This window comes from Schistocerca nitens, chromosome 3, assembly GCF_023898315.1.
Source record: "Schistocerca nitens isolate TAMUIC-IGC-003100 chromosome 3, iqSchNite1.1, whole genome shotgun sequence".
Taxonomy (NCBI): domain Eukaryota; kingdom Metazoa; phylum Arthropoda; class Insecta; order Orthoptera; family Acrididae; genus Schistocerca; species Schistocerca nitens.
The window spans coordinates 877,497,473-877,569,561 of record NC_064616.1 but is presented as its reverse complement, the minus strand read 5'-3'; positions in this window follow the sequence as shown (position 1 = coordinate 877,569,561).

The window sequence follows — 72,089 nt, the reverse complement described above, 5'->3', positions numbered from 1 at the left end:
AAATTCATGAATACCTCCAAAAGTTTGGTGTTTGGTACACGGTCTGGCAGCTGACCTTGAATGTTAATAAATATATGTACTGAGCACAAACAGGTGAACAGACCCATCACTGTAAAATTATGCTGATGGTGATAAGTCACTGGAGAAGGAATACAATGCCGATTCTGCAATAGATTTCCACTTTGACCTTTTACCTTTGACCATGACCTAACCTTGAAATTGAGTTGTACTCCTGCATTCTAATTTCTATTTCTATAACTGCAGAAACTGCAGAAACTTAATTTTAGTTTCAGCAACCATTATTCTGTGTTTATTTATGAGACTGTTCTCAGTAACTGCTGGTTTGTCATGTTAATGTGACTATTGTAAACTGTTCTGCGGTCGATAGCGGCATGGATAGCCTGACCGATGTCGCCTTCACAAGGCATCAAATAAATTTCAGGAATCCAGACATCGAGACTGTCCTCAATTGGGTGCTGTGTCTCGTTTATCTTCTTAGGTGATCCGAAAATAGGTCTATTGCCTATTCTTATGAGGAACCTGCTTATTTTGCTAAATGTAGCACCTTATAAGCGAAAAAGTATTATAATTAGATCGTCAAGTGAGGGTAAAATATTTTCACTATTTCATTTCCTTTATATTTCGAACCTCATAGTCATTGTTTGGCACAACTTTTCCTAATGTTAATCTCGGAATACAGGTGATCCTTGTCACAAACAGTTGTTCCTCTATACAGGATGAGTCAGGAGGTAAGGTAAATACTTTGAGGTGTGATAGTATTGATCATCCTGAACAGAAAACTTCAAATGAGCCTATGCCTTCTTCTTAATCTGATACGACATACAGATTTTTTAAAATCACGAGTGTCAGACGCATGTCCTTCTTCACCAGCACTCACATCCAAGTACAGCCGACGTGACATTAGCCTACGTAGCGTTGTCTTTACTAATCATAGATTATTTTTCTGAAACCACACGTTCTCTCGCACATATACATTGACTTAGTGGACCCACTGCTTCCGGCAGTAGGGTTCCGGTATGTGTTCAACAAAAAAAAGTGTGTGAATTCCTAAGGTACCAAACCGCTGAGGTCATCGGTCCATAGACTTGCACACTACTTAAACTAACGTATGCTAAGAACAACACACACACACACCCATTCCCGAGGGAGGATTCGAACCTCCAGCGGGAGGGGCCGCGCAGTCCGTGACATTGCGCCTCAAACCGCGCTGCTACTTCGCGCGGTGGTATGGCTTCACGACAGTTCGCCCTGAACAATGGTTGGAGTGATGCTACTCCAACTACTGACACTTCGACGTAAATGATAGCCAAGACATTCCTTACTACATGGAACTTCTCGTTCGTAGTTCACATGTGTGTGTTCGAGTAAAGCACCATACGAATGAGCTCCGATCAGGAAAACAGCACCTGCCTACAAGAGCCGCAACATGTGTTGCAGTCGATGGTGGACTTTTTGAAATTTTCTTTATGAGGAAATGTGTACAATTAAACAGAACATTAGGTCACAATGTTTCATTTATTGCCATCCTCATTTTTCTTGTTCCGCATTGCTTTCATTAGCTTCCTAGGAAAGTGTTAAGATCAGGATGTATGTTATTTCAACGTTTCACTAATAGTGAAATCACTAATAGTATCACTCCTTAAAGCATATGCCCTTCCTCCTCATTCGTCATGTATGTTAATGTATTGAAAACAGCTCTTTTTTTGGACTGGGTGATGAAAACTTTGTACGCTGACATATAAATCAGTGTGCGTTCGCTTCCGGCATACAGAGTGGCCGAGCTATCCCTCCGATTTTCATTCAACCAAAACTGGAGGACAATTTTGTAAATTGCTGTTACAAAATCCATTTCGCGACCAGGCATCCGCTCGGTGAGCAGTGCTCACAGAAAACGAAAAATAGCCTATTCACTTCTGTAGCCACAATTTTCCTCAAATCTAGGGCAATTAAAGCTTACGCATGTAATTAAAATCGTTTTTTAGAGTGGGAAATGAACAAAGTGTTTAGTTGCACCCTCGATATTTTTCCGCCAGGTCAGTTTTCGTTCCATTAGACTCGGCCAAATGTTCCCTGCAGCCATTCACCAACGCAAATCCAGTTGCGTACCGGTAGTCTGGTGTAATGATGATTGTCTGTACATTTTGCGCCTGTCGCACCCTCAGCTGTTTCATGTGCACATTCATTTCGACACTCGTAGAAAGTCACACAAAGTCTTATGAAGATAATTACAAATTATTATAATGCATTCATTTGTGGTCATACTAAAAGAGTTATTCAGTCTGGAGACGTATGAAGAATTTTGTATGAGAGGAAAGCACTGTCGACGTGAGAAGTATCAACATTCATTGTGATTTCGACATATTGGTTCCTTACTTCGAGACTGGAGCTGGCGAGTTACTTAAACGAAATGTTCTGTAAGTTGTAATATTCGTAGCAGCGCATGATCACATATGAATGGTAAAGGCAGGAGAAATAAAGTCAAATAAAACGGATAATAAACGGAGTGCATAACAGAAATGAGAATAATATGACAATAGGGAAAATAAAAATCGTATTGTTCTGTAACAATCCATGTTTAAGCGGTAAAACACGACGCGAGAGACGACGATCCAAAATAACTGTATCGAATGTTGTAGTGCTGTCGGAGACTGGGATCACTCCACAGAACTCCCGTTCTTTCTAGGGAAACTAACATTGATGAAATAGTTGTGTTATGAATTGTGGAAAACAATTAAATCAAGTATGGTACATTAAAAGGGAAAGTAGCAGAACTATGCCTTTCTGCGATGGATGAGTAAACAGTATCCTCCATTAAAACTTCATAAAATGTGAAACTGGTTAAACCTGTAACAGACAAACGTAGCTGGCTGCTCATGTATGTAATGGGATTAACAACTCCTTCTGCACTTCTCAGCTGATTCACTACGCCTCCGCAATGTGGCACTTACACTTTCTGAACTCGTAATTTGAAAGAAGTGTTATGCCATTGTTTGGGCTTCATTTTTGGGATGGAAAGTAGGATATTATTCAGTCCCGTAGTGAGTGGACATATTCGTCATCTCATATAAATTTTCCTTATGGATTCTGACAGTCTTCCAGAGGAAGTAAAATGATTTTTACGGCACATGTCCTCATGCCTTGTATGCATTCGTAATTTTAGACCTCAATCGTGGCCATGCCAAAAAGTGATATCAACAAATTGAGTATACGAGTATAACAGTTATAGAATCATATGCAGCTAGAGATTAATAGCACGGAAAAGCGTTCAAATGCGTGTGAAATCTTATGGGGCTTTACTGCTAAGGTCATCAGTCCCTAAGCTTACACACTGCTTAACCTAAAATATCCTAAGGACAAACACACACACCCATGCCCGAGGGAGGTTCAAATGGTTCAAATGGCTCTGAGCACTATGGGACTCAACTGCTGAGGTCATTAGTCCCCTAGAACTTAGAACTAGTTAAACCTAACTAACCTAAGGACATCACAAACATCCATGCCCGAGGCAGGATTCGAACCTGCGACCGTAGCGGTCTTGCGGTTCCAGACTGCAGCGCCTTTAACCGCACGGCCACTTCGGCCGGCCCCGAGGGAGGACTCGAACCCCCGCCGGGACCAGCCGCACAGTCCATGACAGCAGCGCCCTAGACCGCTCGGCTAATCCCGCAAGGCATACCACGGAAAAGATATTATATATTCTTGGAAGGGCTGGAGGGTGCGACAACATCGAGGATCAGTGGGTAATGATAATGAATGCAGTGGAGACATCAGCAAATTGAAATACCCGATACTGATGCAAAGCTCGTACGATCTCCTTGACTTGACAGTAAATGTAAGATAGAAATAGAGGAAACCAGCATGTCATATACAAGAACGTTACAATTAAATTGTACAAGAGCAATGGTGGAAGCTAATACAGGAAAAAGGAGGGCTGAAAAGAGCGTCTATCAACGAAAAAAGGAAGCGCAGATGAAAGCAAACATCAAAGAACTGGAGCTTCCGACTCTAAAGGAGCTTACGATACCATGGAGCAAGTGTACCGTGCCTTGACTGATCTAGAAACTCCTGTAAAACTCGTGGAGGTATGTATCGTCTATGCAACTAAATGAAGGCAGTTTGGTTGTTGCCAAACGTGTTTCGCTTCATTTATTTGGGAAGCATTATCAGTGGCCTGAAACACGTGTTTCTTTTTATACATACAATAAATGTATTGTGTGATAATATAATATGCTGGTATATTACATTTTGTCGTGTTTTTTTCTTGCAATTTAGGTTAGAAGCAACTTTTAGGTCTTCATTCGAAGGACGTGGACCTATCTCTGATCTTTCGTCGTCTTGTGTCGCGGTCGAAATCTTCAACTTCATAAGTAACATTAGACAACTGTCTTACAACCTTATAAGGTCCAAAGTAGTGCCTGAGGAGCTTCTCAGAGGGACCAAGCTTCCGAACAGGAGTGAAGATCCAGACAAGGTCACCAGCCTGGTAGACAACAGGGCGGTGGCTTGCGTCATACCTTCGGCGATCGTTTTCTTGAGCCTGCAGCGTGCGGAGTCGAGCTAACTGCCGAGCTTCCTCATCTCTAACACCTAGCCGATGTAGTCGTCGTCCACGTCATCAGGATGTAACGGAAGCACAGTGTCCATCGTCGTCGTTGCCTCACGCCCATGCACCAGGTAAAATGGCGTAAATCCTGTGGTGCCTTGCTTGGCGGTGTTGTAGGCAAACGTCAAGAAAGGTAGCACCTCATCCCAGTTGTTCTGCTCAACATTGACGAACGTTGATAGTATGTCGGCCAAGGTCTTACTAAGACATTCAGTAAGCCCGTTAGTTTGCGGATGGTAGGCAGTCGTCATGTGATGAGTAATGTTGCAGCGACGGTTAATCTCTGTCACAAGATTCGATTGAAAAACTTTCCCTCGAAAATTAATTAACGACCTTGGGGCACCGTGTTTTAATACAATGTCTTCCACGATGAATTTGGGTACCTCGAATGCTTCAGCTGTTTCCACGGTTTTTGTAATGGCATCGCGTGTCAGATAACCAGTGCAAACAATAATCTCTCTATTACCACTAGCAGACGTTGGAAATCATCCGAGGAGGTCAATCCCAACACGCTGGAAAGGCGTTTCCGCTCGTGGAATTAGCATGAGTCGGCCAGGTGGTTTCTGAGGAACTGCCTTTCTCCTCTAGCACTCCCGACAGTGCGACACATAGTGACGGACACTCCTAAATAACCCTGGCCAGAAAAATCATTTGTGGATCCTATCGTATGTCTTAATAAACCCTAAATGTCCGGCCTCAGTCGTGCCATTGAATATCTGTAGCGCATGTGTTTAGGAATCACTGGTAGCCACCTCTTTCCAAACGGATCAAAGTTTTTCTTGCAGAGTAATCCATTAACTAACTTAAATTGTCCTTTCACATCCTCTGAACGATTCAAGGGAAGCATAATTTCAGATATCTTGGCGTCCTTCTTCTGCTCGGCAGAGAGATCCTGGGGTGCAGCGAGACGCTCACGGCCGGCCGCGGTGGCCGAGCGGTTCTAGTCGCTTCAGTCCGGAACCGCGCGACTGCTACGGTCGCATGTTAGAATCCTGCCTCGGGCATGGATGTGTGTGATGTCCTTAGGTTAGTTAGGTTTAAGTAGTTCTAAGTTATAGGGGACTTATGACCTCAGATGTTAAGTCCCATAGTGCTCAGAGCCATTTGAACCATTTTTGAGACGCTCACTATCTTCATCAAAGTCTTGATGGTCTTGCACAGGATTTCTTGAGAGACAGTCGGCATCTTGGTGTTTTCTTCCACTTTTGTACAATATGGTAATGTCACATTCTTGAAGACGTAGCGCCCACATGGCGAGTCGTCCTGTTGGATCCTTAACATCTGCCAACCAACAAAGTGAATGATGGTCTGTAAAACTGTGAATAGTATTCCATAGAGATACTCTCGAAATATGCACATGGTCCAGATCACAGCAAGACATTCTCTTTCTGTAGTTGAGTAGCTTCTCTCGGCTTTTGTAAGTGTCCTAGAAGCATAAGCTATAACCTTGTCTTTTCCATCCAAATTCTGCACCAGAACAGCACCGAGCCCATATCCACTGGCATCTGTGTGTAGTTCTGTAGGTGCTCTCTCATCATACAGACCCAGTGCAGGATCAGTCGTCAGAGCTTTTCTCAGCACATCGAAAGAGTCTTGTTGAGTAACACCCGAGATAAATTTAGCATCGGGTTTTAACAACTCTTGGAGGGGCCGGGCTTTGATACAAAAGTCTTTGATGAACGCGACGGTAAAAAAATGGTTCAAATGGTTCTGAGCACTATGGGACTCAACATCTGAGGTCATTAGTCCCCTAGACTTAGAACTACTTAAACCTAAGGTCATTACACACATCCATGCCCGAGGCAGGACTCGAACCTCCGACCGTGGCAGCAGCGCGGTTCCGGACTGGAGCGCCTAGAACCGCTCGGCTACCGCGGCCGGCAAACGCGACGGTAAAAAGAACACAATCCAAAAAAGGTTCTCACATCTCTAATACTTTTAGAAATAGGAAATTCCGTTATAGCTCTCCCTTTTCTTGGTCTGGCCGCACACCTTCGTTTGACACAAGGTGCCCAAGTATTTTGATTCCTTTTGCTCCAAAGAGACACTTTCTCGGATTAAGTTTCAGTCCGGCTTGTTGGAGACACTTAAGAATGGCCCTCCGTCTTTTTATGTGTTCATCAAATGTCTCTGAGAATACTATAATGTCATCTAAATAACAAAGACACATCGGCCACTTCAGGTGCCTTAGAAGAATATCCATCATTCGTTCGAAAGTTGCTGGTGCATTACACAAACCAAACAGCATTAACTTAAACTCATACAGGCCCTCAGGGATGATGAATGCAGTTTTCTCGCGATCAACCTCATCTACTTCGATTTGCCAATATCCCGAGTACATATCCATGGTTGGGAAAAACTTAAACCCGTTCAGACAATCTAGTGCAGGGCTTCACAACATACGTGCTCGCGGAGCAAGCTGTGAGCAGCAAGGTGCGAGCCCGGAGCAGCGCGAGCACGCTACCCCCACTACCGGACCAGAGCGGCGAGTGGGGAGTCACGTGGGGCACACAACAGCTGCCGCCAGTCAATGTAAATCCGCGGCCACCTGCAGGGATATCACTCACGAATTATTACTGCGACAAATGAAACAAATAAAGGAGAATGTACAGGTGCCACATAATTTTATTAGCTTAGTGTATGCCTCTACATTCGTATTAATTTGTGAACTGTTATACAATAAAAGGTGTCACTGAAATGTGGGATTCTCGGTTACCTTGTACTTTTTGCCCTTTACAATTGCGTCTATCTTCGGAGTAATTGTTCTTGTGCATTGTAGGCGCACCGTGCAGTTTAAATTTCGATCAGACAATGAGTTTCTCAGGCGCGTCTTGTTACATTTCATTGCAGAGAACAGTTGTTCACAAACATACGTGGAACCGAACATTGATATTATTGTAGCCGCCAGTTTGTGCAAATGAGGAAATTTATCCTGAGGGAAGTGTCTGTAGAATTCCAAAATGTTTTTCTTGTTCTGAAATTTGTCTCTATATTCTCTGTCACACTGCAGGTCAATAATTTGTAGTTGCAGCTCAGGACGAATCTCTTCAATATTCACCGAATATGGAGAGGAGAACAGATCAAAATCACTGTCTAGTGCTGTCAGATCTTGAAAGCGTTGATCAAATTCTTCCTTAAGGGCAACTAAACTATCTGAATAACGTTCACACTCTTTGTGAACATCTTGGATGGATGATAACTTAGGAAAATGAGCTAGATTTCCTGTTTCCAGCTGACTCACCCAAAGTGTCAATTTCATTTTAAAAGCTCGTATGCGATCTATGAAATGAGTAATTAGCAGATCTTTACCTTGTAGTGAAATGTTCAAAGCATTCAGATGGCTAGTGAAATCTGCTGAGAACGCGAGATCACATTTCCATGAAGGCTCTTTCAATTCAGGAACACTCATGTTATTTATTTCCATGAACATATTTATCTCATCTAATAGGCAAGACAATCTATTTAATAATTCGCCAGGACTAAGCCAGCGGACCTCGCTGTAATAAGGCATAGCTTTTAAATTGCCTGTGTTGTAGCCCATGCTTTCTTATATAATTGGTTGTACGAACAACAACACTCATCACATTTTTTAGAGTGATACTCTTTGCACATAAGTTTTCCTGATGGATCACACAGTGAACGCCCCTTATTTCATTCGGCACGGTCAGTTTTTGCATTTTCTCCTACAATAGCGCAACGAAACCTGATTTTTTCCCTGTCATCGCTGGTGCACCGTCTGTAGACACTGAAACTAAAGAATTCCACGACAATCCTATATTTTCAACACTTTCTTCAGCACTACTTAAAATATCACCTCCAGTTGTAGTGTTCTTCATGGCTACTACATCGAGGAGCTCCTCACTCACATGAAGATCTCTATTAACACCTCTAATAAATATGGCAAGCTGCGCTGTTCCAGTGATATCAACACTTTCGTCCAGAGCTAGAGAATACGCCATAAAATCTTTACAGATATTTGTGAGCTGGCTCTGGACGTCGTCTGCCATGTCCTGTATGCGACTCATAATGGTCATGTTAGATAATGGCACAATCCGAAACTGTTCAACTTGAGATGGACACAAATGTTCCGCTGCAACTACCAAACATTCTTTTATTAAATCGCCATCGGTGAAGGGGCGCAGGGATTTTGCTAAAAGCAAAGCAATTTTGTAACTCACTCTGAGAGCTGCCTCAGATGATTTTTCTTCGTCATCCGATCTTATTCGGATAGCTTCCTTTTAAGTTTAATAACTTCCGGTGCACGATCTGGTCCATCATATTTTCCTCTTCCGTAGTCTTTCGCGTGGTACGACATATAATGTCGCTGCAAATTAAATTTCCTAAAAGAGTTCAGCGTTTTGTGACATACTAAACATTTTGCAACACCTTCTTTTTCTGTAAACAGATACAATTCCTCCCAATGGGGGTTGAACTGCGAAAGCATGGTTGGGGTTACACAACGGCGACTTGACATGATTCTTAACCAGCGAAGTGACTGTTAGAGCTGATCGTAGTACTTTAAACGTTACATAGTCGGTGCGAATTCAATAGGCACGCTGCGGCCGTATTCAAACGTGCGCGCGCATTTCCCCTCCCTCCCCTCCCTCCCTAGTCCGCGACCTTGCAGCTGCTCGCGAGCACTTGCCTGAGCAGACGCGAGTACTCGCGCTCAAAACCGGCCAGTTGTTAAGCCCTGATCTAGTGTATCGTCAGTTCGTGGAAGAGGGTAAACGTCCCTTTTAGTTATCTTATTAATCCTCATGTAATCAAAACAAAAGCGCCAACTACCACCCTTCTTCCTGACGAGGACCATTGGTGACGACCATGGGCTCTGCGAAGGCTGAATGACGTCATTCTTTATCATTTTCTCTACCTCGTCGCGAATTATTCGACGTTCCGTTGCTGACACGCTTTATACTCTCTGGCTTATTAGTTGATGGGCTCCATTGCTAATCCGGAGCTTCACCGTAGATTTGTCTAATTTGCTCTTCACCTGTGGACTGAATCATTCAGAGAACTCTTGAAGAATGGCCAGTAGCTTCTTCTGTTGTTCCTTAGTGAGATCTGGTGATAGTCGAGCTAGAAGATCTTGTCTCGTCATGGTATTGCTAATTTCGCCCACAGACTCGGCATGGGAGGTTTCTATGACGCTCAGCTGTTCAGCAATTAACGGTCACCATTTTCTATGCACATGGGCCTTGGAAGGATCTGCGGTTCTCAGCGACAGTTAACTATCCACAATTGACCAAATTCGTTCTTAAACGAGACGACAGAGGCTGGGGTGACCAAGTTATTCTTCAGTAGTATGCTTCTCTTACATTCCACTACAAGATCCATGGGTTGATGCATGGTCGGACACATGACAGCTACCTTTCTAGCGCTGGCTGCAGGAATGATCACTTCATCCAGCACACATAGTCTACACACACGTGGATGCGCATCTTCCTGTCCACAGTATCTCATCTCATCTAGCATAATCTTCGAGCGACCACAATCTATAATTGCTTGAGATGTTTTCAAAAAGTCCCATCAGAGAATGACGTCATGACTATACTCTTGTAAGACGATGAATTCTACGCGCTGTGTATGGCCACTTATATCCACACGAATGACACATCTTCCTATAGGTTTTACATATTTCCCATTAGCCACCTTTAACAGAGATGTTTTGTTGCCGACGAATATGGTTTTCTGCTACTGGAGACGGTACTTCTCCGAAATGACTGAATATGATGCTCCAGAGTCAACAAGAGCTTGGGGTGGTCGGCTATCCGTGAGGATATCGACGTAGTTTCCTGTCATTTTCGTAGTGACCAGCGGTGGAGGATTTTTCTCTTCGACGGCCTCACCTCCAAGAAAGGTCGCACCCTTTAGTTTTCCAGGTGACGGCGGCTAGGTGATCGGCTGGAGCTTCTAAACGGCGATGGAGACCTTGATCGGCGTGTAGGGGAGCGTCCTCTCCAGGGGCTAGCTTGCGGCGATGGTGATCTACGTCGTCCTGCACCCACATCTTCGTCGTTCCGGAGTTGGCATCGGCTAAGATCGGTCTGCTGTCTTCTGGCGCGGATTTCATCTGATATACGCCGCCTTTCTCGACAATAGCGCACCACATGTCCCGGTCGTCCGCAGTGGAAACATACTGGTTGGATCTCCTGGGTCCTCCAGACATCAGTCTTCTTTGGTGCCCAAACAGGCTCCTTATGCGGCATTTTAGGAATGTAACTTCGCCTGGATCTCGACTTTTTGACCGCTTTAAAGTGAAATGAAGGACGAGAGATTGGGTTCAATGTCTGTTCCACTTCCTACCTTATGACCTCTTGAAGCGTCTCGGTTTTCTGCTCGCCGTGCAATCCAAGTGCCTTCTGAACTTCCTCTCACTATCTGACGAAGAACACTTGTGAAATCAGTTGCTTCCTCCATCACAGACATCGATACGACATTTGGAAGCCGTTCAAACTTCTTGCGTGTAATTCTTTTTTTGATGCATTGTCTCGGTATACTGGCACCATTTTGTGAAGTCGTCTGCTTTCGAAACCTCCTTCAGGAGTAGGGCTTGATACATGTCTCAGCAACACCCTTCATTAAATGTGCAACCTTATCTTCCTCCTTCATTCGAGGATCCACTATTTTACACAGCTCCAAGACGTCTGGAATGTAGGATGCTGTCGTCTCTCCTGGACACTGTGCGCTGCACTTTTATTTATCTTCAGCCTTGCACTTCTGTCGTTGTGTGTCGCCGAAATACTTGCGCAGTTCCGCCTGGAATACTTCCCAGCTTGTGAACTTCTCCTCCTTGTCCTCATACCTTTGCTTGGGAGTGTCCTCCATGTGGAAAAATACGTTATCCAAACACACGGTGTCATCCCATTTGTTAAATTTGGCTATACTCTCATATACCTTCAACCACTTGTTTGGATCTTGGCCATCGTCACCAGAGAACCCGGAAGGATGTCTCATATTGTGGCACACAGTTGCAATTGAATATGGCTCGAACTCGGGTGTCTCGCCACGTAAACGGCGGCTCTGTCGTGGCCTGATTGGAGCCACTGTGTCGTCGACAATGTGCGGTTCCAATACCCAGCGCCTCCACCAGAATAGAGGGAAGGTGTAATCAAATGAATGACGAGCACTAACTGCACTTAACGAAGGTTTATTGAGCACTTGAACATTCAAGAACGCTGAGCGAACTGCCTCCGGCCAGAACACATACGGTATATATACAGCTACAGAACATTCCAGTACAATGCTTCTTGCCATTTGTGGATACTTCTATAATGTACTCGAACCGAATACAGAAATTAAAATTTTTCAGTTCAGGTGAGTTTTGAACTCACGACCCTCCATGCAACAATCTACACTCCTGGAAATGGAAAAAAAGAACACATTGACACCGGTGTGTCAGACCCACCATACTTGCTCCGGACACTGCGAGAGGGCTGTACAAGCAATGATCACACGCACGGCACAGCGGACACACCAGCAACCGCGGTGTTGGCCGTCGAATGGCGCTAGCTGCGCAGCATTTGTGCACCGCCGCCGTCAGTGTCAGCCAGTTTGCCGTGGCATACGGAGCTCCATCGCAGTCTTTAACACTGGTAGCATGCCGCGACAGCGTGGACGTGAACCGTATGTGCAGTTGACGGACTTTGAGCGAGGGTGTATAGTGGGCATGCGGGAGGTCGGGTGGACTTACCGCCGAATTGCTCAACACGTGGGACGTGAGGTCTCCACAGTACATCGATGTTGTCGCCAGTGGTCGGCGGAAGGTGCACGTGCCCGTCGACCTGGGACCGGACCGCAGCGACGCACGGATGCACGCCAAGACCGTAGGATCCTACGCAGTGCCGTAGGGGACCGCACCGCCACTTCCCAGCAAATTAAGGACACTGTTGCTCCTGGGGTATCGGCGAGGACCATTCGAAACCGTCTCCATGAAGCTGGGCTACGGTCCCGCACACCGTTAGGCCGTCTTCCGCTCACGCCCCAACATCGTGCAGCCCGCCTACAGTGGTGTCGCGACAGGCGTGAATGGAGGGACGAATGGAGACGTGTCGTCTTCAGCGATGAGAGTCGCTTCTGCCTTGGTGCCAATGATGGTCGTATGCGTGTTTGGCGCCGTGCAGGTGAGCGCCACAATCAGGACTGCATACGACCGAGGCACACAGGGCCAACACCCGGCATCATGGTGTGGGGAGCGATTTCCTACACTGGCCGTACACCACTGGTGATCGTCGAGGGGACACTGAATAGTGCACGGTACATCCAAACCGTCATCGAACCCATCGTTCTACCATTCCTAGACCGGCAAGGGAACTTGCTGTTCCAACAGGACAATGCACGTCCGCATGTATCCCGTGCCACCCAACGTGCTCTAGAAGGTGTAAGTCAACTACCCTGGCCAGCAAGATCTCCGGATCTGTCCCCCATTGAGCATGTTTGGGACTGGATGAAGCGTCGTCTCACGCGGTCTGCACGTCCAGCACGAACGCTGGTCCAAATGAGGCGCCAGGTGGAAATGGCATGGCAAGCCGTTCCACAGGACTACATCCAGCATCTCTACGATCGTCTCCATGGGAGAATAGCAGCCTGCATTGCTGCGAAAGGTGGATATACACTGTACTAGTGGCGACATTGTGCATGCTCTGTTGCCTGTGTCTATGTGCCTGTGGTTCTGTCAGTGTGATCATGTGATGTATCTGACCCCAGGAATGTGTCAATAAAGTTTCCCCTTCCTGGGACAATGAATTCACGGTGTTCTTATTTCAATTTCCAGGAGTGTAGTTTCATAACCACTTTTTTTTTTGCTCTATATTGTTCGTTGAATTACTTCGTGGTGGACTTCCGATGACACTAGTTATGGTTGTTCGTTGATCCGTTTAATCAGTTTTTTTTTATTACAGAGGCTAACTAAACCTCTGACAGACCACGTTGAGCTACGGTGCCGGCAAAACACCCCACAGGCTGTCCGGCACACCAGATCTCGACATTAATCCGTCGGTTGGATTCGTGCCCGGCAAGGGCACGCAATCCCGCTCGGGCAGCAGTGCGTTAGATCGCACGGCTAGCCGGAAGGGCTACCACTAAACCACGGCGACTGCGCTACTCGGCTGCTTCTGCGACAGTGTTCTCATGGTGAACGGAGTCCATGATCTTTAGGCTGGGTGGTCGTACAGATACATGCACAGTGAAGCTGTAAAATTGCCTTACTGAACAAAGACTCTGTATAATCTTCTGTCCCTCCAGTACCTGTCAAGCCCTGAGGCGGTTCGGGTGCAGAATCTAGTTCAGTTTCTCATCAAAAATTATGGCTAAGCTCTTCACTGATTCCTTGAAACTAAGAATGGTGTACCGCATCTCAGTTCAAGTTCATTATTGACATGACGTAAACGATTAAAAAAATGGTTCAAATGACTCTGAGCACTAGGGACTTAACATCTGAGGTCATCAGTCCACTAGAACTTAGAACTACTTAAACCTAACTAACCTAAGGACATCACACACATCCATGCCCGAGGCAGGATTCGAACCTGCGACCGTAGCGGTCGTGCGGTTCCAGAATGAAGCGCCTAGAACGGCTCGGCCATAACGGCCGGCCAAACGATTATAATTGAAGCACATGTATTTATCAGAGGAAAATTTAAAGCATATGGTTCTTGCCTATAATTCTAGCCTTCATGTTAGCTGAAGCCACCTAGCAAGCGTCTCGCGGACAGAAACAAGCAAAACATAAAAAAATCAGAACAAACACAAAGCTTTTGATGGAGCACCTGACTGCGTTCTGATAAAGGTTGTTGCAAAGAAAGCAATGCTTAATACGCACCCTTGAGGAACACCATTTGATTGGATTTGTCATTCAGAGCGAATATACAATGTTAAATCGAAAACAATGTATTGAAAGGAAGGATCACAGACTATAATGGGAAGACCACCCTTGATGCCCTATCCATACTGTTACTGGGCGAAATTCTATGGTCGTGTGGTGCATTTTGAATGTGGAAAAATGTTCCAGTTAACTGTTCCTACAAGAAAGTGCGTCTTGCTTCGCCCCCTCCAATAGACTTACACTGTCGGTTAAACATGGCACCTACGGGAACCACGTTGGCGACGGCTGGGAAACCCTCTACGTATTACAGACCATACTACGCGGCTGTTGATAATGGGTTCTAATGTCTTCGCTGTACAAACGACAAGTACTACACCAGGATAACTACTTCTGTTACTGCTATCGCCGGCCGCGGTGGTCTAGCGGTTCTAGGCGCTCAGTCAGGAACCGCGCGACTGCTACGGTCGCAGGTTCGAATCCTGCCTCGGGCATGGATGTGTGTGATGTCCTTAGGTTAGTTAGGTTTAAGTAGTTCTAAGTTCTAGGGGACTTATGACCACAGATGTTGAGTCCCATAGTGCTCAGAGCCATTTGAACCATTTTGTTACTGCTATCCTTCAACTGATTCAGTAGAGGTTTATTACTGTTTCCCAGCAGCACTAACGATATTGCCCCTCTGACAAGATTTCGTTAAGCTGGATGAGCAGGTAGTCATTCGGCACAAGTGATACATCATGGTACGGTGTCCACCCCGATAGCTGAGTGATCAACGTGACGGATTGCCGTCCTACGGGCCCGGGTTCGATACCCGGGTGGGTAGGGGAGTTTCTCCGCTCAGGGACTGGGTGTTGTGTTGTATTCATCATCATTTCATCCCCATACGGGGCGCAGGTCGCCCAATGTGGCGTCGAATTTAATAAGACCTGCACCAAGGCGGCCGGACCTGCCCCACAAGGGGCCTCCCGGCCAATGACTCCAAACGCTCATTTCCATGGTATAGTGTACTTTGTCTGGTCCAGGTGATATGAATGGTGTCACAAATAACACATATTGCAATTCTTCCATACAAAAGGGGCAGCTGTAGTCTTCGGTGTTATTGGAACGGAAATTCGACTGTGCGCTCTCTGCTGATTGCCGTCTGTACTGGAATCCGAAATCCTGATTAGCATTGGATGTTATTTTATGGATGTACGGGCCGGCTGCTGTGGCCGAGCGGTTATAGGCGCTTCAGTCGGGAACCTCGCTGCTGCTACGGTCGCAGGTTCGAATCCTGCCTCGGGCATGGGTGTGTGTGATGTCCTTAGGTCAGTTAGGTTTAAGTAGTTCTAAGTCTAGGGGACTGTTGTCTTCAGATGTTAAGTCCCATAGTGCTTAGAGCCAATTGAACCATTTTATGGATGTACCGGCTGGTTATAATTAAACTGCAGCTGCTCACATAGATCCAGTGTGGGCTGTAATTATCGTATGACAGCGAAACTTGATAGATATGCTAATACGGAACTCTGGCGCTGTGAATGCAAGAAAGACGTATGGAAATACTTCCTCATGAAATGGATTAGGAAAGGGACGTAGGCAGTAACGGTCAAACTAGTGAGTGAAGCATAATGTTGATTTTATTATTAACCATTTCGTACGAAAACAGTGGTTTTCAGTCAGTTGTGCTCTTCCAAAGCAGGAATCACGTACCCTACAAGATGGTCTCGATAATGTGCAGACGTCACAGTGTACTTGATAGGTCCTCTGGGTGTATTCTCTTGAAAGAAGAACGGACCGCGAATAAAAGTGCTTGGGAATCCACACCACACAGTCACACACGGCAAGTGTAATGACTCTTCGTGCACAAAACGCGGTTTTATCAGCACCCCCAGAATTTGGCTGTTCTGTGTATTCACTGCACCCTGCAGTGTAAAATGTGCCTCGTCACACATTGCCCGGCGACATGTCCTCAAATTCGATCCTTGCCAGAAACCGGAGAGCAAATTCAGGACGTTTCTCCGGTTCATGAGGTTTCAGTTGCTTCTCCACCCGTTTCTTGTACGGGTACCAGTGTAACACAGCCTGCAAAACTTGCCATACTGTTGACCATGGAATGAACAATTCTCGCGACACGCTACAAGCACTGTCACTGCCCAGGGCACTTGCTGCGTGATCAGTTACAGCAACTACAAGCTCGCCAGTAACTTCCACTTGGATAGGACACCTTCCTCTTCCAGGGGTCACACAAAGCTCACCGGTGTTCTAGAATTTCATTATCACCTTCTCTGAAGCTTTTAATGACATTGAAGCTCTCCTCAGACCTTTCAGTCGGCGATCCTCCCTCAATGCAGCAGTGTAATTGCTGCCGTCCAAATAAAACAGTTTCACAAATAGCGCACGGTCTCTCTTCTCGATAGCCATACTATTCATTCATTTTATGGATTTTCAAATGGCAGCGTGGGCTTTATAACGTCATACAGTGTACACCGCCAGATTTGCACCTGGTGGCCAAAATGGGAACTATTTTTCCAGGCCAAATCGGTTCAATATTAACGCATCAAGTTTTGCTGCCATACGATTATTACAGTCCACACTGGGCCTCCGTGAGTAGCTGCACTTAAATAATAACCACCCGGTATTACGCCATGTACTGCCAATGCCGTATATGAACTATTAATCGAAAAGAATTTTCTTTCACCTTGTCTCTTTCTTTATGCGGTACGTCCTGGATAGTGAGTGGAGAAGTAGGACGACTTGTCACTTCGACAGCATATATAACATCGGATCAAAAGTATCCAGATACCTCTGTGTAATGAGGAACTGACCACAAGATGTCACGAGAGGAGGACCCTCTAATTTAAACGGAGGAAGGGTTTGTCATGTTGTTAGTAGAGAAACAGTAACAGCACGCTGGGTTATTAAGAAGAGCTCATTGACTTACTGGACGTCACTTAAGTAACAAATCCATTCGGAGATTTCAAATCTTCTAAATCAGCTCAAGTCGACTGTTGAGGACGTTATCGTGCAGTGGTAACGTGAAGGAACAGCCAAATCAAGACCAGACAGACCTCATGTACTAACGACCCCTTTTCTAGGTATCAAGTAGATGTATCAAGTTATTCCTGGCCAGATGTCCATGTGTGCTAAAGTGGCCGTTCTGGGATGCGGTAGCATTGTCTCTGGATAAAATCTGCCGTGTCGATTAACAAGGAGCGTCGGTGTGCCAGCCAGCCTGGGTGTTGTATTTAGGCGTTTTCCCACATCGCACTAGATGAATACTGGGGTGGTACTCAAGTCCCGCCTCAGTCACACGATTCGCAACATTTATAAAACTCTAATCACAATCATATGAATAAGTTGGGGAACACATAGTCGTAATCCATCCCGAGTAGTGTGGGGAGGAGGAGGGGGGGGGGGCTGGCAACAGAAACGATATCTGTCCAACCCTAAAATTATCCATATCAAGTCCGCTACTCCGTTACTGACTATGCCAACCACGCACAGATGCGGGAATAGGCACACGAAAAAGAAGAAAAAGGAGATGTATCTAGTAATTTATACCAAACGCTAAGACGTACAGTCCCTTGGCGGTGCAAAAAGTTTAAGCTTCTAAGTCAGTGTATAACACTCGTGTCTGCTACTACTGTACCATAACCTTAAAGTTGTAGGCAGGTCGTGAAATAAAACTATCTTGTTAAAGCAATTATGGTATAAAGCAACAGAGCAGTGTTACCCTCTGAGAGGAATTTTGTTATGTTGACCGTGTTGTGCCTAACGTAGGTGGCTTATCGGAAGTGAACGTCAGAATTACGTACATGTTTGAACAGTAAATAACAAAATTTTGCCTATCTGCACTGTTTAACGGATAAAGAAAACGGTCGCCAGCCTAACTAGGCAAGAGAATGATTAACATTCTCGTTCAAGAAAATAGTTATTAGTAACTTTAACGGACAAACACAACCTAGACTTGGCCACACGCGAGTGCAATGAACTCTGACACCTTCATATGTTAACGTTAAGGTTGGAACAAACAGCTAGAGCAGCACAAACTATTTGCATAAATATAACAAATAACGAAACACACTATTACTTTCAGTGCTTATTCATACTGAATGGCTTTTTATAACATTATTATTACTATTCACTGCAGAATCATTAATTGGACATAGGTTAAGTCTCTCTCAGTTAAATACTTTACTTTTTAAAATGAAAGTTAATTGGATTTAACTAACAGGTTACTTCTCACTGTGTTTTGAATAAAGAAATTTCTGGTTCATACATAGTGGTCTACCCGTTACTTGTTACCTAGCATTAACACAATAGACAAACTATGGATCCTGTTATACTATTAATATGCACTTCTAATACACAAGAGAGACAACCACTTAGCAAACATGAGTATATAACGTTTCACAACTGCAGTTTTCAACTTTTACTACAGTGAGAGACAAAATTAACATATATGTAAGATACTGACTCACCTTCTGCGATTTACAACAGGCAGTAATGTGATCATTTACTAAGCAAAACTTTATAAGCCTCAGTCTGAAGAACTTTTAATTTGAAGTTGGCAACAACACATTAATAAACAGTTTTACTAGGAAAATTATTTTCAGCAAGCATCATTAACTTTAACTCACTCTCTTGTCACATTAATTTCAACTTCCTTTTTACTATGTTCAAGAGGCATTAATTAGCAAAATACTGGGCTTTAATGTTCTTTCAGTAAGGACACTCGGTAATCACTTTAGTTCAAACGGAGAGGAACCTGAGAGGTGTTATGATAAGGAGAAAAATCAAGGTAGGTACATAAATTCAGTTATAAATTACCTTATTTTTGCGCACACTAAAACATCCAGTAAGCTGATCCTTCACTGTACATCATTATAGTGTTCCGTTACAGTGATTGCGCAATGTGGTGGCAACTGTATGTTGGTAGGTGGATTCGCAGGCAGAATTGCTGGACTCTGGCCCTTCTTGGTGGCGATGATGCATACCAATTCCAGAATCGTTCCAGCTATTTATTCGTGCATCCGAGGCATTGGAAAAGTATCAGAAAAAAGCCTCTCTCGGAACCAGCACAATATGCAACATTTACATGGCAGTTCACAGTTTGGTAGCTCGTCCCCGACTGACTCTCAATTCCACCTTTTCTACCTAGGCCAACCACAATTTGCGTGCGCTACACAGTTCCGTTCCCGAGGGAACCACAATACGTTTTACAAACAAAATGACTAAGAATACTAAGTGAAGGTCATCGGTTTACATAACAACAAACAAACACATTAAATAAAACAGAACATTTTCACATATTGACGTTTCTACAAAAAATTATTCACATAGAAATTACAATTATATATAGTAAGTTTTGTTCCCTCCAAATGGGACAAAGAATTTAAATGACAGATACACTACACTGCATAGAATTAAATCAAGACATCAAAGTTCTTACAAAGAAAGGAGTATACAATTTTATGTTATCGATTCAAACAAACACATTTACAGATACTCAATGTTATAACATTAAACCAAAGCAAAACGCAAAATAAATCCGTACAGCATCAGAGCCATGGTGTTACAAGTGCAGTGAAAAGCACGGCCATTTATGTCATATATTCCGATACTCTCTAAGTCACACATAAAAACCTATAGATAAAATATCTATACATAGAATGAAGTTTGTATGGAACCCCGAGGGCGTACATGTCAGTTTTTTTTTCAGTATTTCGACTAATGTTGCGATACTGGCTTTTTAGAAAAGATAAAGTACTGTTTACATCAAACTATGTGACTGGTGCTGGTCTCTAATTTATTAGCAACCTATACTGCAACTCCAAGCTTATTAACATGGACATTATTTTATATACATTTAAACATATGTTTGTTTGTGAGAATTTCTACAGTCTGTTTGTTGTTTGTCCTGAAAGCGCTGGCGCTTTGAGCGCAGCTTTTCTCAGAGACCAAACAAAAGAAGTCGGGATATCAACAGGTTGCAAGGTCTCTTATTATTCTGCCTCAGTACAAAAATTTTCTTTAGTCACTTTCATTTCTTGAATTTTCTTTTCTTCTGACAGCACTGGGTAAACCCTGCGCTGAGCAGGTGATCCAGCTGAGCAAGTAACGCTGAAGCCTGCCCTCGAATGCAGTGGTCTTGATTTATGGTCATCTTTCACGTATTTTACGTATTTTGTCTTTCATTATATCGTAGTGTTGTGTGGCTATATCTTTGGTATTCATAGACCTTCATCGTATAGGGTAAATGAGGTCATATCTTCAGTGAATAATTTTAGGTTTCATGTGATCTGCAAGGATATGCGAATTGCACAGTCGAATGAAAGTGTCTGTCTGCTGTAGCACATCATTCACTCTCCTCAGCATATTTATAACTTCTTTTGCAGATTAATTTTACAGTTCAGAGGAGTTCATTTCGGCTATGTCTACATAACAACGCGTTACTGAAGCTGAAAGTGTTTTTCTTCCTAATTGTACTACAACCTGACCAAAATTCTATCTTGCAGAAGTGTGGTCTGTTGGTGAGAGCAGTAGTTTCAACCAAGAGCGATCCACGGGGAAGTAGTTTGGTAGATTACGTCATTTCAGCATACCTTTCCAACGATTTGGAAAGCTATAAGGAGGACACTTACTCCAAAGATCATTTTTCGTTTTCTGTCATAACAAAGACATTCTGGCATTCTTATGCCCTGTTATAGAGACCAAGATTTGTATTTTCTAATGAATTTCCAGAGTCCAGAGAACTATATGACAAGCTTAAACAACTGAAGTGGAGTAGGCACGCCAGAAATTGGCCAAATTAAATGTTTGGCTTAACAGCCATGCATCGCAGCGGCGCCTAGCACACCTTGATTATTACTTTTTTAGTATGGAGATTTGTGTCATCCTCTAGATCCGGGTAGATAAATCCCATGATCCCTGAAGCACACAGAGCTCAATCGTCACGTTCCACAGTGGTCACTTAACCTTTTCTAAGGTATGGTAATAGAAATTTACCAACGCTGACCAGCCAATACCTTGGTAAAGCTGGCTGAGTTGCCTGTGACTGTTACCAACCTCGTGCTCATGAAAAAGCTGTGAACCCCGTAGGTCAGTACGCAGCTGTAATTCGATGTTCTCAAGGACTACATGGTTCACAGCTTGCAGTTTAGAACGACACTTTCGTCTGTGATTTGTCTGTGTGTGTAAGTAGAGTTTCTATTGGCTATACGATCGTTTATAAAGGTACGTTGGGACTGTAGGGACAACAGGGATATTACTCTAACTTACGGTTAATTACTCATGGATGTGCAAACAGACTTCAATTATGGCACTACTGGATTGAAAAAGGCTTTCTTCCTGTTAATAACATAAAATAAATAACTTAAATAGCGTATTTATGAATAGAAATTACTAATGTGGACCACGATCTAGCATATATTCAATACTACCGATGTTTATCAGTCAGTTTCCTAATTCACTAGCATCAACTCTAGAACGCCTCTCGTGTTTTGCTTAAGCTATTCTGTTTGGTTAGGTTAGGTTAGGTTAGGTTAGGTTAGGTTAGGTTAGGTTAGGTTAGGTTAATTTATGATTACCGTGTTAATATCATATTGCCACAAACGTTTGTACTTGGCCAATCGTTGCACACTGCTCAGTTACCGAACGGTGCAATAGAGATCTCTTATATCTGACCATCAACGTCACTTCCTGTCTCACATTTACATGCAATTCAACCAATCTGTATCAAACATAGAATATACAAAGGCTTTTACATATACGTAAAACCATATATTATATGGTGATAAAGACTCGGTGGTCCTGCGAAATAAAGACTGCTGATACATCCCACGGCTGAGTCTCAACTGGTGATGAAACTATCTAAAAAACTCATCTAGTTTACAAAATAAGAAGAAAGAATCTATCTGCTGCGTAATTATAACTGCACGGAAAATATTTTAAAACTGTTTAACATGTTAACCTACAAACTAAGGAAATTAAAAAAATTTATCCGTAACGTAGAGTAAATTAAAAAGTTTATTAGAACCGTTTGAGATGATAGTGCTTTGCGTAAATTCTCCTAAGCAATGAACTACGAAATATTATTTCGTATTTTCGATTTGTAAACAAAGTCATAAAATCATTAACTATGATGGCACACACTAGTTTTCGAAATATTCCCAAGATTATTATCAGAAAAATTAGTGAGGCTTTGCATTTCCATATTCATGTACATCACTGGGATATGCCTTCCTGAGATAATAATTACCCTGCGATAAAACTGTAAGCATATTGATATACAAAGAACAGCTTAAGGCAGTGCCAGAGAAAACGGATTAAAGGAAGTATGTCGTCCAACATATGCCTTCTGATACTTTTGTCGTAGTGTGTAATCAACGTTACTTCAGAAATTTGTATTATTTGAATTCGGATGACAGAGTATTTCCCACGAAACTTAAACTTATAACGACAGATTCTTTATAAATCCTGTTGATAGTTTTTTATATTTTTTATGCTTAAGATTTGCACTGTGGAAAAGAATGCTTGCAACTAATAATTTTCGTTGAATAATATCTAATTCTTTTGAAATACTCTCCCGTAAATGTCTAACTCATAATCGTTTCAAAACATGTTACAACGCTATTTGCAACTAATACGTGGCAAACTACCAGCATCCCGTGACTCGCATTACAATAATCGACTGCTTGCTCTCCGGAACATTCATCAGTACCAGTGACTAAATTGCGGCACTTTGTAAGCTTCACCCATCATTTACTCATTTTCCAGCTGGAGAGGGCTGTTGCCCTATATTTTCAGCCTTTCAGCCTTTCAGCGTGCACAGCGGATTAAAAAGAAATTGCGCTTAATTAACTTTCGGTTCTCCGGAACAGTTTTTATAATTACTTTGCCGCTACAGCCAAAGCTAATTTGTTTAGAAAGGCTATATTCACTGAAACACTGACGCGTAAAAAATTAGTGTTGTACAATGTTTAACGAGTGTTTCTGCGCTAAAAGTACCTTCAAGCTCCCTACAAAAATGTTCATAGCACCAATTCAGTACCATAACACACGATAAGTGGACAGTGATATTTTACATTATTTATTCGAACCAGACTACAACAAACGTGATATATGTGAGAACTAACGTCATCGCTAAATTTGCTGTGGTATTTCTTAATACAATAGCAGCATGAAATTATTGATCACTGACTTGCTTCTAAATTTACATTATTTTTTCTCTGAAATCTCACAGTTGAACACAAGAGGTTTCTTTAGGTAGATGCCGATGTACTGAGTAATAGTAGTTACGTAAGATAGCGAAAGCAATTCATACCTTGCCTAAAAACTTCATATTTATTGATTTGGCAATTTCGTCCTGTTACTTTTAGGGAACTTAAGACTTTCAGTAGTTAAATAAAATGAATTATTCCTTGAATAAATAAATTAACGGCGATTTGTCACCGAAATATATTTCTACAAAACTACATGTTACTTACAGTACCTACAGTAATGTCCAGTTTTTTAATTTGTAAGGAATACAGCCCAAACGCTGCACGATGTGTTACTTATCAACATGTTTCACTTATAATACCAACGTGGACGTTGTTGTAATTTGTGACTGTGGTGTAAACGGATAATAACCGCAGCGTCACCAACACCTATTCGTGAGGTATTCTCTTCAGATAGATATTTGGTGGCCTTTAAGCTACATTACATAAGAAACTCCCTTCGCCTATGCCTATAAAATCTCTTATCTCTTACACGCTGAAAATCATACTGACAGGGACAAAAGGGATATTTATTTAGCAAAGGTACTTAGGTAAACAACAAGATATGATACAGGTACGAATAAGGTGAAAAAGCCTCTCTTGGAAAACAGAAACTATTTAAAAAATGCCTTTGTTCCATGCAAACTATAATAGAAACACGTGTAACTAAAAAAAATACTCAATAACGTCTTCGAAGGATGTGAGGAGATATAATGAAAATTTGGTAAGATAAACAACAGAAATGAGAGTATGAAGGAAACAAAGTAGGTGGTGCTGTAACCGGTAACAGAAATACATTTGTCGAAGATTTCTTAAAATCTATGAGTAGTTCGAGGGATAAAATAGAAACACGGATGGCTAATATGGGAACGACGTTCCTCGCCATGTCCTCCTTGTATAATACGTTCTTGGAATTCTTTTTACCTCTAACTACAGAAACAAATCGTGCTTTCAGAGATCATCTTCAGATGCACCTGCCGAACTCAACCGCGCTTATAGTTGGAACCTCGAGTTTTTATTGCAGTTTGACGCTTGTACAATACCGGGAACATATTATCCAGAAAGTGTTAAAGTGACAGTAATGATATTCCGGTACTAACATATGATTTAGTTATATAGTTATGTGCATGTTCCAGGGATCATGAAAAAGTGCAAACTCTTGCAATGAGTCAGTTTTACATTAATACTTAAAAAAATAGAATGCAGACTACGGGCCCATCTTAGATGTTCGGACTGTTGTAAGACAGAGACATGTTTGTGCTATCGTATGGAGTCCTATTTGTGTGAAAGTTGGTCTATCATTGTGAACCCATTTGCCTGTTTTCTGTGAAAAAATAGAGAAGACAAAATCTTATGGGAATTAATTATTTAAGAACATGAACTACATTGATAATCCAAATTAAACGTTGTACATAATTTCTTAGGACTGACAAAACCTATGTAAACAATGATACCCCAAGGAAGACAACAAAGCCAGCATAAAACCAGCTAAGCACCAGATTTTGTGATTCATCTATGTAGGCATGAGAACTTTCAATTTCACACAAAATAACCAATATATGCCAATTTGATACGTCATTGGGAAAAAAATTCCAGTTGTAAGGGTGTGTCACAAGTTTCACTATTGTCTTCAGTCTAAAAAATGATTGATTTTGTCAGGAAAGATAGGTTAATGAGCGACTTGAGTAAATACAATATTTTTAATGAAAGCACAGTTTGTTTGACGTACAATATATGACCATTGCAGTGATACTTGAAGCTCTTGACAAAGGTGACTGTGTCACTGACACATTTTAGACTTGGCCAAGGCTTTCGACACTGTTGACCATAATATACTACTAAGCAACGCAGAAGCACTAGGAGTAAGAAGACTAGCTAACGACTGGTTCCAGTTTTACCTAGGAAACATGATACAAAAAGTAGAGATAGTTCACATGTCTGCTGACGATGAATATTTAGTAAAACAATTGTCAGACAAGAATAAACATAGTTGCCCCTCAAGGCCGTGTATTGGGTTCAGTTACGCCCGTAATTTATATCAATGATTTTCCGGACAGGATAAGAAATGGACAAAAAGTTCTCTTTGCTGATGACAGCAACATCGTAGTCATAGACAAAACACCAGAACTTCTATCAGAGAAAGTAAATTAAAAGCTTAATATTGTTTCCGATTGGGTAGTATGTAATAAATTAAAACTGTACGTCAACCCAACAAGCATTATGCACTTCAGCATAAAAAGGGAAACCAACTTTGCCTTTTTAAGCATAGATGTTAAATTTATAGAGATTTTAACAAACAATAAGTTTTTAGTGGTGAATATTGATTATCGGTTAATATATAATGTTCACACAAGGAGACTGGCATAAGGAACGTAATCATCATAATATGCTATTATGGTTATATCATCAATTTGTAACAGCCAGTGCCTCGTTATAACGTCTACTTCTACATGCACTCACTTCACAGCTATGGGATTATTTCTTGAACATCGAAAGCCCAATTTTTCAACTACAGGCTGGAAATTGTAATCGCGTTCATTGTAAAGACTTATTTACAAACTGGGTTTCCTTACAGCATCATGTGAGTACTTTCACCAATGTGGCATCCAAATCAGAGAAAATATTACTAAGTAATTCACTAATCGTCCTATACACAGTTCCGAGGCTTTCAGACGAGGCTGGCTCAGATAGAGTGACATTTTCCTATCATGTACCACCATATCTTCTAGAAATGTGAATATTTTTTTGTGTTTTTCTTTGAATTTCTAATGAACTTTTAATCTATTATTACGTCCATTGTAATTGCTGAAAACAATAACTACTGTTTGTAACACGAAATACGTTTTGTAATATACATGAAAAGCTGTAAAATGAACGACCTGTTATAAAATGTAAGGCAACAGGTCTCTAAATGAACAATAAATCAAATTTAAGTATACGAAATCATAGAAAAAGCCTCAGTTTCGACTTATATGTACCAATGGAAAAATGAAAACTCGAAACAGCATTTTATATCTGTGAATAAAATTGTATAATAAATCGCCAAGAAATTAAAAAGGGTTACTAAAATACAACTGTTTAAAAATGCAGCTAAAACCTTTTTATAAATAATTAATATTGTCAATTAACCATTTACCTACCATTGGGCCTCAGAGGCCCGTCCGTGATGTTTAATATCTTCCCTATGAGTAACTGTGCGTTTTATTTTAAGGAAATTTTATGAATTTTCCTAATTTTTCAAGTTAGTCATAATTTTGGAAAAAATTTAAAGATTTCCCTATGGCTTTGTGTTAAAGTTTCGATTCACTTTTCGTCCCTTTCCTCTTGCCTTGCTGGCTCCCACGGTTGGAAGCAATTTTTAAACAACCAGATGTCTTCTCTACGCAGCGTCTATTACGTAATTTTCCATTGATGACTTGAGGTGTTACTCCTTCAGCGTTCTACAGTCGTTCTTGTGATAAGTACATGTTTGTTTTGGTACATTGTTGCATGATAGTTGTCTTTTCTACAAACTGAAAATGTTACAGGGAGGAAGACTATCAGATGAGGAGATAGGAGAATTATTAGAGCAGTCTTCCGATCCTGAAAAGCCAACTAGTGAAGGCGAATATTCCAGTGATGATGGTGGTAATGAGGTAGATGTTGCTAAAAGCTCAGAACCACACAAAGATGATGATAATGAAGAATCCCATTACGAAGATGGAGAATAGTTCAGTGCAAATTCAAATGAAATATGGGCTACAGCTCATCAATTTGCTATTTATGGTAGGAGGAGCAAGAAGGATGTATTGAAAGAAACCAGGGATCTTCACGTTACTCAATTAGAAACTGTAATTATGAATAATCTTGTTTTATGTTATTTTCTCGTGAACCTTCCACTGATATAGAATGTATATGGACCAACAAGGGAGGACTGGTTTGATATAGTCACCCATGAAATAAAAACCGTTTCTTGGTGTTCTCATCCTGACTGGAGTTTACAAGTCAAGATATGAAGATGTCAGAATCTTTGAAGTGCTGAATGGCCGACAACTGTTCAGTGAAATAACGTCTAGCAACCGTTTCCATGCTATTCTGAGGGTGTTGCGCTTTGACAATGCAGCAGCTCGACTTGAACATAGGTCAAGTAACAAACTGGAACCAATCAGAGAAGGTTTTGAGACGTGAGAAGTCACCTTAGGGATGTCTACATTGAAGGATGATTCATGACCGTGGATGGACAGTTGTTCACTTTACGAGGTCGCTGTCCACTTCGACAGTACATCGTATCAGAACCTGGTAGTCAGGGAATAAAGTTCTGGGCAATCTGTGACAGTGCAACAAGCTACTGCTGGAAAATGAAAGTGTGTTTGGGGAAGGAGGAAGACATCAGAGCCGTGCGGCTTGGAGAGAATCTTGTGATTGAACTTGAAAAGTCTGGACGTAATATCACCTGTGATGATTTTTGTAAATCTCTTGATTTATCTCGTTATTTGTTGTCAAAACAGGTGACACTAGTCGGTATTATCCGACATAACAAAGGTGAAGTGCCTGCCGACTTTATTACAGCGAAAGGACGTGAAATACACACTACATTATTTGGTTTTCAACCAGATATAGCCTCTTATGTTTCTCAGAAAATCAATGTTCTTACCGTCCTTATCTCTCTACGTGACCAACCAACGGTGTCATCATCACAAGTAAAAAATCCTGAAGTTATAATGACATATAATGCCACAAAGGGCGGAGTTGACATCATGGACCAGAAGACCCGTTGGTACCGTGTGAAGAGAAGAATAAAGCGCTGATCCTTGGTGGTTTTCTTCAACACCATCTATGTAATTGTAATGAATATATACCTAATTTGCATGCTGCTGACGACCAAGAAAAAAATGAGACGTCGGACATTCATCATCAATTTAGAAAAGGAAGTAGCAGGGGTATAGAAGTCAATTAATTCATTAGTAGTACCGGATCCAGGCAGAGCAGTGGAACCACCAGCTAAGAAAAGGAGAAGATGTGCACATTTTGAAGAGAAGAAAGAACAAGTTAAATTACATGTTGTAGGTGCACCAAACCTGTATGTCCCGAATATTTTGCTATTGTTTGTAGACCCTTCGCAAATTTCCAATAAAAATAAAAGCCACAAGTAAAAGTATAAAAATTGAGTTTTTCAAGTGTAAACTTTAAATAAATAAAATTATTTTAAAACTATTTATGCCTCAAAAGTCATTTACATCATAAGTAGTCAAAATAGTGCCAATTTATATCAATTTAAACTACACAGGCTGAGAAGCTCGACTGGCAGGTAAGGCTATACAGATTTTCTGGTAAGTAGAGGGTTGAATATTTCTTCGAATACTCAGAGTAGTGGTTAACAATGAAAACTGAGAACTACACACCCTGTTACATTACAATACATGTAATGCTTTTACAAGAAAATCATGTTCTACGATCTGTAGGGCATGCCAGCAATGTTTTTTCCTTCTCCTGAGCCAAAATCTCACTCGTCATGAGAGGGGAGGGGGGGATGTTTAGTCAGTTTCTCAGTTGGATTGAGGCGAGGCCACGAAGATGTGCATGTGACATAGTTGTACGTTTATGGAACTGGAGTAGCAGTATGTTCGGTTCGTGCTTCAGGAGTCACCAGTCGGTGTTCTTATTGTGTGCAGTGATTTAGTGCTTGTCTTCTGTTATTAGTTGTCTGCTGTAGATTACGTGGAAATCAAAGAACATTACTTAACAAGGACCAACCGAACGAGTCAGTGTAGTCGTTGAGACACTGACCTGATATACGTGAGGGTGGAGTTTGTTCTGTCCAGGTACCCCGATTTAAGTTTCCCCAAGGGTTTCGTAAATCATTTCAGGCAAATGCTGGGATGATTTGATCATCAAGGTCACAGCCGACCATCTGCCTTATCCTCATAAAGCATACTTACGTATTATGTATGTGTATATGTTCTAAGCAATTTATCTTCATTATATTATCATGACCAATTTTGTATGACTGTCAGGTAATCCCTGGATGAATAAATGAATCAAATCAGTAACACTTTCCCAGTACCAACAGTGGCTACCTGCTGACCATTTACACGATTGCCTAAAGATTTGTCACCTACAAAGATATATCTTTAATTACGTCCAGCCTCTCTCTCTCTCTCTCTCTCTCTCTCTCTCTCTCTCTCTCTCTATCTATCTCTATCTCTCTCTATCTATCTCTCTGTCTGTCTGTCTGTCTTTTTCTCTCCTCCCAAGTTAATGTTGTCATCAGTTAAATTTTTCGCTTCAGTGGGTAGGCGATCAAAGAGTTCTGTGGCTGCATAAGCTATTTCTCCTTCTATTATTTTGTGTATGAATATTAGGAATGTTTCTGAAGTGTAGTTGACTGTCCACAACAAACTTCACAAAGGAGAAAATATAGAATGAGGTTGTTGTTAGTTTTCCAACTGTTCAATATGCTGTCTACATGAGGTGTACAAAGGAATTCGAGGTATGAAGAACGACAAGTGATGGAGAGGTGATGATATTACGATAGGAATTATTAAGGTTGGAGAAAATTTATTCAAAAGCAACTTGGAAAATTATTTACAGTATGTTTGCTGAAGAAGTCATTTCTCCAAACCTGTTACAGTGGTGTAATCGTTGTAATTCACGAGAAAAGAGACACACAAAAATATATATTTGACAAGTTGGATTGAGAACTACATTTGGCACAATGTACCATTATCAAATCGTGGATGAGTCTATAGAATGTAACAATGAGTATCAATTATTTGTTTATCTAAGATTAGTATAACCTGAATAAGCAGATGACTCTGTTTCAACTCAAAAACTGTTCTAACATCTATTGAGAAACAAAACATTGATTTAACCCAGCTCAGCGTAGAGAAGCATCCATTAAATTTCGTGTGGACAGTGAAAAATTCAGAACTGAAAGAGGATAAGGAAATAGGGCTCCGTATCACCATCCGTAGCATCCCTAGAAGATGCTATTGCATTCATAGTCGGGATTAAAAGATATCAGTGTAATAGTAAATTATCTGAATCATTTCCATTTTGCTGATAACTTCCCACTGTTTGCTTCTCATGAAAAGCTTCATCAATGAATGGAAGTACGTACAACAGCAAATTTGAAAATAGACGTACACACAAGTTATAATAAGACTACAATAATGTACAATCAACGCATCGAAAATAAAATAATGTAAATTAATAATGAAATCAGAGAAACGGTTGGCAAGGTTTTGTGCTTGCGATAGTTGAAAGACAGCTGAATGGGAAGAAATAATAAGTAAAACAGTTGAAATTCTGTTAGTGTTTTTGGAGATTAAGCTTCCGGTATGTCTGAAATGGAAAGTTTACTCTGAGTGCGTATTTCCACTTTTGATTTAACGGCGGTGAAGCATGAACTTTTAATACGAGAAACATTCACAAAGGTTGTTTACTGAGACAGAAATTGGGAGATGCGTATTTGGAATTACTAGAAGCAACCTGAGAACACGTAACTCAATCAATAGCACTAAACGGAAAAATAACACAGAAACGTGCAAGCAGACGGCGTTTCGGTATTTGAGCGAAAAAGCAGGCATGAAATACCGTAAGTAGAAATTATCATCTTGTATCGAACTGTTTTTCGACGTAGAACGGTAGATGGGTCAGTAAACCTCTTTGCTAGATTCCAGGAGATGAGAAACTGCCAAGGCAATAGGAGGTGGTCAGACGACACAGCAGCGATATGGGTGCCTACACCTAAGAATCGTATCGCATAGATAAGAACGGAGGAGCTTTATATTCAGCACTGTACATCAAACAGCTGTTGGTTTTGACACAATAAACCAATTGGAAATCAGTAGTATCAAAATGGTTTTATTACATATGCCTAGATCAGGGCTTCACAACATACGTGCTCGCGGAGCAAGCTGTGAGCAGCAAGGCGCGAGCACGGAGCAGCGCGAGTACGCTACCCCCACTACCGGACCAGAGCGGAGAGTGGGGAAAGTCACGTGGGGCACACAACAGCTGCCGCCAGTCAATGTAAATCCGCGGCCACCTGCAGGGATATCACTCGCGAATTATTATTGCGGCAAATGAAACAAATAAAGGAGAATGTACACGTGCCACATAATTTTATTAGCTTAGTGTATACCTCTGCATTCGTATTAATTTGTGAACTGTTACACAATAAAAGGTGTCACTGAAGTGTGGGATTCTCGGTTATCTTGTACTTTTTGCCCTTTACAATTGCGTCTGCGTTCGGAGTAATTGTTATTGTGCATTGTAGGCGCAGCGTGCAGTTTAAATTTCGATCAGACAATGCGTTTCTCAGGCGCGTCTTGTTACATTTCATTGCAGAGAACAGTTGTTCACAAACATACGTGAAACCGAACATTGATATTATTGTAGCCGCCAGTTTGTGCAAACGAGGAAATCTATCCTAAGGGAAGTGTCTGTAGAATTCCAAATTTTTTTCTTGTTCTGAAATTTGTCTCTGTATTCTCTGTCACACTTCAGGTCAGTAATTTCTAGTTCCAGCTCAGGACGAATCTCTTCAATATTCGCTGAATATGGAGAGGAGAACAGATCAAAATCACTGTCTAGTGCTGTCAGATCTTGAAAGCGTTGATCAAATTCTTCCTTAAGGGCAACTAAACTATTTGAATAACGTTCACAGTCTTTGTGAACATCTTGCATGGATGATAATTTAGGAAAATGAGCTAGATTTCCTGTTTCCAGCTGACTCACCCAAAGTGTCAATTTCATTTTAAAAGCTCGTATTCGATCTATGAAATGAGTAATTAGCAGATCTTTACCTTGTACTAATATGTTTAAAGCATTCAGATGGCTAGTTAAATCTGCTAAGAACGCGAGATCACATTCAAACGTGCGCGCGCATTTCCCCTCCCTCCCCTCCCTCCCTACTCCGCGACCATGCACCTGCTCGCGAGCACGCGCCTGAGCAGACGCGAGTACTCGCGCTCAAAACCGACCAGTTGTTAAGCCCTGGCCTAGATAAATGTGAAAAATTTTGTTGCGATCCGATTTGGAAAAGCAGTGTGTAATGTTGCTACATGAATTTGCTATGCTGAAATCGGTGCTAATATACAATGAAACCGGGTTGAAAGCCGTGAGCTGTCTGGGGAAGTTAATCTTGCATTACTAAGCAACTGTTTCACGACTGGGTAACTAGTCTAGGTTTACCACATTACCAATCAGACTAACATTGATTATAATCTTTTACAGTCATACAACAACCGGTAATATATATATATATATATATATATATATATATATATATATATATATAAAAGGAGAATTTAAATAAAACGAAAGAAATCAGTTTATATTTGGAAATTTATTTTTAAGATTGATCATCGAAATTTCAGCATATTATACGTGAGTTATAACTGAGCTGGTGCCTTATTTACGGTTGTGAAAATGTGAGATTGGAATCTTACGGAACACATAAAATATGGAGCCAAGATTGGGAGACTGGATACAACACTGCATTCATAAAACAACACACAAAGAACATTGAAACACATGCAAGAGAAAGTTAACCACAACCAACAGATTCAAATTTTCACCCAAAGAAATTACGTTCGTAGCACAATCCTGTCCGTCTTGTAATTACCACACACTGGTATACTAAATTCATATTAACTCTTTGTCAAATCTTCGCGAAAAGAATAGCTGTGTGCTACTTTGATAATTACACCACATGCTTCACGTGGTCAACTTGGTTTACACAAAGCGTATAACTCCACAATAATTTTGATAAGTAAAATAAATTAGATCGAAAAGCAAATTACAAAAGAAAAACCTCGAACTGGTTACTAACGTCTTACTGTTAACCTGACGGGTCAAACAGTTGTATAAGCACGTGGTACTGGTCTTGCAAAGTACATCCCACGTGGGTTGAACATAAAGAAAAGTTGCTAAATTCAAAATATTGTCAAGACGAGACGTTATAATCACACAAGCATTTGCATTTAAGATTGATCTTAGTTAGAGTTACAGATCAACACGTGGTTCCACTTTACTCACAAAGTAGTAACAAAGCAACTACCGGAAAATAATATGAACTTCACACGAGAATTACACTACGCTGCAATTTAAGATAACCTTAGATATTTTTTTTTTTTGAGCTAACCCGAAATAAAGGTGATTAAATTCTCAGTTAGGCTGAACTTAACAAATCCATTGTCCTACGGACTTAGCAGACACGTGCTTAGCCGGAGATCTTACCATTTCAGACGCTCGCCACCGCCAGACTGCAACTGCCTACTGCCCAGCGTGCTTCCTGAGGGTCGCTCACAAAGACAAACGGAAGGGGCCAGAGGGGCAGCTTCCTATACCAACATGACAAGGGACGGACCGGACCATACTAAGAATAGAAACCTCTTTGCTTTTAGGAACCGTAGCTACCTGTTCCGACGTTGGTCCCACTGTTCTCTAGCAGACAGCCTTGTCTGCTACCCTCAAGCATGCAACTACAAACACATTTGATCATTCATCCTCTCACACAGAAGGGAAGGGGGATGACAGTATCTTATCATATACTGTATATCACAGAAAGCGGATGTAGGTTCCGTATGAGACTGTGTGACATGAATTACATATTAACTGTGTTTTCAAGTGTAGTAGTGTGACAGATCGTTCTTGTTTACGTGTAAAAGTAACACGTTCCACTACTCAGTCTCCTCCCAGATAGTCAGAAACGCCACAGTAAATTTAGAAGAGGAATTTATTCCATAAAAGACAACAAATTTGAGAAATTAAACATGAAAGGAATCCAACAGAGACCTTTCAAGTGGGAAGAAATGCATTAGGCATTAGTATTCTCTTATTCAACACTAAACTGCTGTACAAGGGAGAGGAGTGTCTGTCATTTGGGATGTCACCTCATTTTTGCGTTTCGTAAGCAGTAAAACGATCCTGATCTCAAGTTCATCAGAAAATACTATTCACGTTCATATTCAGTGCCTACGGTAAAAGAACAATACCTAACTTTACGGAGGAAACAAACTAAAGTCGAAGGGAAGTAGAATATTTACAGTAGCACATTGCCTTCTTAGCACACGAGCAGGGAGTTGGTAAATGTGTGGGAAGAGTTATCCGCCGATTGTGCATCAACCCTATATACCGAGGTAGCATCCAAATAGGTGACGTGCTTATCTCCACAAAGGACGCTTTATACAAGCTTTATAAGCCTGGAATATACGAAATCGGCTTGCAAGAACGGTGTGGCTTACACTAGTAAGACAGGACAACATAGCAAGCTGGTGATAAAACAGGATCATAAAAAACGATACCATTTCCGGAAGCTTGCACAGCCCCTTGTCTTCAAGAGAAAGGCACAGGAGGAGACCGAGATTGTCAGGCAGTCTGCCAGGAAGGGTGCTGTCACAGCTGGAGGCTCCCATCTTCTTGGCTGGCAGCAATAGCGGGCCTGGACGTCGACGGTGATCACGAGGCTCTCCCACGGGGCACGGCTGTAAACATGCGGCCGAAGGCACTACGTCGTCTCGGCCGCCGCTGCCCACCGAGGGGCAGCAGCACGTCATTCCGCAGCCTAGCTCTTCTCTCGTCCGTACTAACCTTTTGTATCCCGCCTGGAAGGCGGCGCGCGGATCTGCTCTTGTAATCTGAAGGGTAGGCCGAATTTAGGAAGCGAGTAGGAGCAGGTGAGGTAAAAATCTCGGTACTGCTTGTAACGAAAAATTACATTTAATAGAGAATATTAGTCAATGACATATACATAACTTCTGGTAAAGATGAGCACGTGGGTGCGAAGCCGGATGTATCAACTATAACACAGGCAAAATCTGTGGTGTCTCGCCCCCTATGAAGACGAAACACTGTTGGTTAGTCGTCAGCACGCGAACAACAGGGGCAGACTCTGGAACGGCGCTCGTAGAGCTGCACAGCGCTGGCTAGTGCCAACCTAAGAACTCTTACCTACGCCGTGGCATCGTAGATATCGATACCACATAGCCAACGTAAGTTAAAACAAAAACTACTAACCCCAAAAGCCAGCATTCCTGCTACACAGTCAAAACTCTAACTCCATAACATGCTTTGCAAATGAAATTAGGGACAATTTGAAATATATCTGTGTAGTTAGTGAACATGGTGCTTGCACTTCCAAGCGACACTTTACTCACTTCATTGTTGAGTGGGATCTTCGCATCTGTCCTTTTACCAAATGGTTCAAATGACTCTGAGCACTATGGGACTTAACATCTGTGGTCATCAGTCCCCTAGAACTTAGAACTACTTAAACCTAACTAACCTAAGGACAGCACACACATCCATGCCCGAGGCAGGATTCGAACCTGCGACCGTAGCGGTCACGCGGTTCCAGACTGAAGTGCCTAGAACCGCACGGCCACACCGGCCGGCTGTCCTTTTACCAACGCATCCATAAACACCTAAGCCAGGACTTACTACACTCTTTAACCTAAAGTGACTTCTATCTCAGCTATTCCTCTGACGACTAGCTCCTGTACCTCATCTGTTTCCTACCCCATGAGCTAAATAACAACAACTTCGCCATATTTATTTCTCTTGACTTCGAAAACGATTAATATCATGTATGGCACTCTAATCTCCTCTTCAATCTCCAAACCTATATCATGTATGGCACTCTAATCTCCTCTTCAATCTCCAAACCTAGGAATTTCTTATTAATTACGTAGGGGAAAGTTGCCTTCCGTGTACCAGATCCTAATTTGTACCACTGTTATAAAATTCGTATCTCTTGTACTAACCGACATTTAGAGAAGTCAGCATAAAGTACGTGCTTCTTGGAGCCATATTGTTTGCTATGAGTACTGTGTGATGAGGAACCGATCGTATGACGATACCGTTAATTCTGTTATAGTTTTCATCTAGCTTTCTTTGTATGTGGCGAAGACAATTACTGTTATCAGGTAAGTGATAATATGATTTTTTATTTATGAGCGAATATTCATTAAATAATCTTAGTTTTCAGTCATGAATTTCTCTTCGTTGTGGTTCGTTTGCAGGAATATTGACGTTGCCTATAATGTACCGCTTTAGGTTTTCTATATTGTAGTGGTATAATTTGAGAAACTTGTTCGTACATTGAGTTTAAAAACTGCATTTAGTATCATTAGTGCAAGATAATGTTTAGAAATGATGTGGTGAATTTTCTAATATGTCTTGTCCTTCTTCTTCATTTTTATGGTCACTTTGGACCACTTCAGGCATTCATTTCCTGGCCATCTTCTTCAATAGGTTTTCTTTCCGAATTACACAGTACTTTTTCATTCGTTCTGATTTTTTTTGTTGTCCCTCCTGTGTAAAACCCTTTTTACACTTAGTCATTTGTCTATTTTTGGTTTCAATATTATTTTTGTGTCTTTCAGTTTCATTAAATTTTCTGTTTTGTTTTGCAAATGGTTCAGGTTTAATACTAGCTCTTTCACATCCTACCTGATGTCATTTGTCTATTCCACATGTTACATCATATCATAAAATTTCTTGACAATTTTTCTTGTTAATCTTGTTTCTGGTGTACTCATAATGTGAGCAAAAATGAGATCCTATTTTGTCCGTATAGTGTCTTTAATCGACTCCAGTTCGCCGTACAGCACTTCATTTAGAACTGTCCGCCGTTGTCCGTATTTTTGATATATCTTATTGATGCATGTTCTACTTATTTTTCTTTCTACTGTAATGATTTTTTCGATTCTGTTCCTCTGGGTAACTTTGAAAAGAGTTTCACTTTCTGATGAATCACAGTCTTGTTTTAATTTAGTTTTTATTGACAGATATTGTTATGTATGTTGACCATGTTAATTTTAGAGCATATATCGTTTTGTTTGTCTTTTTTGCCATGCAGGTTACTCGTCCAAGTTGTATGTTATAATTTCTCCTGGGAATTTATATCGTTTCTCTATTTTTACTTTTATTGTTATTTACATAGCTGATTTCTAGTACATCTGCTGGTTGCTGGTATTCTCTCAGTCTTTTCGAACGATATTTGGAGTCCTATTTTTTGTGCTATGTTTTGTGGGCTTGTTATTTGTTTTATGGATTATTGACACCTATTAGCTAGCAGCACTAAGTCATCTGTGAACCCCAACAAGTTTAAGTTTACCTGACCGTTCTTGGTTCCAATTCTTATGTTTTTAGGATTTTCCCTGTAACATTCCCTCATCGTGTATTCTAGAACACAGTTGAAAAGTAGCGGCGGTAAACCATCTCTCTGTCTTAGCCAGGTTTTAATCGTAAGTGGCTGAACTTCAGATCTGGTGTTTGCTAGAGTTAGTTTTATCATTTTTATTCATTTTGGTTGGAGACCGAAATCCTTATCGTTATCAGTGGAGATCTGTGGATATAATGATAAGCTTTTTTGAAGTTACGAAGGTTATGGCTTCTTGTTCTTGTCTTCCTTGTAGCAATCTGTTACTATTTTCACAGTGATTCTCGTCCTACACCATCAATTAAATAATTATTTTGTATTACGGTATGACAACAGAAAAGCATTAAAAATGGAGTACACATAAACTGCATTCAGCTATAACAGTATATCTAAATGTGGATTATGGATGTATTCGTATATAAAATGTGCCTAAGCCAACCATTAAGAGGCAGGCTGAAAAAGAAAGAACTAAAATGCAAACTGGGATACAAAAGTATTTGGGCAGAATAAGTGATTTACAATGAAGTTTAAAACGAATTGGAAGAGCTTAGTTTTACATTTGAAGGAGTGATATAGAGAGTTTCGCAAGGATGATCCCATTGAAGAAATGATCAGTTGTCAGAAATGCACAATGTGCACTTAGTATAAAGTGTACAAGGCTGGGAAAAGGAGAGAGAATGTTATACTGCGACGTCTGCAGACAGTGAAGTGAGAACTAAAGTATGCAACATTTTCTTAAACTTGGACTGGTACACGTAGTTAAGCTTAGGGACATAGTTTATGAGGGCGATTTATGTACCCACTGGTACATATTAGGAAACCAGATTCCTAATTTGCACCACTTTCAGGTGTTTAGAAAGTTAACTATAATGTGTTTATTTTCTCGGACTTTCCAGTGTTTAAATCAGATGCTATGTACAAAATCCTACAGTTAGGGATGACACTGTCTAAATAATTTGGCAACTTACTGTTTGAAATCTAAAAAGTGTTACAAGTTCGGCAACTCTCCCCTAATTTACTGGTAGCTTTCTACCCAGTAAAACAACATTTGTCACCATAAACAACACTATTTCCTGTACCTATTCCAGGAGTGCCCATGACTCTGTCCTTTCTCCACTCCTATACGTCCTTTCCACTGCTGACATGCAGAAATCACAATCTCCTGTATATCTCCTACAGAACGCCTATGACCCTGTTTTTCTAGCACTTTACCCTACGTTCCAGGTACCCCAACCTGTACTCTAGTTTCATTTCAAACAGTTCACCTCTTCGAATAACAGGTATCTCCTTAAAATAAGTCAACCAAAAACCTTGATAATAATTATTGGACTAACCACCAACAGCTTCTGCCTCTAGCGCTCTTTTTATAACCATTTATGACCGTCTTATCCTATTAATTCACATACTAAATTATCTTGTATTAACCATCGACTGCAAACTAACAACGAAACCCCCACCAACTAGCCATGGCACAGGAAGCGTAAAATTGACTAAAACTATAGCTGTTCATGCACTATCCTCTATACGTTTTCTGTTATCCCATTGTAGGCTAGATATCCGATCCACTCAAATTCTAACCAAGTCCGCCTTGTTTCCATATCCGTTTTACTTTCTCTATACGAGTTCTTTACGAAATAATCCTTTTCGCCTGCCTCCTCACAAACATAATGAATACCTCTTTGTATTATTTGCATTCAGCGGACACTACTCCACAAACCCATTGTTTTCCTGTAATTTCCAATCTTGGAAGGCTGCCGCGCCTGTACCAACACATCCTTCCAGCTTTAGACTACGCACTCTCCAAATCCTTTCCATACGCAATTTTAATTGACTCCATCCCCCAGACAACGAAATCCACGTTGCATGTAGCCTTCCTATCAGATACTACCCAGTTCCTGTCTTCGCCAGCTCAGGACTCCCTCTTTCCTTCCCACCGTCTCCTACTGTATCCTCCTCACAAAACTGGCATGCTCCCGATCCTAGTTACACCAATCCCAAATAACATGTTTCCCTGCCACTGAACCTTCCACGTTACACCCATTCTTAATTATCAGTCTTCCTCAGACACATAAATCTCACCAAAAGAACGTCTCTTCTTGCAAGTTGTACACTCATGGTACAAGTCTTTTCCGATTTAATACAAGTACTTCACCTCCTTTATCTCTTCTTCGTTTAAAGATCTTCATAGTGAAATCATTCTAATAATTTTAGGTATCACGTAAATACACTCCTGGAAATGGAAAAAAGAACACATTGACACCGGTGTGTCAGACCCACCATACTTGCTCCGGACACTGCGAGAGGGCTGTACAAGCAATGATCACACGCACGGCACAGCGGACACACCAGGAACCGCGGTGTTGGCCGTCGAATGGCGCTAGCTGCGCAGCATTTGTGCACCACCGCCGTCAGTGTCAGCCAGTTTGCCGTGGCATACGGAGCTCCATCGCAGTCTTTAACACTGGTAGCATGCCGCGACAGCGTGGACGTGAACCGTATGTGCAGTTGACGGACTTTGAGCGAGGGCGTATAGTGGGCGTGCGGGAGGCCGGGTGGACGTACCGCCGAATTGCTCAACACGTGGGGCGTGAGGTCTCCACAGTACATCGATGTTGTCGCCAGTGGTCGGCGGAAGGTGCACGTGCCCGTCGACCTGGGACCGGACCGCAGCGACGCACGGATGCACGCCAAGACCGTAGGATCCTACGCAGTGCCGTAGGGGACCGCACCGCCACTTCCCAGCAAATTAGGGACACTGTTGCTCCTGGGGTATCGGCGAGGACCATTCGCAACCGTTTCCATGAAGCTGGGCTACGGTCCCGCACACCGTTAGGCCGTCTTCCGCTCACGCCCCAACATCGTGCAGCCCGCCTCCAGTGGTGTCGCGACAGGCGTGAATGGAGGGACGAATGGAGACGTGTCGTCTTCAGCGATGAGAGTCGCTTCTGCCTTGGTGCCAATGATGGTCGTATGCGTGTTTGGCGCCGTGCAGGTGAGCGCCACAATCAGGACTGCATACGACCGAGGCACACAGGGCCAACACCCGGCATCATGGTGTGGGGAGCGATCTCCTACACTGGCCGTACACCACTGGTGATCGTCGAGGGGACACTGAATAGTGGTGCACGGTACATCCAAACCGTCATCGAACCCATCGTTCTACCATTCCTAGACCGGCAAGGGAACGTGCTGTTCCAACAGGACAATGCACGTCGGCATGTATCCCGTGCCACCCAACGTGCTCTAGAAGGTGTACGTCAACTACCCTGGCCAGCAAGATCTCCGGATCTGTCCCCCATTGAGCATGTTTGGGAGTGGATGAAGCGTCGTCTCACGCGGTCTGCACGTTCGGCACGAACGCTGGTCCAACTGAGGCGCCAGGTGGAAATGGCATGGCAAGCCGTTCCACAGGACTACATCCAGCATCTCTACGATCGTCTCCATGGGAGAATAGCAGCCTGCATTGCTGCGAAAGGTGGATATACACTGTACTAGTGCCGACATTGTGCATGCTCTGTTGCCCGTGTCTATGTGCCTGTGGTTCTGTCAGTGTGATCATGTGATGTATCTGACCCCAGGAATGTGTCAATAAAGTTTCCCCTTCCTGGGACAATGAATTCCCGGTGTTCTTATTTCAATTTCCGGGAGTGTATTTCACCCTTTTAATATGTAAAAATCGTTTGTGCAAATTTTAAGTGTGTGTGGTTACAAAGTGGGACATGTCATAGCTGATAGCCAACCGAAAACAATGAGGAACTAGAAAATGAAAGAACAATGAAGGAAAACAGAAATTGGCGCATCGAGCTACTGCCGTGCCTACAACAATATGTCCTCGTTTTTGTACTCGTTTGAACCATACAAGATTATGTATCTGATTTTTAATATCATCAGCATGATCAACAGCAATAGGACAGATCCAACCCCCCCCCCCCCTTCCATGTGGTGTGGTAGAAGTAACCAAGAAAGAAAGAGGAAACAAGGAAAGGAAACTGGTCTAGTAGAGAATGCTACACTTTGGTGTAGGCAACTTGCAGCAGTGGCTGAAATATTGGTCTAAAGACTCTCCGATCAAAACCATCCGGACATCCCTATGTAATGCGGAAATGACCACCATGTGTCACGCGAGGCGCACCCGCTAGCATAAAAGGAGGCGGGGAGCATTGAGTTGTCAGTAGGGAAGCAATAACAGCAGAATGGGGCGGTAAGGAGAGCTCAGTGGTTTTGAAAGTCGACTACTCACTGCGTGTCACACGAGTAACAAATTGATCAAGGATATTTGAACCATTCTTAATCTGTCCTTGTCGACAGCTGGTGATGTGACTGTGGAGAGGTAAAGGAACAATCTCATCTAAGCCAAGATCAGGTAGATCTCAAGTCTGATCAGTGATCGCTTAGCATTGCGGAGAGTGGGTGTAAAAAATCGCATGAAACCAGCGGAAGAAATCACTCGTAAGTTCCATAGTGTTACCAGCAGTTCATCTAGTACAGTTACTGGGCGTAGGGAGTTAAACGAGCGGGGCATAATGGTCGAGCAGCTTCTCATAAGCCATGTATTATTGGATTCAAAGCTAAGTCACGCTTGAGGTTGTGTAAAGTGCGACGCCATTGGACAGCGGTGATTGAGAGCTGCTAATGTGGAGAGTGTTTCTCGTGATTAGCACGTGGTCCCATTATTTCACTTAAGAAAACGCTAAATGCTGGAGCATATGAACACATTTTACAGCATTTTGTACTGTGTACAGTAGAGGAACAGTCCAAAGACGATGATTCTATCATAATGGTGCTTTAATTCACCATGTCTTAAAGGAGCATCAATGAGGGAATGGCCTGTGGGCAATGATATTCCTAAAATAGACTGGTCTGCCCAAAGACCCGATCTGAACCAAATGAACAGCTTTGGGATCGGTTAGTAGGAGGACAGCTTTGATCCAGACTCCAGCGTCCAATACCACAACCACCTATAGTTTCGGGTCTTGGAAGTATGGAATACCATTCCTCGACAGACATTCAGACACATAACGGAAAGTGTCCTCAGGAGAATCCAAGCCGTCAGAAGGGTAAAGGGTGGACACACCCTATTTTAATATCCACTTATAAGTGTCCGGATATTTTGGATCAGGTAGTTTATAAAATGACGACGATGCCACTTGTGGAGAGCAGTTTCATAAGTTCACAAGAACAACTGAAGCGAATCTTCACGTATAGAGCATTTTTTCATTTATAGGGAATTGTTATTTATGTGAAAAAGAATGACAGAAATTACCAAAATTATAATTATTCTAGCAATCGTTGCTTCTTCATGAAATCCTCGTTTTGCTTCGTTCTCTGGTCTCACTTTTCCTTATTTATTTATTTAAACATGCCTCTGCGTAAATTTCTGTCTAGGCAGGAGTCTACTTTTTCAGAGACTGAAACAATGTGCCGCAGCAGTGCTGAACGCAGTCCCTATCGTTGCACAGGAAGTGATCTTACGGCCTGAGTTGTTTTGCCATAGAGCTTAAATCTACCAACACGCATCTGCTACTTCCCGAGTTGTGCAGAGATTTTCCTACATACATTGCGGAAACAACCGTTGGTCCGTGTCTAAGCCGTTATCTATGTTATACACTGAAGCGCCAAAGGACCTGCTACAGGCATGTGGATTCAAATTCAGAGATATGTAAACAGGCAGAATAAGGCGCTGCGGTCGGCAGCGTCTATGTAAGAAAACAAGTGCTTGTCTCACTTGTTAGATTGGTTAGTACTGCTACAATGGCAGGTATCAAGATTTAAGTGAGTTTGAACGTGGTGTTGTAGTCGGCGCACGAGCGATGGGACATGGCATCTCCGAGTTAACGATTGGGCTTTCGGAGCCGAAGAACCACTCGTGTACCCTTGATTACTGCACGACACAAAGCTTTACGCCTCGTCTGGGTCCGTCAACACCGACACTGGGCTGTTGATGACTGGAGACATGTTGCCTGGTCGGACGAGTCTCGTTTGAAATTGTATCGAGCGTATGGACGTGTACTGGTATGGAGAAAACTTCATGAATCCATGGGCCCTGAATGCCAACAGGGCACTGTTGAACTTGGTGGAGGCTCTGTAATGGTGTGAGGCTTTTGCAGTTGGAGTGATATGGAACCCCTGATACGTCTAGACAGGACTCTGACAGATGAGTCGTACGTAAGTATCCTGTATTATCACCTGTCCATTGTGCATTCCGACTGACCCGAGCAATTCCAGCAGGACAATGCGACACCCCACACGTCCAAAATGTGTCGGAGTGGCTCCAGGAACACTCTTCTGAGCTTAAACACTTCCGCTGGCCACCAAACTCCGCAGACATAAACATAATTGAGCATATCTGGGATGCCTTGCAGCGTGCCTTTCAGATGGGAACTCCACTCCCTCGCACTCTCACGGCATTATGCACAACCCTGCAGGATTCATGGTATCAATGCCCTCCAACACTACCTTCAGACGTTAGTCAAGTCCTTGCCACGGCGTGTTGCTTCACTTTTGCGTGCATGCGCGGGACTTACACAATGTTAGGCAGGTATACCATTTTCTTTGCCTCCTCAGTGTACTCCCTTACAGGAGTGCCAGTGTACTAAAGCATGTTGGAATAATGGGAATACTGACGGACTGAAACTGTAAGTAAGGTGCTGAAATTTGTCTGATTAGTTCATGGCTTAAGGTGATTACCCACGCCAGATAACAGCCCGAGTTCGATTCTTGCTGAAGCAGATAATTTTATTGCATAAAGTGGTTTTCCAGTAGCGTAACTTCCAATGCAGAAAGAATGATTCACATGCAGTTGTGTTATGACAATGAGAATGACTTGGCCGGGGAAAAGGTGATCCGGAATAGTAGGCATTAAAAAAAAAAATTACTGTGATTTAGAAAGTGAGCTAGTGACCCACCGCAGCTTCGTACTGCTAGAACTAAGTATCAACGACCAAACATATGTGTAATAAATTACATACAAAAACCTTCGTCATGAATCAGCCTGCGTGTTTGTGGAGAGCGTATCGAAGCTCAGTCCTGAGATTTGCCTTCGCATACAAACAGGAAAAGAAGGCGGAGAACTTTAACTTATAATATGATTTGATTTACATCGTAAATGTACAGTTAATGGCACTGATGGATACATGATATATCCTTTGTAGGAACCTTAACTTGGGACGAAATGATGTTGGCCCCGGGAGCGTATGTTCCATCGGGACGCTGAGAGGACTATACAATGAACCGAGCGAATTCGTCACGTAGCGAACTGGACTTTGGCTGCTGCCGGCCGATCGGCTGGCGTCTCCCTTATTCTCTGAAGGCAGTCCCAGCGGGCCTCGGCTGGACGGCTCCAACGTTCGCAACCGACGCGTGTTCCTCCGGCTATGGCAGGGGCGTAACGGCATCAGGGTCGGCAGCAACATCGAGATCTGGTCGCCGGAGAACACCACTCCGCTCCTTATCCTCACACACTGCTGCAGTATTGAAACCTCATCCTCTGACAGAGCCTCTTGTGCTCGGCAGGTAATTGTCTCGTTACCAGTGGTTAATAACCTTTTGTGCAATGAAGACACAAGACGTGAAAAAGTAATGTATCTTCATGTATAGAATGATAACACACAGTCGGCTGGGAACCAGACTTCCCCACTTTGTTCTCTTCACTTTCTTAGTACCTACAGAGCGACGGAAAACATATTCGTATTTTCATGTCAAACAGTCGTTATTGCATGCACTCTCAGCTCAGAATTACCACTACTTGCGCCGTATTGCGAGAATGAAACCCTAGCAGTGGTCATCACTTCTTGCACTGTATGTAAGAAAAGGGATTTTGGTTGTCCACGATGTTTCATTCCCTAAAGCGTGAAACAATGTTCAAAGAACGTCCCTACGTAAAACGGTATGACGATACACGCTGTTTATGTATCAGATGTTCCACCATTCAAGCTAAAGTCTATTTTTATTTTAGTTTGAAATTTCCTACATGCTGTTGTTTGCACAATCGCTCTGCCTAGTGGTCATGAATACCAGGTATCGTAAATGAATTAAAAGTACGTGTTGGATTTTGAATGAAGATTTGTTAAGAATCGCTGCAGTCATATATTTTACTTCGATATATAGTACTGTTATGGCTTTGCATGCACATTGTATATAGCAGTACTAGTGGACAAGTACTCTGTATATTTGTGGTAGGATAAAGAATTCCTTACTGGCTACGTTTCAGCGTTTGGTATTATTCAATATTTTTTCTTATGATTAATGCTTGGCTTGTCTATCATGATTGATTTATGTTCTTAAAAGAACTGATTATAAGTTAAAATCTTATTAATATTGATTTTAGGTACCTAAACTACACCAAAAAGTTGCGCCTATATGAGCAGTAAATCTTCCAGTATATCGTTGACTTACGAGTAACAAAGTTTTGTTAAGCAGTCAATAATATATTTAATTAATATCAAATCGGATAATCACCTATTGCACACAGTTAATTAACTCTGAGTAGACCTACCGTGCAACGAATTTCTTTGCTTACGATATTTTTTTTCAATACTTAAGTGTCAAGGTGCTCATAAAATTGTGCATATGTCGACAATTATAAACCAGAGAGATAACTGTCTGCAAATGCTAACTTAGTGCTTCTCTGGAGCCTTGTTCCTTTCGTCGCTTAAGTAGTAGCAACAACAACATTCTTTGTGTTGACATCTGTTCCGATTAACAATTTTCTAAAAGTTTCGTTTACTTAAATTTAATTTCATGTAATTCCCTGTCTTCATTCTTTAGGGGTTAAATTGGTATGCTTTGGAGTTACTTTCCTTTTTCTTTAAATAAGTGCCGGAAATTCTTTATTTTATTTAGATTCACCGGAGCTTTATTTCAACTGTTTCATACATAAGAAGTCGACGATAGTAGACGAGTGCCAACAAAATCCATCCCCCAGCGAAGCGATTTAATATTCACAAAAAAAGGCACAAACGAAGAACCTACGTGCCACCACCAGTTTGGACCCTTAAGTTATAGAGTAAAATCAATATCTATGCCTCTTCAGGTGTCGGCAATTCACCACCTATTACCTTTAATTTAAAAAAAGTGAGGGTAGTGATAGTTCTATTATGTGCCTACATAAGTGATTCTAATGGTTTGTTACTTACTGTTACGGGAATGATGTCATCAATTTAAGGGCAATTAACACTTTTAGACCAATAAAAAGTTTCACTACGAAATTCTCTAATGCCAGATCAGTATCAAATATCGCTAATTGAGGAACTATTGCTCAAAGCAAAATAACTCTCCACTCCTTTACAACAATGTCGCACAACGCTATTCTCTCAGCGTGTGTGCAAATCCTCCAAACCACCACGACGAACACTTGGTTCAATCAGAGTGCACCAACCACATGTACCAAAATCAGCTATTTCTACAGAGAATTAATTCTGAGTTTGCGGCACCGGAACCCTAGTTAGTATTTAAGTCACATACTGACCTCAAATTCAATTACGACTTCAGAATAAATTCTTCGTCTCCGTACAGTCTCCACAAAAGATACTTCCATCTCCAATGAACTATTTAAGCACACTATTTATTATTATGCAGCCATAACGCCCTCATTATTAATTCAGATAGTCACAATGTGAGCCACTAGCCAATATTCCACTAGGAGAATCTCGTAGAACTAACAAATCAACTATGTCGAGCAGGTAATTAATCGGAACACTAAGCAATCAAATGCTGCTATCCTGTAACTTCTACTATTTGGTTGCGACTATTCGTACTACAGCTTAATGTAACTCTCAGCACGTCACGTACTCTAAGAGTACCCAGTACGGCTCGACTCTTTCACCATGACTCTCCTCATGCAAACCACGCAATATCGACTGACCGTAAAACCCATTTTAATCCATTTTGGAACCATTTCCACACACAAACGTACAGCGATACCATTACTTTTGACAATTAATTCACTATTTCATGTGGCTGCCGGTTCTTTTTTCTGGTTTCCGGCCGCTATTTTCTCATCTTTGTCGGTGTCCTCCGCTCAAAATCTGAATGCTGGTCATCGCATCTGCATTTGTATTCTGCAATGTTTTTTGAACAAACACATATAAGCAACATATAATACTAAAATATGAATATTTAATGCATATCATCATAAATGTGACGACTAAACCAGTATATTAAAACGAAAAAAATAATAAAAGACGAACTACCGTGACGACAGATAAAGTAAAACATGTGCCTTTGATCCGTCACATACCGATTACTTATGCTTTCTGCAGAAATGTTAGTAACAAGCCCACTGTAAGAAAATTATCACATAAAACGAAATAAATTAATCTCCGGTTGTTATGTTGATACTTTGGCTTACTTTTGCACTCATAAAGCTTTACAGCGCTTTTTTAGCGACGAATTGGGACCGTAGCAGTTGCGCGGTTCCGGACTGAGCGCCTAGAACCGCGAGACCACAGCGGCCGACTACCTTTTTGTAACACCCTGTATATTCATCAGCGCAATTTATATTTGCCTTTTTTCTGTAGTTAATTAAGTTAATGATCAGAAGAATGTTCTAACAGATGTGCCCTTGGAGTATCCTTGTTTTTATTTTTCTACTGATTTTAGATTATCAGTCTGATCACCAGTGTTTTGTGGATCTTAGTACAGAAAGGTTGATTCTCTTAGTATTCAGTTCCACAAGGCAACTGATGGAAATGGCACACTTGAACCTTACCTGTATCATGTTTCAGATTGACTTTTTAACACTATCGTGTACACTGAGTACCGATGTTCCGCGTTAAATTATAAAACGTTAAGCAGCAGCTGAAGGAGCTACCGTCAGTGTCCTGTCCTCCAGCAAACTTTACCCATGACAATTTTACTTATGTAGCGGTCCCAAGTCTCACCTTTTCCTCTGCTTTCATATCATATTCATCCACAACACCACAAAACATGACACAACACTGCATAAAAGCTCATAACAATCATACATCCTCTTCACCACGTTAACTGTTCTTTGGAGGGCATTGGAAAACAACATAGGATCTTTTGCCATTATTCGGGCGGGTATCGGGGATATTACTAATTCTTGTGCGGATATTTCGTCTGACAACCAACCTTACAGCAGTTCTCAAGGTGAGTTACCTGCAAGATGCTGAAATCGCTTTACACAATACACTTATTCAGAACAGTACTTGATTTGGACATTTTTAGCATGGCTAAATGTTATGAACTAGTGGTTCGTTTCCATAGCTGATTATTCAGCGCGGCAGGATATCATGCGAGGGTCCCGGGCTCGGTTCCTGGTTAGGTCGGAAATTTTCTCCGCTCAGGGGCAGAGTGTTGTGTTGTTTTCATCATCATGTCATCTTCACCGACACGCAACCTGCCGAAATAATACCAGGTGACGGGCTACCCGACGGGACATTTCATTCCTATATAAGTTTGATTTTATGTTGTGTGCTTGTAATGGGGCAGCCTCAACAGCCCATGTCCATTTTGAAAAATGATTAAACTGGTGGACAGCTGCTTACTCCACATTCTTTTATTGTGTAGACGACTGATTTCGGAACAGTTAAAGTTCAATCATCTGGTGTAAAAAATAAAATCACTTAATCGTTTGAGGTCATCCTCACTCCAATTTTATCATGGAACCAAAGGTTCCGCGTCAAAAAGGTAAAAAAGAAAAAAATCCGTAACAGCCGTTTCCCCGTGCTGCGGGAACGGGAACACAAACAGGGAAACAGGAAACAACCACAGTCTTCCTGTTTGTGTTCCCGGACGCGCAGCACGGGGAAAGGTTGCTTTGGAATGTTTGTCCCTTTTAAATCCTTTTGACACGTACCCTTTGGTTCTGTGACAACACTGGTGTGAGGAAGGCCTAAAATGATTAAGTGATTTTATTTTTTACACCAGGTGATGGAACTTGTTGTGGTGGAGATATAGAACGATACAGGTATAGAGTAGAGGTTAGTAGATATTTTATAGTGCCTATTTATTCAGGTGACTGACGGATTTGCACCGCACTGCTTCGGGCAGGTGCAGAGTGCGTGATATATTGCAGGAGGGTTCGTAGGCGGATATATAAGAGACTACGAACGAACGATGAGAGAGATTATGCAGGTCTGTTGACTTCAGGGCAGGTACGTGGTGAGCCGGCAGCAGCAGCAGCAGCTGACTGGCGGCTGGGACGCACTGCACCTCTGTGATCTGCTGCAGTTAGTCTACACGTTAGGAGCACATGGCAGCACTTCGAGAAATAACCTGCGGCAGGCTGGAATGGCTGTCTACGTTTGGCATGAGGCACTGCATGTGCAAAGTGTGTCGACCACCGGACGCTCTCACCTACGTAAATAGGCAGGGAGGCCATGCGTTGATGATATAAGAAACAAGACCGCTTCACGAGGAGCAGTGCACCTGATACAGTGCGCTCTTGTCTAGCAGCGCTATGTATTTTTCAAGTGTACGAACACTCGCTTAATAGTTTAAAACTTTAAATAACGCATACCTATTCCTCATAATGTTGTCTACTTCACGAAGAAGCTCCTTAAAGTGGCTCCTTTTTTGATATGAAGAAAAAGTTACAGCCTCATGATTTTCAGCACTAGGAAGTTTTAATACAATATATCACGCCAGTAATTGTCATTAACACTCAAACTATCTTCCATTTTTTAAGTTTCCTGCCATTTTCTACGTAGCACCTCACTGGCTATGTCTTATGTGAGGTGGAGCATGTTTTGGGGCTATGTCCATTGCAAAATCATAAATGGGGGCTTATATTGGGGTGCCATGTTTAGCTCTGGTAACTATAATGGGCCAAACATTATTCTAATTAAGACAAGACTACCTTGGAAAAACATCTAGCAATCATCTTAGATAATAAATTATAGTGATAAAGGTAAGGACAGCGTACATATAGAGGCTTCCATCTTGGGTAATAAGTTATAGCAATAAGGATAGTAAATTTGATAATAAATTATCTGATACTGTGCCAGTATGCCCCAGCCAATGGTATGGCAGCCTGTCATTTATATATAAGGCAACTGGCCTGGAACGGAGGGGGAGAGGAAAGGGGTTATGGGAAAGGGGGAGGGGCTCCGTCATCATACTGTCCGATACCTCACAAAAGGTCATTCGCAAAGTGAAAGATAAAGTTGAACCAAACAACACAGAAACTAGACGATAGCTGGCCAGAGGCATGTAGTGGGTATTGTCAATGGTGATTTTGATTCTTTTCAAAAGATAAAGGAATTGAGTGCGCCAGCTGTTGTAGTTCAGGCCAAATATGGATCTGTGACGTGGGTTGCCATTAAAATGAACCAAGAGGTTTATTTCAACATTCTTCTTGACCAAGTGTTTCCCTTTCTTCTGCTCTTCGTATTACAATGCTGCAGACGTGTCCATACTCCGGAATTGCAAAACTGCGTTCAAAGAGCTGCAAGCCCAGTTGCTAGCTTGACGAACAGTCAGACACTGTATCTCACCTCGACTGATCCACAAAATCTGATCTTAATGTCATAGACAATGTCTGTGTATATTTGGAACAGTACGTAAAATGCAGCAACCAACACCCCATCATCAGATCTGTTCTTGAAGCGTGACTTCTATATACAAACATTCCCGTATAGAAGTAAGGAATTGATAGCACTGATGCGAGCTACAATTCATTAACTTAAAGTTTCCAACAGCGTAGACCTACGTGTGAAGACAAACCGACGTGAAAAACATAAGGACGAACTCGATAAAAAATGGTTAAAATGGCTCTGAGCACTATGGGAATTAAGTGCTGTGGTCATCAGTCCCCTTGAACTTAGAACTACTTAAACCTAACTAACCTAAGTACATCACACACATCCATGCCCGAGGCAAGATTCGAACCTGCGACCGTAGCGGTCGCGCTGTTCCAGACTGTAGCGCCTAGAACCACTCGGCCACTCCGTCCGGCGAACTCGATAAAGAAACATAACATATTCATCTTTTGGATTTGCAGCTCTTGTATTTTTTCCGTGTTTGCAGTTAAAATTATTGAATATACGTTCCACCGTCTATGCAGAACACTGTTTTTTCTTGTTACCAAAACATGTTTCGTCACCACTGAGCCACCATCAGTAGGTTTTGTTTACTGAACAGCTGTACAAATGAAACATATTTTAGGTTACAACTGATCTAACAATATGAGGCCTAAACACAGTTTTTGTTCGTTTCTGTTCTTACCTTAAAACTCCTCCCCAACTGGCCATGAAAGCCCAACGGTACCGACTGGCCACCGTGCCATCCTTAGCCCATAGCCTTCACTAGATGTGGATGCAGAGGGACCGAAGACGCTACTTCTCAGTCAAGTAGCTCCGCTCGGCAGACCGGATGGTCACCCATCCAAGTGCTAGCCCAGCCCGACAGCGGTTAACTTCGGTGATCTGACGGGAACCGGTATACGACTGCGGCAAGGCCGTTGGCTGCTCTTACCTTGATTTCACATTATATGGTTTGCAGCTAGTACGCTATCAGTACAGGACGCCATAAAAAGGTCCTGCAAAACCACATAATGTAAAATCAAGGTAAGAAGAGAAACTGAACAGGAACAAAATTGTCTTTTGGCCTCATTTTGTAAGATCAGTTCTTTGTTGTTGTGGTATTCAGTCCAGAGACTGATTTGATGCAGCTCTCCATGCTACTCTATCCTGTGCAAGCTTCATCTCCGAGTAAGTGCTGCAACCTACATCCGTCTGAATCTGATTAGTGTACTCATCTCTTGGTCTCCCTCCACAATTGTACGCTCTGCACTTCCCTCCAATACTAAATTGGTGATCCCTTGATACCTCAGAACATGTCCTACCAACCGATCCCTCCTTTTAGTCAGGTTGTGGAACAAATTCCTCTTCTCCCCAATTCTGTTCTCTACCTCCTTATTAGTTACGTGATCTACCCATCTTATCTTCAACATTCATCTGTAGCACCACATTTCGATAGCTTCTATTTTCTTCTTGTCCAAACAACTCATCTACTACTTTAAGTGTCTCACTTCCTAATCTAACTCCCTCAGTATTACCTAATTTAATTCGACTACATTCCATTATCGTTGTTTTGCTTTTGTTGATGTTCATCTTATATCCTCCTTTCAAGACACCGTCCATTCCATTCAACAGCTCTTCCAGGTCCCTTGCAGTCTATGACAGAATTACAATGTCAACAGCAAATTTCAAAGTTTTTATTTCTTCCATCTGGATTTTAATTCCTACTCCAAATTTTTCTTTTGTTTCTTTTACAGTTTGCTCAATATACAGATTGAATAACATCGGGGATAGGCTACAATTCTGTCTCACTCCCTTCCCAACCAATGCTTCCCTTTCATGTCCCTCGACTCTTACAACTGCTGTGTGGTTTCTGTACAGATTGTAGATAGCCTTTCACTCTCTCGATTTGACCCCTGCCACCTTCAGAATTTGAAACAGATTATTCCAGTCAATATTGTCAAAAGCTTTCTCTAAGTATACAAATGCTAGAAACGCAGGTTTGCCTTTCCTTATTGTATCTTCTAAGATAAGTCGTAGGGTCATTATTATGTTATGTGTCCAGTTATAGTTATATTAGATCAGTTATAACCTAAAATATGTTCACTTTTTACAGTTGTTTAATAAACAAAACCCGCTGATGATGGCACAGAGGGTCCGAACCATATTTGGGTAACAAGAAAAAACTGTTTCTTGCATAAAAGTGCGGAAAATATATCTAATAAAAGAAACGTAACATATTAACAATCCAGTGGAAATAAATAAAAGCGCGTAAGCCTGTTGCCAGAGGTCTCACTGTAGTGGAAAGCGCGTAAGCCTGTTGCCAGAGGTCTCACTGTAGTGGACAGAAAGTTGTATGTCACATGGCGTGAGTTCAGCGTGACTAAACCGCTAAATGGGGCTGGCCTCTAACACGACCCAGTTGAGGAATGGGAAAAGGCTAAGTGTCTAGCAGTGAGTAGTTACGGTCCTCCGTGGTGCTGGTCTTCATTACGTAACTACCTGGATGACTTCACATGGTGAAGACTCATTGCGAAACTGGTAGAAGGACAATGTCTGACGAGTGCAGTCTAGGTGTTTGGTAAGTCTCACAGAAGTCTTTCACGCGCGTGGAAAATGTCCTGAAACTCAGGCACTGCTGCCAGAAAGAGATCTGGTCAAGCACGGACGATTACAACAACCAATGATCGCTGCATTGTGCAGTTGGATGGAGACTGTATCTTTGGCCAGCGACCAGTACGTTGCGTTCCGTCGACACCCGCGTATGGGCAAGACCGTTTTAGATGATAACAGCATAGGGACCGAACCAACGAGGAATTGGCTCGCAAGCTCTTCTCTGTCATCCATCCAGGAATGTTGTCGAACATGATCGTTTTGGTAGTCAAAGTGGTGTGGGGAGGCTTAATATTGCATGGGCGTACTGACCTCCAAATCTGTGAACACGGTACACTCAATGGTCAACGTTATTGTGAAACTTTACATCCACATACTCCGCAAGCCACCGTATGGTACGCGACGGGGGTGCCCTGTACCACTAATAGTCATTTTTTTTGTCTTGTACTCGAAAATAGATCGAGGGCCTATATGCCTCCGTACGACTCCTAATCTTTCTAATCTTACTTTCATGGTCCTTACCCGAAATTTACGTTGGCGGCAGTAGAATCGGGTTGCAGTCAGCATCAAATGTCGGTTCTCAAACTTTTCTCAATAATGCTCCAGGAAACAACGTCGCTTTCCCTCCAGTGATTCCCATTTGAGTTACTGAAGAACATCCGCGATACTTTCGTGTTGTTGGACCCTACCGGTAACAAATGTAGCAATCCGCCTCTGTACTGCTTCGATGTTTGCAAGGAATCCGACCTGCTGCGGAACCCAAACACCAGAAGAGTACTCAACAATGGGTCGCACTTGTGTCCTGTATGCGGTTGAAAGGTGGATACACTGAGTCACAGCGCCAGAGACTGCGCCAAAGATTGTTATTCTGCCGCCTCCACTGGCGCAGTAGTAGTTCAGAGGATGCCGAGGGCAGTTGTTGTTCTGTTGGGCGAGAGAGTAGATGCTGTTCGGTTTGTGTAATGTATGGATGGAAAATGTTACAATTGTCACAGTGTATTTGAGAAAGGAGATGGGCTTTTGATTTATGATGCTGGTGTAATGGAAAATTTTCGTCAATATATAATGAGGTAAAAAGGTATTACAGTTTTCCTTAATGACAATGTTCTAGCGGCAGCACATACACAAAGCGACAGTCAGTCCGCGCGTCGCACAAGGTAGCCGTTGACCGCAAACAATTACTTCCTACGTCACGCTTCCCTACAGCTGATCGAGCGCTCAGTGCGAATGCACTGACAGCCGTAGACAAATACACAGTCTAATTTCTCCGATTAAATTCAGTATAAAGCTATAGTGACTTGATAACTTATGCTATTAACGTTTCGTTTTCCCAGAATACAGTTGTATAAAATATTTAAGAACTTCAGGTAAATTCTCTGCGTGGTCGACATTAAGAAGACTTGCTATCGAGAAAATTTCAGGAAGATTGTAATTTCGAGGAAGAAAGTAATAAACTAAATAGGTAAATATTAATTGAGTTTATTTTTCAGGTAACATATTTCTCCTTAGGTATGTACTCTATACGCAATTTTCTGCTCGTGATTACATGATTTATACTTTGTGTTAAATTTTGTGCTCTATGAATTTACTTGTGAAGCGTAATGCTTGCGTACATTTGCTGATTTTCACAATTTTTTATTAATGAGCAGGGTTGTTACTTGTGTATATTATGCATCGCTTGACTGCTATGCTTTTTCACTTATGTCATATTTTTTATTATGTGCCTGCTGTCCCTATTTATTTAAATTATATTTGTCACCTGATTAGATGTGCTGATATGGCTATGTATCTAAGTTATACTTTGTGATTTATCTGCTTGCGCCTTCATGTTTACTTATTAAGCTTACATATGAACATTTATTTGCTTATGCTGATATGATGCTAATGACCTATTTATTATGTAAGATATATACTTGCGGCTTTGCGTATGGATTGCATATTTACACATTTCTGTTTTGTTGTCATAACTACTCTTTAATTTAGTATATAGAAATACTTATATACTCTGTACGAACATAGAGTTTAGGTAACACTATGGTATTGATTATGGATTGTTCGCTTGGCAGAGTCTCGTTGTAGGGATTATGCTGCATCCATTTGTTGGCATTCTGTTCTCTACTGGTATATTTACACGCTATTGCATGTTTTGCTTACGCTCAGTGCTTTACATTTTAAGATAAGAAAATGAACTGCTCTAATTCTACGAACTACATGGGTACGAGAAACTTCATTGAAGTCACATGAACTGGAGGTTTTATGGAAGCTGTATAGATTCATTATAATAGAGAGGAAGCTGGCGACATGAAATACCAACACTAGCTTTAGACCATTGACATTTATTACACTGCATTCTTCGTGAGCAATTCAAATAGCAAGTGACACTGGACACAAAGAAATACTCCACATGTTTGCTTCTGTTTTGCCATGATTCTTGAAGTGGTGTACACATTGTGAAATATTACGATTTATTCATTCAAATTCTTATGTGATCATTAGCACTGTGTACTCGCACCTACTTACTGAAAGTTATTCAAACTAAAGGCTGTTAGAGGTCATGTATGCATTTCTTTTATTTTATGATGGACAAGATAACCAAAATGTATTTTATAATTCATAATGAGTAGAAGATTTGGCTCAGGTGGATTACACAGAGGTTGTGTGTGGACATTGTGTCTTCGGATTGTATGGGATGATGAACTGAAGTTGCACTAGGATTTTATCTGTACTTGTTCGAGGAGACTGACTAGAGGAAAGAGTTGTTATGGAAGTGAAATGATATTGGTGATGAGGTTTATTTGTATCGACGTATTGAAGAGGTAGTATTGAAGTATTGCGATTGTGTGATGTTAATGATTATTGGAGTTTTGGTGGATAAGAGATAACGTAAATGATATTAGTGATAAGGTTTATATGTATCGACGTATTGAAGAGGTATTATTGAAGTATTGAGATTGAGATTATGTGATGCTGATGATTGGAGATTTGGTGGATAAGAGGAAAGTAAGTGAGGAGCATTTTCCTTTTTTTTTTTTTTTGTGGGTTTATATGGAACAAGAAGGATGAAGATGGCAGACTAGAACACTCCAGTGGAAGGAATATTGTCTACACACACACATTGTTAAATCAATAAGCAGTAAATACTTTTTTGGGGGGGAAGGACGTATTTAAGTATCTTAGCAAACTGACAGCTGTTCAGCAACCGTATATTTTGATGTGGCTTGGCAAACATTGGTCTTGACATGATGACTATGACGTTGACTAACTATTATTGACTATTATACACAGCTGCCACTATTAATTGATACACATGTTGAACATCAAATCTTAACAGAATTGCATTTACACAGTTAACACTATTCAATTACACAATAGTACTTAGTATGTGGATGAAAGATGAGTGAGTGTGTTTTGTGTGTTTTCCTTTCCTAAGCCCAAATAATTGGTAACGACCTACCTCCTAAATATTATTTTACTTATTTTTTGTGGCTTGCACTGACACCCATAAATATTACAGGTTTACTGATATTTGTGTATTTCTAATAGTTAATATGATAGTTATCTGATATCATTTGTGTGCTTCTTATAATTTGTATGTTTAGTCTAAGACCATTGATAATAATTTTGTAAAAGCAATTGTGTGTGCATTCAAACTGTTGTTCGTGCTTACACCTATTATCATTGGTGGGTGCCACTTGGAAATCTTTAATTTCTGCTGATGAAATCTGATGAACTGTTTAATTATTGCTGGTGGATATTATGGACTATTACCTGACTTGTTCAACACTGATGGGTGCCCCTGGTGGAACTGTTTAATTACTACTGGTGAATTTTATGGGACTGCTGTCTGCACCTGCTCGCCATTGCTGGGTGCCACTGTTGGAACTGCTACTATTGATGTGATGACACTCATTCCTGCCTGCACCTGCTCGCCATTGCTGGTTGCCACTGTTGGAACTGCTCAACCACTGATGAGACGTCACTTGTTGGTGTCTGCACCTGCTCGCCATTGCTGGGTGCCACTGTTGCAACTGTTACTATTGATGTGATGACACTCATTCCTGCCTGCACCTGCTCGCCATTACTGGGTGCCACTGTTGGAACTGCTGCCACTGAAATGATGTCACTTGTTGCTGTCTGCACCTGTTCAACATTGCTGGGTGCCACTGTTGCAACTGCTCAACCACTGATGAGATGTCACTTGTTGGTGTCTGCACCTGTCAGCCATTGCTGGGTGCTACTGTTGGAATTGTCAACTACTCTGAGGAGTGCTACTTGTTTATTGAACTATTGAAAAGATTTTATGTGGATGTTTGTGTAAACTGATTTATTGTGTATTTACTGTTTATGAAATGTTATGAGACTTATCTGCACCTATTCGTCATTGCTGGTGCCATTGATTGAACTGTTTAACTACTCTGAGAAATGATACTTGCGTAAACTATTATGTAAAATCACATGTATGCAAACATTTGTATTCCTTACTGTATTTTTATATATTAGGTTATTGAAGGGTCAGTGCAAAGCCAAAATTTATTTAGCTATGTGATATTTGCTTATTAATATAATCTTTTATTTTTGTCTGTGTTTTTTGGACGAATTTGGTGGTATTTTCACCACCAATGCTGGCAAAAATACCATCAAATTCTAGCCCGTGGAGGAGGGGCATATGAAAGGTGGCTACACTGAGTCACAGCGCCAGACACTGTGCCAAGGATTATTATTCCGCCGCCTCCACTGGCGCAGTAGTAGTTCAGAGGATGTCGAGGGCAGTTGTTGTCCTGTTGGACGAAAGAGTAGATGCTGTTCGGTTGGTGTAATATACAGGGTGTTACAAAAAGGTACGGCCATACTTCAAGGAAACATTCCTCAGACACAAATAAAGAAAAGACGTTATGTGGACATGTGTCCGGAAACGCTTAATTTCCATGTTAGAGCTCATTTTAGTTTCTTCCACCTACGCTCAATGGAGCACGTTATCATGATTTCATACGGGATACTCTACCTGTGCTGCTTGGACATGTGCCTTTACAAGTACGACACAACATGTGGTTCATGCACAATGGAGCTCCTGCACATTTCAGTCGAAGTGTTCGTACGCTTCTCAACAACAGATTCGGTGACCGATGGATTGGTAGAGGCGGACCAATTCCATGGCCTCCACGCTCTCCTGACCTCAACCCTCTTGACTTTCATTTATGGGGGCATTTGAAAGCTCTTGTCTACGCAACCCCGGTAACAAATGTAGAGACTCTTCGTGCTCGCATTGTGGACGGCTGTGATACAATACGCCATTCTCCAGGGCTGCATCAGCGCATCAGGGATTCCATGCGACGGAGGGTGGATGCATGTATCCTCGCTAACGGAGGACATTTTGAACATTTCCTGTAACAAAGTGTTTGAAGTCACGCTGGTACGTTCTGTTGCTGTGTGTTTCCATTCCATGATTAATGTGATTTGAAGAGAAGTAATAAAATGAGCTCTAACATGGAAAGTAAGCGTTTCCGGACACATGTCCACATAACATATTTTCTTTCTTTGTGTGTGAGGAATGTTTCCTGAAAGTTTGGCCGTACCTTTTTGTAACACCCTGTATAGATGGAAGATGTTGCAATTGTCACAGTGCATTTGAGAAAGGAGATGCGCTTTTGATTTATGATGCTGGTGTAATGGAATATTTTCGTCAATATATAATGAGGTAAAAAGGTATTACAGTTTTCTTTAATAACAATGCCTCTTGCTCACAGGTACAGTCAACAAAGCATCTGGCTCGTGTTCATTTATTAGACTAGTAATTCTGGTTTCTATGTGCAATTATAGTATTTCTGGTTTTTCAATTAGTTCATTGTAAATGGTGTTTAAAATATTTTATCGTATTGAGAAAGAAAGAAGTCAGATACATTTACGTTGAGTCACACTACCACACACAGAAGAGTTACACTTGTGCTTTGTTGTTTCGTAGCTATTATAGTTGCAGGGGACTTAATTAATCAATTGTGTTAATGGAAATTCCTTGCCATCCTTTATTTTTATTTTATGCAGTCAGATTGCGTGCTAATACTAGTCAGGGCCAACCGGTTACGAGATTTCGTAACCGGTCACACAGCTACTAAAATTATTGCATTTATTCATTAATTTTTTTAATTAAGCCCCCATGCACTGTCTCCTTTGCAGATGAACCACTTTCCTACAATTCTACCAATAAACCAAAGTCGACCATTCGCCCTCCCTACTACAATCCTTACATGTTCATTCCATTTCACATTGCCCTCCAAACTTGCGGCTAGATATTTAAGCGACGGTGTCAAGCAGCACACAACTAATAGGCCCTACTGTATTCGACCGTTACAGGTTTCTCCTACTCGTCTGCATTTACCTACATCTTTCTACATTTGTAGCTAGCTGCCATTCATCACACCAAATTTCGTCTAATTCATCTTGCACACATCTACAATCACTCAACAACGATGCCTTTCCATATACCACAGAATCGTCAACAAAAAGCCAGAGACTGCTGCTTACCCTATCCTCCAGCTAATTTATGTATACAGGAAATAACAGTCGTCCTGTAACACTTCCCTTGGGCATTCTTGACGATAGTCTTCTCTCTGACGAACCCTCGCCGTCGAGGACATCAGCCGGCCGCTGTGGCCGAGCCGTTCTAGGCGCTTCAGTCTGGAACTGCGCTGCTGCTACGGTCGCAGGTTCGAATCCTGCCTCGGGCATGGATGTGTGTGATGTCCTTAGGTTAGTTAGGTTTAAGTAGTTCTAAGTCTAGGGGACTTATGACCTCAGATGTTAAGTCCCATAGTGCTTAGATCCATTTGAACCATTTTTTTTAAGGACATCATACTGGGTTACGTTACTTAAGAAGTCTTCGAGCCTTTCGCATACCCGCGAACCCATTCTGGATGCTTATACCTTCGTTAAAAGTAGGCAATTTGTCATCGTGTCAAATGCTTTACGGAAATCTAGGAATATGGAGACAGCCTTTTGCCCTACATCCATGGTTCGCAGGATCTCATGTGAGAAAAAGGTAAGCTGAGTTTCGCACGAGCGATGCTTTCTAAAACCGTGCTCATTTGTGGACAGAAGCTTTCCCTCTCAAAGAAATTTATTATATCCGAACTGAGAATATGTCAGAGTATTCTGCTGCAGACTGATGTTAATGATATTGGTCTTTAATTTAGCGAGTTCATTCTTCTACCCGTCAAATACGCAATAGTCATCTGCGTTGTTTTTCAGTCGCTTGTGAATTTGCGCTGGCCGAGAGATTCGCGATAAATGCAGGCTAAGACATCTCTATTGGGTGTGCGCTGTCGAACCAGCTGCTCAAGACAGCTTTCGGTAAAAATATTCAAAAGAACTTCCCAGATTGTTTGTTTGTATCCCCTACAGTGAATCCATAGACGTCCCAGTCCATACTCGGTAGGTTAAAGTCGCCTCTAACATTGCATGGTCTGGGTATTTCCGCACTACGTATAGTAGAATTTCTGTCAGTGACTCTAAAATCGTCACAGAGGAATCGGAGGGCCGGTAAAAATATTCAACAATTAACCTGATTTCAACGAGACCTGTTGTAGGAGACCAGACAGTTTCACTATCGTACTCAGCATCGACCTCAGTAGAGACAATATTTTTGTCAACTGCTGTGAACACGCCTCTTCACCATTTACGTCTTTTAAGGGGTGTAGTCGACTCCGACTTCTCTTTTATGGAGGAACATGAGCGACCGCATCGGAGGAACATGAGCGACCGCATCGAATAGCGCTGGCGGAGGAGCTCTTAGAATGAGCGAATGGACTGGACTGTCCGTTCTCTCAGTTTAAATTTCATCGAGCACGTGTGGAGTGCGTTGGGGAGTCGTATTGCCCGACGTCCTCGTGCACCAACGACATCCAGCAATTGTCAACCTCGCTGATGGGGGAATGGAACGCCCTACTACAAGAACTTCTTAACAACCTTAAGACCAACATGGGAGCACTTGTAGAGCATGCATTGACGCCCATGTTGACAACAAACCTTATTAAGAACCATATCTATCCTTTTGTAATGTCCAGGGGACCTTCATAAATCTCGGTGACCTCAGTGTAATTATTGTTTTGAATAAAACTGTCATTTCTCTTCATCTCACTGCGTATTTCTTTCACTTATCTATTTTTACTCTACTGTAGCAGCTCTTTCTTTGTACGGTCCAAATTTCATCGAGCTTGACAGTGACACATCATGCGAAAGTTACGTTCATGCTTAAGTTTTGCACAGCAGTGTACTTAATTAGTTTTGGATGCTCACAATGAGACTTCAACATATGCCAATGGGGTCCTGGAATTCAAATTTTAATCTTGTGGTGCTACTTAGGAATATTTCAGCAACGTTACGTGTAGTATTAAGAGTTCTGAACTTAATTGATAATTTAATCAGATTGAACATTAACACTGAATATTAAGCCGAGTTTGGAAGCACGAAATTCGGCTTGTAATTTTTGTAATATTTTATTAAAAATTTGGTTGTATGCGTTCATCTTTGGGCCCGGTAAAAATTAACTATATGCATCGTAATTTTCATCCATAAATTATCATCTGAAACCCCATCTATCATTTGCACTGTGGCTTCCTCTAATGTCTACAGTAACTCTATTCTTTGGGCATCAGGTTTATAATTTGTTGGTAGTCTGATATTATTCATAGCCTGATTATAATACTAATCTTAGTGTTTCATCGTCCAATATTGATTCACACTCAATTTCTGCTTCCTTTCCGTCTGGTAGAGGAAATTTATTAGTGTGATTTAATTTGAAGTTTCATTCATTTGCTTTTACAGCCATGGAGGATCTGTAAATATGCCTTGTAATTGTATTGACAACTCTTGTTATTCTCTGCTTTCTGATCTTGAAACGATATCTAGCACTTCGATTTTATCTATAAGTTTCGTCCAGTTATTAGCAGTCCATGCAGTAACTGACCTTTGTACTATTTTCCCTGCTGTTCATTCCTTCACCACATATCATTTTGGAATTCAGATGGTTTATAAATAAATCTCATCAATTTATCTATTACTCAGTCCAATCAAAAATAATATATGTAAATAAGCCTACTACCATGACTGCTGTCACGTCAAACTACATTTCCATTTCAAATTTCGCATTATGACTGGCATAAAAGAAGCTGAAACAAAATTAGGACATAGCCTTTCGTGGTGGTTTTAATCTCATTAAAATCCTTCTTAGTGTCATCATATGAAATACGTATACTGTAATAAACACCTTTAAGCAGTGTTGCAGCGGCCTTGCTCAGGGCGTCGACCAATTTAGCTGTGGGTGGTTGCTTCAACACACAGAGTCACATGATCACCGACGTCAAAATTATTAATTTTTATGTCCCCAAAATTCGTGTAGTAGGTACTAGGAGAGAGTAGTAGTATACATGGTAGAGTATTCATGGGTTACATTCAGCATAATGTTATTCTTCGTGTAGATAAAGAAAACCAAGTATCAGTGGAAAATGACGGATATGTTAAATGATTCCTTCTACAGAGAATTTAGGAATGATCTGACAGTTAAGGTTATTAAGAACACGGAAGCCTTAATCAAAGACTTTAGGACTGAGGATAGCACAGACAGAGGAATCATTGCCAAAGTTCTGTGACTCGAAGGATTTATTAAGTACCTGGAATGCATAAGGAAAGCTGACGCCTCAGGCCAGTAACTAATGGAATCGATTCACCACTTACATTATGAAGAAGTATGTTGCCAGAAAATTTCGTTACCTTACTGGACGCACAACATTGTATGTCAATAATAAGGCACGTTTCGTCCAATTTATATAGGTGCTGCACATTCAAAAAATTGATTTAACTATCACCTTTGATATACAGTCTGTCTTCAGCAACATTCCGTCTTTAATGACCTCACAGTCTACAGGCCGTTCAGCCCTAATCTACTTATTACCAGCATAGATGTAGAGACGTAGTTCACTGAAATGAGCAAAACAGTCAAAAGTACTGTTCACTTTGTATCTACTTGATTCTGGGATTGTGATTGTATATAACTGAAATGCATTGTGAATGCAAAAATCGTTCACGTACTTCACACTCAGTCTTGTGCACTTGATTCAGTCTACCTCATCTGGGGTTTTCATGCAAATTCTTATACTGCACAGTTATATTTTAATTGGTTTGGTCTACTAAGAGCCACATGAAATAACTTATGTCTTCTTTCTTTTTCCCTTTTTTTTCTTTCCAGTATTTTTCTATTATTCCCCTACGTTTTTCTCTCATATTTTCCGTCCACGTTGCACCTGTCCCTTCTCTTCCTCATTGTCTATAATATTCGATTTTATTTTCATATATTTCTTTATTACTCCTTACCGTCCATTTCCCATTGTCATATTTTGGTCCCAAGATTTTGCTGATAATTTTCTATTTCAACTAATTGTTTGGCTGTATTTAACGAAAGTCATTCTGAAGCATGAAGTCATGCTGGGCTAATGACAGTACTGCAGTGACAGAGTTTTGCATCTACTGTAATAGAGTTGTCATTATACAAATTTTTTGTTAATTGAAAACCCACATTCATTATCCTTGCTCTCGCTAAGTTAGTTTCACTGTCCAAAGCATTTGGCTGTATTATCTCACCTAGACATTAAAATTTTCTAGCATATTTTATTTTTCTATAATCAGTTTTCTTATATTTCGGTGGCTCCTTCGCATCCATCATACACTCTGCTTTTTCTAAATGTATACGTAGGTATGCTTGTGCTGCTGTCTCTTGTAGAAGATTTATCTGCATTGTTGCGTATTTATTGATTCAGCTAATCTAGCAAAACCGTCTGCAAGAGTTCAGCAAACAATACTCAGATATCCCTTTCCTCCTAATTACGATTTTTAATTGTACTTTGCACAAATTGCTTTTATTAGTGACCGCCTGCAGTCCAAAGGAGGCTCATCTTCAGACCGAAGTCCAACCATGATGTGTGGGGACTAGAATTGTAAAAGTACCATAAGCTACTGTAGACTGTCACAGGTAAACGAATTCTATGGTAGGTTTCCTGGCAGCTTTAAGATCATAACCACATTGCCTGTATGTTAGGTGTGTTGCATACCTATCGGGCGCTACATTATTTCGGTCTCTTTGTTTGCGTATGGGGTTAATATTTTACTAGATTCCCCAAGGAACTGGAATCGGAAAACCATCTAAAAGCTGAGTGAGGATATACAAGTATAAAGGGTCACATTACATTTCTGTTCTACATAGTTATTCTCCTGTCTGTTACATAAAAGAAAACAGTATTTAAAGCAAAACTCCAATTGTCTGTATATAATACAGGCTTTACTCGAAAATTTTTTATTTTTAATGTGAAACAGAGGTATGCTTTGGCAAAAATAAAAAAAAAATACAGGCTTATCATATGTCGCTAGAAAACGCAGTATACTCAAAAGAGATAAAATGAAAAAAAGCGAAACTAAACATATCAAACATCGCTTCAGTACTTCGTCGAGCTTATATAAAGTATGTTTCCGTTATTCATAAACAATTTCGCGCTTATCAATAGTAATAGGAAACGCTTGTCTTTGATAATTGTAAACAAAGTTCGCCTGAGTACAAAATACAACAACAATACTAATATGGATTTTTTATGTTTGAGTATGTAAACTGTACTTGTATAAAAGCGCAGAAGTTAGGTGGTCAATTAATTTTTATTACTTATAAAAAGCTATTTACATTTTGTAAGGATATAGACTACACAAAGGAGTAACACTGAAGAATGTGCTGTTCTAACTATGTGCAAAACAAACAAACACACAAGCAAAAAGGAAAGAGAAGTCTTCAACTGCCGGTTTCTGTCTCAGACATTCATTTGTATTTCTCTCCCTCCCAGGGCTACCAATACTACCGGTAATCCTACCATCAACTACGCCACTTTTCTGTTGTACTAAAACGACCGAAACGTAGTTTTTGGTAGAGCGCAAACTAGTGGAGACGGATCCAAGGAGCAATAACTGCAGAGGTCAACTGCAGTTGACAGCATCTGGAGACTTCTGTAGTTCTTGCTCCATGGATTCGTCTCCACACATTAAATTTGAAGTACCATCTGAAGATGTCTGCTTTTTAACCGAAACCGGTCACCAATAAATGCGATTTGTGCGATCTAGGCTTTTTTCTTGGTACACCTATGAAACTGATCGCTCATTTCCCAAATTTTTTTCGAAAATATTACACAATTTTTAAAATTTCTTTTGCCATTTTCTTTTCCTCGATTTCCTGATTACCTTTTATAGTACGCAATTGAACATCATTGGTGAAAATCCATATCATATTATTATTACTATTATTATTATTATTACTGTTGTTATTTTGGTTTTTTTGTTCATCCAGGAATTTCACTGTTTTTTTGTTTTACATCTATACTTTGGTAATATGTTATGAGAATATTGTGTTACTGAAAAGTATGACCAACTGAATCAAATTAAGAAAATGAAGAAAGATATCTGTACCATGTTGCTCGGTTGCTGTACAGCTAGTACTGAAACAGAGTTCCTTCAAGAGTTATCTACCCATTTTACATTGAATGGAATTGTGTGTGGTACAAGCTACTGAATGCGAAAACTGCTGTTTTTGTTTCTAAGAGTAACTATGTTCTCTTTTGATGCAGATATAATTACGGATGGCTATTTTTCAGCTGAGAAGCTGGGAGGAAAGAAATACAATAGGTGGTGTACCAGATTGCTTGCGAATAACAGTTCAGTCTCGAGTGAATAAAAAATTGTATGTGTTTTAGCAGGGAACATTAAACAATATCTTCTGGAACGAGATTTTCAGTCTGCAGCGGAATGTGCGCTGATATGAAACTTCCTGGCAGATTAGAACTGTGTGCCGGACCGAGACTCGAACTCGGGACCTTTGCATTTTGCGGGCAAGTGCTCTACCATCTGAGCTACCCAAGCATGACTCACGCCTCGTCCTCACAGCTTTACTTCTGCCAGTACCTCGTCTCCTACCTTCCAAACTTTACAGAAGCTCTCCTGCGAAGGTAGGAGACGAGGTACTGGCTGAAGTAAAGCTGTGAGGACGGGGCATGAGTCGTGCTTGGGTAGCTCAGTTGGTAGAGCACTTGCCCGCGAAAGGCAAAGGTCCCGAGTTCGAGTCTCGGTCCGGCACACAGTTTAAATCTGCCAGGAAGTTTCATATCAGCGCACACTCCGCTGCAGAGTGAAAATCTCATTCTGGAAACATCCCCTAGGCTGCGGCTAAGTCCTGTCTCCGCAATATCCTTTCTTTCAGGAGTGCTATAGTTCAATTCTTTTATCTTGGTGGCTTGCGCATGCCCGCCCAGACGCGGGAGATTGCTGCGTTGCCAGTTGCACACGACGCACGCGCCAATAGAAGCAGCGCCATAGTATAGCATAGTTCGCAAACTTACGTTTAGGGGGGAGCGCGCAATTCATGACGTAAAGCCACCACGGCCGCATTAACCCTTTCGCTGCTACAAAGACGTGCTCCCTGCATTTCGCGCTGTGCGCGATTTTGTCACTGCACTGCTCGCCTGTGCAGACGCATCGTGTTCCTACTGCTTTGACACTCTTACCATTCGATTCCACAAAAACTATTTGGCCCAAAAATTAGATTTTTACACATCTTCTTGACTGATACCTTCCCCCCCCCCCCCCCCCATAAATGACTTAATTTTGTTTCGATGTTCAACGCAGTAATTTTGCAGCATTAAATATAGTAAACCATTGCACGAAATTTTGAAGAGTTTGCAGAGGTAAAAGTCCATAGAGTATACTTTCCGTATGGTCGATTTTAGTTGCCACAATGTTGAGAATGAAATGTGGACAAGATACCTAAATTTCATATAAAATTTACTGTATAACAATATCTCATTTAAGTACTACATAGGTGTCGTATGTAATATTGAGAAATATTCCGTCTTTCGTGACTGTAACAAAAGTTTTATCAACACTGAGCACGTTTGGCTTTATTTTAAAGCACTTCAATCAATCAAAAGGAAGTAGACAAAATACATTAAACAAAACTGTGCACTTACAAAAACATTAGGACTTGAATATATCGTCTATCAGTGAAGTGCTCTGAGCTATGTCAAATATAATTTTTGTGTGTGGCACACACAAACATCATTTATTTGCTAAAACACTGATCAGCCAACACAAACGTTGAATATTGTGTTACCGCAGCACAAAACTACGAAAGGTGACTTGGCAATGGAGGAGACAAAATACTGTCCACTGAAGATGCTTCAAAAGAGAGAAACGCGTCTGGTCTAAATAAGTCGCTTATTACAGTTGCAGAAGAGGAATATATTTCAGTACCATTGATAAAACTGCGACTGTGGAACAAAAACAAGAAAGAGAACATAAGTACCATTGTGTAAGTGCCATACCTTTCATTGACTGAAGTGCTTTAAAATAAAGCCAAACACGTCCGGTGTAAATAGAACTTTTATTACAGTCGCGAAAGACGGAATATTTCTCAATATTACATGCGACACCTATGTGGTACTTAAATGAGATATTGTTACACAGTAAATTTTATATGAAATTTAGGTATCTTGTCCACATTTCATTCTCAACATTGTGGCAACTAAAATCGACCATACGGAAAGTATACGCTATGGACTTCTACCTCTGCAAATTCTTCAAAATTTCGTGCAATGGTTTCCTACTTTAAAATGCTGTATAATAACTGCGTTGAACATCGAAACAAAATTAAGTCATTTATGCGGGGAAGGTATCAGTCAAGAAGACGTGTAAAAATCAAATTTTCGGGCCAAATAGTTTTTGTGAAATCGAATGATAAGTGTGTCAAAGCAGTGGGAACACCATGTGTCTGCACAGGCGAGCAGTGCAGTGATGACAAAATCGCGCACAGCGCGGAATGCGGGGAGCACGTGTCTGCAGCAGCGAAAGGGTTAATGAAGAGAAAGCACTAGAAATTTCAAAAAATTGCATTCAAACGAATGTAATTCGTGAAGTACGGCACCTCGATATTGTTTTAATGAAAATGTTGAGCACCGCACAAGGTCTGAACTCATAAACTTTCGCGTACAAGCCAGACACCTTAACCGTTACGCTAACGCAGCTCGTCTACCTGCAGAACGCCATGAGGACTCTAACACGTCACGCAAATACTGACAAATACTGTTGGTATGACTATGATTTAGTCACACTTCGTCGAAGTACAATAGGAAATAAACAATTACCGCTGTTCTTTATTGCGAAAAAGCGGTTCGTGAGATTGATACAAACACCTTTCCTTGCTATCGCCTGAATTAGGAGTCTTATTGCTTGTTTGGTTTAATTAATTAATAGAATATGTAGAATATGAAACAATTAGTATAAAGAATGCTTTTTCCAAACTTTCTTGCATAGAAAGTCTGCTATCAAGACATTGCTTTTGTTTTATTACTTAATTTATGACTGAACGTTTCTAAAAATGAAGACACTCGTCCATGCTCTGCACTGCAGTCGAGATCTGGCAACGTCGTTCTCTGTTCATTGGCTGACTGTGTTTTGTGACGTCAGATGCGCAGAACGAACCTAAACTCGACCGCCAACATAAATGACGTGCACTTTAGTTCTCCAGGTTCGCAGGAGCTTTTGTACAGTTTGGAAGGTAAAGCTGTCAGGACGGGGGTCTGAGTCGAGCTTGGGTAGCTTAGTTGGTAGAGCACTTGCCCGTGAAAGGCAAAGGTCCCGAGTTCGAGTCTCGGTCGGGCACACAGTTTTAATCTGTTCTCATTGCGTGAAAACAAAAATTACTGTTCGTGATAGATAGAGAATTTTGCTTAGAAACAGTTATTTATTTCCAATGTGTAGATACTTAAATGATTAAATGATAGTCCAGTGTGAACGACCCATTGCCATTGAATGTTATTGATTTGACAGTGTTTGCGAGGGAAGGCTAATTCCCTACAGATTTTGTAGCTGGTGAAGTTTAGCAATCGAAGATTTTGGATATACTACAAATAAGTCAACTTTCCTTTATAGGCAGAAACAGAGAGGAGCGGCAGCTCTCGTATACTTTTATAGATTTGCGCTACTTCCAGAAATAATTTTGCTAAACTGTGTTTGCTTTTGAGATTTCTCTAAATATGAAGAACTTGCACACAGCTTATCTCTCTTTCAATGTCCAGGCTGTACGCACCGAACGGAGTCAAGTAGGTTGGAGCTACGCGGACAGCAACTTTTGGTTGCACTGCGCTTGCAGAACGCGGATGTGGGTGTCTCAAAGGACCGTGGAGGGTGGAGAAAGGGGCAGGAGGGTGGGGGACCGAGGGAGGTCGGAGTAAATGCTTGGAAAGACTGTACTCATATACTCATATAGTGGCCTTGGGTGTATAAATATCCCACCTGAGCCCCCTGCAAGCCGCAGGAAGAGAAACGGAGCTATAAGATCTTACGGCAAAGCGAGAATCTCGCTCATCCTTTCCCGTTCACATGTAGCTGCAAATGTTGTAACTATTTTCTGCGTGTCGTGTCCATTATTTTATCGTGTACAATAGTGAATTTTCATTTTCAGTTAGTAAGTGAATATGTGAAATAATAAATCAGGTAATTTTCTTGCGCTCTGAAACCTTCAAGTCACCCACTTTTGAAGAAAAATTAGAAATCAAGAGGTCACGTAGGCTGACTCCTACTTTAACTATTCCAAAGACTATTAAAACTAAAAGTCATGAGCTCATCAGAAAATTTAACTTCACCTCGTACAGCAAGGATCAAAGGCTGGTTTGTTGTGATTTGAAAAAAGCCTTAGTTGCTTCCATTGTTTAATATTCGGAAGAGAGCTTCTGTGGACTGAACACGAATTCTGAGACATTAAAGACCGACATGACAAAATTAGGTGTGTGCGTGTGTGTGTGCGTGTGCGTGCGTGTGTGTGTGCGTGTGCGTGTGTGTGTGTGCGTGTGTGTGTGCTTGGAATTCGCTGGCGATCAACGGCGAGGTTATCAGCGTCCTGACAAAATTAGGAAACAGGAACTTCCTTCGGTCAATGGGAATGACGTTCTGAATCTGGCAAGTGTCCGCGCGACTGCTACGGTCTCAGGTTCGAATCCTGCCTCGGGCATGGATGTCTGTGATGTCCTTAGGTTAGTTAGGTTTAAGTAGTTCTAAGTTCTAGGTGAGTGATGACCACAGTAGTTAAGTCCCATAGTGCTCAGAGCCATTTGAACCTGGCAAGTGTAAACAATGTATATATAACTATCCACTTACCAAAACGTTACCAATAATGGGTATATACTGAATCTAATTATTAGATGTGTTCGTTACTGAGCTGCATTGGAATTATCTCCAGAGTACATGATGAGATTAAATCATTCTCCAGTCCTGGAGTTTTTCGTGCCTTGATTAATTCTGAGGGAAAATCAGTCTCGGTATTGAAATCGCATGTAGAAAAAGCAAAAGTTTTCAAATGCCTCTTTCAAACCATCCATACTGAACTTCTCCTATCCATGTTGCCAGTCTACCAAGAGGAAATTGGAAAATAAATTAAGGGTACAGAATTTCTGTCTGAAATAGTTGAAGCAACCAAGATGTAGCCTGTGTTTTCCAGATGGTTATAGTGTTTAGGTTGGCTGCATCATTAAAGCAGCATCAGTTGAAAGACTTTGAGACGTCAGAGCAACAGAAAAGCATAATGCCCAGTGCTTGGTAACATACGCCGTATAAAAGATAAATCTCTATTTGTAGAACAGTCCACACAGACAAGTAGTACAGACCTATGATGGAGCAGCAGTAATGAGTGATTCGTCAGGCACGGTGCAAACTCTTGTTACGGAAAAAATTTCTAATGCTTCGTACATTCATTGTTATGCCAGAGTTGAATCTGTTCACGCTTAAATCCGCTTCGATTAATATGGGTGTGCCAATCTTTATCACCAAACTTTGCAGCTACTTTTCAGCATCTGCGCAAATAACAGTAATTCTCGACGAAATAGTTCGAAGCGGTTGTCACGTTCAGAGCCTACGCATAGGAATTTCCAGCGAAGGAGTGTCAATATAGCTAACAGCCTTGCCGCAGTGGTAACACCGATAACCGTCAGATCACTGAAGCTAAGGGCTGTCGGGCTTGATGTGTGACCTTCCGGGTCTGCCGAGCGCTATTGGCAAGCGGGGTGCACTCAGCCCTTGTGAGGGCAGTTCAGCAATT